The sequence below is a fragment of the Stigmatopora nigra genome, chromosome 16 (assembly GCF_051989575.1).
Source record: "Stigmatopora nigra isolate UIUO_SnigA chromosome 16, RoL_Snig_1.1, whole genome shotgun sequence".
Lineage (NCBI taxonomy): Eukaryota > Metazoa > Chordata > Actinopteri > Syngnathiformes > Syngnathidae > Stigmatopora > Stigmatopora nigra.
Window position 1 is genome coordinate 1,320,231 of NC_135523.1, and position 72,089 is coordinate 1,392,319.

The following is a 72,089-nucleotide window of genomic DNA, read 5'->3' on the forward strand; positions in this document are numbered from 1 at the left end:
CAGTCCCATTCCCCAGCATGTAAGGCACGATTCCTCACCCTTTGCCCCTCCTTTCCCTATTCTTTATCGCCAACTAGTGAATGGCAGCCAATCAGGAGCGGAGTCGCCTCGGCTTCAGCCCCGGCTGACATCTATAGCCCAAAGTGATGCGCCGCGATACATGGAGGAGAGAAAGAGAGAGAGAGAGAAGAAAGTACGTGGGGGAGAGGGAAAGGGAGGGAGGGAGGCGGTTGGGGTAGGGGGGGGAGCAACAGCGCACAAGGAACTCAGTCTCCCTCGCGCGTACTCGCAAACGCTCCGAGCAGCTGAGCCAACCGTCAGTCTCGGAATGTCGCCGATGCCGGCGGGAGTGGATCGCTCGGTTGAGGGGTGCCGTTGACGAGCCGGGAAAAGCATCAACGTACAAGTAAGAACGCCACTTGTTCGCCAAGACTTGGAAAGAGAGAAAGAGAGGGATATTTTTGACGTTTTTCTGCTTTGAATGGTCTCCGATTCCGTTCCAGATTAGATTAGTGAGTGAATGAGTTGCCTGTGGATTGCCTGGTGTGTTAGTGGCGACCAATCTGGGGTGTTGTGGGATAGAATATGTTGGTGTTCGTTGCTAATGGAGAAATGGAGTGTGTCAGTCCGTGACTGTGCTGTCATATGCCAGTACATGACTTAAAATGGCTTGGCGACCATTCAAGGGAGTGGGCCTTTTTAGGGAAAACCTCCAAAACCACCCTGGTAATGATAGGCTGTTCTTAGAGCAACTTTGCGCAGAGGTTTTGACAAAATTTCACCAGAGTTTGTTAGGTTTTGACGTCTCGGTGGAAGGGACGAGTGGCGGTTTTGGCGGCCATGATGCCACGCGGCTGGGTTTTTTCTTAAAAAAAAAATGTGGAGGGTTTGTTTGTGCGTCTCGGAGAGAGAGAGAGCGTGCTCGGTGTCACAATATCACTTTGGAAACACGAGCACGGCTCGGCAAGCTCCGGCCGGTGTAGACCGGCAAAGGCGGTGCGGGATTCTGGAAGGTCGAGGGCTCCACCATGTGGTGAAGAGATGTCGTGTCGTCCCTTGTGATGCTGGATTGCTACTTAGGTGGTCTTTGATAGGCGGATATGTGCCTAATGTTGCAAAAAGATAGGCTAATTTGAAGCTTGTGTTTAAGAAAGGGAAGATAAATGTTTATTTGTTTTGTACTTTTGTTTTAAGGGTTGAGGATCCATCAAAAAATTAATGGATTGGGTTAATAAACTGGGTCTTGATATGCTGGCATTTTAGGTTTTGTGGGTAAAAGTTTTTGGGGATTTAAATGATATTTTTTTAATGATATGATTTGATTTTCGGAACATAAAATGATGGGGAAAGGTCGCTTGATTGTCTTGTTATTTGTGTGATGTCATGTTTTTGGAGATTTTAGGATTTTAGGGGTGTTAGTTGATGATTTGATGTTTTTTATTGGTAATAATTATGTTGAAAGGTCGTTTGATTGTCTTTTTTATCGGTGTGATTTTATATTTTTGGATATTTTTGGATTTTAGGAGTGTTAGTTTATGATTTGATGGTTTTTTATTGGTAACAATTATGTTGAAAGGTCGTTTGATTGTCTTTTTTATCGGTGTGATTTTATATTTTTGGATATTTTTGGATTTTAGGAGTGTTTTTTATGATTTGTGTTTTTTTTATTGGTAACAATTATGTTGAAAAGTCGTTTAATTGTCTTTTGTAATTGATGTGATGTCATATTTTTTATATTTTAGGATTTTAGGAGTGTTAGTTTATGATTTAATGTTTTTTTATTGTTAAGATTAGTTTGAATGGTTAACAAATCAGTAAAAATGTATCAGTAGAACCGTTTTTTTTGCATATTTTGGAGCGCCAAAGCACTTTTTTTCATAGTCTGAGCTTCAGTGGGAGCCAACTCGTTAAAGTTCTGCAAAATCATCTATAATAACGAGCATAGCGCTTCCTGAATTAGCCGCAGTATCCATTTTTTTATCCCTTCTTTGGTGTAAAATGTCCATTCGTGCAATTCGGACAATTTATTAGCATTCATAAAGCATAAAGTGCACACTTAACTTTCATGGCATAATCAATTAAAGAGCACGTTGGCAGCTTTTAAAAGGCGTCTTTCTTCAAGTTACTCACATGTCGGACGGGTTGCCAAGTCCAGTCCATAAATTGGAATGTTTAACTCAAAGACTTCCTAGTAATGATGGCGGGGAAGAACACAGTGTTGTTTTTTTTTAGGCCTAATTAGGGCTTAATGAGGCTTTTCTACAGTATAATAGCTAATTGTGCCGGATTGTGAATCGTTTATTAAGCGGTTATCGACATAATTAATCTGTCAGATTGTACGATGGGTTTAAAATCCGGAAATTAAGTGTGTTTTTGATATAAATATCAACAGTAGACCCGATGGCTCCTCCCATTCGAAATTAATAGGACGTTTAGCATGTTTAAGTCACCCTATCATTTGAAGACGGATGCTAGCTAAAGATCGATTTAAAAAAATCTATTTAGATTATTAATTTCCCTGATCTAAACCCCATTGAGAAGCAAAAACAAGAATAAATGTATTATAATAATAAATAAAGTCTTAATTTACCCCTTCATTTTAATGGCAAAATTGAGTTTATGACATTTTTGTTGAAAAATGTAATGGACTTAAAAATATGGTCAAAACCTAAGGTAATAAGCAATGTCAATGTGTAAACCCTGACTCAAACCCAAACAAGAATGGATTTTTTTCTTTTTTAAAAGGTAAAAACAAGTCTTTGAAAGGAAAAAATGAAAAAAATACAAATATATCTAACAGAATATCGCATCTACAAAATCTGGCGATTCAACATTCGAACAAAAAAGCTAATTTAGCATTAGCATACCCCAACAAAGAAGCAAAAACTAAAACAAAATATTATATGTATTATTAAAACAAATAAATTATAGTTCACCCCCTCCAGCCAATGAGTTAATTACATTATTTATTAAATCAGTAATGGATTTAAAAATGAAAAAGTAATTAACGTAAATGTTAAACCCCCGATTCAAACCCCAACAAGATTGTTTTTTTTAGTTTTTAAAGCAAAAACAAATCCTTGAAACCAAAAAATAAGAAAATATACAAACAATTTCAAACATATATACCAAAATATCGCATCTACAAAATCTGCTGACTCAACTAGCGAACAAAAAAGCTAATTTAGCATTAGCATAGCCACCTCCCATGCTAATCAAACATTGTTTTGCACTACACAGACAGTTCTTGCTAATCCCAATAGCATTGAGCGACATCTAAAAAAAGTGCTTAGCGTCACCAAGTTTTTCCGCGCCGAGTACGTTCAATTACAGCAAAAGCGTCTCCGGCACCCCCCTGCGCGGTGACGAGCGGCTAGTTTACGTCTGATCAAAGCGCTTCTTCTTATTCAGCAAAACAAGAATGTATAATTCGGCAGATTACACAAATGGAGCGGAGCCCGGCGCCTGCCAGGATGCGTCTTAGCGCCAGATTAAGGATAACGAGCGCCATAGCGCCGCTTTAAAAGTCAACTCGTTCTCATTTTTTTGCTCCCTCCGCGTCCCGCGTTTCTATTTTTCCCGACGTTGACTTAATCTAGCCATAAACAACTTTTTAATACCGTCACTGACTTTAATAGGCCGAAGACGTTAATGCGGTTGGAGTCGAAGTGGGGGTGTCGAAGTTGTTTATGGTCACGGGCCGCGTTTTATTCGGGGGAGGCGACAAGACGGCTGTTATTTGTCGAATCACCATTTTATTTATTTTGAAATTCAGTCCTATGAAGTCCAGTATGAACAAATGACTGTATATTTTGTTGTCTGAAATTTTGGAAGTTTAAGGCATTTTTTTAATGATTTTATTTTTGAAAAATTAAAATTTGCCAAACAAAAAATTTAAAAAATCAAGTACTTTTACAGCATAACCTCAATTCCTATTTTTTTAAAGTAATTCAGACTAAAAAAACAAAAAAATGCGATCATAATTATTATCTTTAACCTATAAGACCTTTGACCTCATGACCCACTCTTTAATAACCAAAATATGAACTAGTGTTTTAATATTACAACAATAAAGGTCAAATCCATTGACTCTAAGACAACCAACTCAAATTCCAATGCCATAAACGAGTATAACTTCTCTTATTTTGAAAAATTCACCCTATGCGATAAGATGCTAACTGTACGCAACATATTCGGTTAAAAAAGTGCTATTTTCGTATACATTCTTTAAACATACTTTTAGTCATCCATTGTAAAGTTCTTTTAGGTTAAATTCATTACCTTAATCTTTCAAAACTAGCATCAAAACAACCATGCTAACACAGTACAACGTATAATAGCAATTTTCTTATTTTGCATGTATGGGCTGTAGTACTACAGTATGCTAATGACCAATAAACATCTGGGAAAGGATCTAGAGTCTCATATGCAACCAATGGACAAAGTTTTAGTACGCTCGAAGCGCAAACGGCAATAAAACGCAGCCGGGAAAAATGACCGACCTCATCTTTATTTACCGGGCGATTAATGGACGGCGACTGGCTTAGTTCCTGCCATTCAAATCATGTCCCCCACTTTCCAAGTACTCCTTTTGACCTTGGAGTCCTTCCCGAAGAGCTCAAGTCCCCCCCCCCCCCCCACTAGCTAGCTAGCGCCCCCCTCGAGTCCTCTCCGACACCCGGACACCGAGGACAAACTTAATGGCCTCCTTAAAGGAAGAGAGATTTATTACAATTAACTTCCTAAAGACCATCAATTATTCAAACGGGGCCAAATTACCTATCAAGTCCGAGCCGAGGTAGGGGTGTCGGAGGGGAAGAAGATGGCCGATTTTAGGAAATAATCTACGTAAATTGTCAAATTGAGGGAAAGGGATCGAAGGGATTGACGGGAAATAATGAAGGATAGGATAAATTAGCTAAATTCTACTAGTGGCTAACATGATTTATCATAGGAGAGTGGGAATGAGGTAGTTTGTATGGCATTGGATTTGTGTCAGGATGATTTAAATAAAGCTTTGTAAACAAAAAAAGTTACAAAAATGCAAGGTGGTAAGTTTTGTTTGAGGGTTTTTTGACGGAAATATGATATCGTATAAGTCTGAAGCCTAAAAACTATCGGAATGTATCGATAGTGGTTTACTTTACGGGGGTTTTTGAACCAGGGACGTACAAAGTTCGCTTTTTTTGGTCGAATTGTCATGTGATTGGAAACAAAACTACAATAATATCACAGATTAGCCATATCCGGCAGAATTTATCGTCTAGAAATAACGATAAAAACATTAAATGCGGGTAAGTCCCGATTGAAGATTATATGACTGGCCACTAGAGGGTAGTGTCATATATTCGGGAGTTATATAAAAAGCATTAACATTTCTTAATACATTCCTTTACATACTTTACTTTGTACTTTATACTTTTGACTTGAATGATGAGTATGTTAATACTTTAGTCCTTTTTTCTGTTTATATTTCATATGTACTGTTAACGGATGCACTTTTTTATATGTATCCTATCTTGTGCTGACCCCGCCCATCTGTCACATTTTTAAAGTCAAAATGGCCCTCAGGCCCAAACGTTTGCCAACCCCTGTATTAACCACAACAAACTAAATATTACTGTACTACTTTACATACATATCCTCATTTATAACATATTTTTTTCTTCTCCTTAGGCATCTGGTGTCTAACATCAGCGTAAGGAATACAATGTATATTTTGCCGGTCCTACCAATCAACCACCAAGTCCGAAGAACCTCTCCGTAATTCCCGAATCGTCATTTTTCCGGACCTGCCCCGCCCCTTAACCCCGGGCCGACTCGGATACCATGCTCCTCGGCCAAGTGGTCCTGACTCTGTGCGCCCTGTCGCCCGCTACCGCCCTCCCAGCGGTCCTCGGAAATAACAAAAACGTCTTTGGAACACCAGAGGGCGACGGCAGGGTTCTGCAACGTTCCAAGAGGGGATGGATGTGGAATCAGTTCTTTCTGATGGAGGAATACACCGGGAATGACCATCAGTACGTCGGCAAGGTAAAGGGGAGGGACTTATTAGCCTATGAGGAACTGGTAGTGGTTAAAGAAGGTTGTTTGTGTCTTTTTGGTTTTGTTTTAATGGATGGACGGCGGTAAGAAGTAGTTGTCTTTTGCAAAGGCGATAGAGGACGGGCTGTTAATTGATTTCCAATCGAATCATTTCAGTATGGCGCCACCACCCTGATGTAATGACCGTGACACCTTGTCGCTTGGTAACGAGTTTTGTTCATAAGTAGCAGGATTTAGGTTCATTTAGATTGTTGACTTTATGTAAATGGGCAAAAATAAGTTAAATAAAATGAATTTGTTCGGGAGTTGGGTCTTGAACTTATGGTGGACATTTAGAGAAGTACAAGGAGTTAAAAAAACTACCAGAAGACTGAAGTATTACGAGATTTAAGTCATAATGTACGAAAAACAAAGTCGGATTATTACAAACTTTGTCATAATTTACGAAAAACAAAGTCGGAATATTACAAAGTAATATTACAGTTTGTTATGTAAGATTATGACAAGAATTGTGAAATTACAAGATTAAAATAGAAATATTACGATATTAGGTAGTCAGATTACGATGCCACAAAACACGTAAAAATAAAAAACTGTGATCTGGATGCTAAAAATCAACCTGTTGATATTCAAATCCCCGTCAGTCAAATCTGAAAGTCACTTTCAAGTCCTGATTGGCAGCTGCCGGCTTAGCGTAAGTGTACGACAGAAAAAAACAAACATTGCTGACTACAGAAGTATTTAAAGACTTTTGTTTGACACGAGAAAGTTAAGAAGGGCAACAACAGAGCAGAAAATCAATAGCTCATGACCTATGGATTTTTCAAAATAAAACTGCCGAGGCTCGGAAAGCTACACTAGCCGGCAGGAGGCCGAGTAGCGGGAGGGCGGCTTTCCATTTTCAAAGTTTGTCGGTATGTACGGCCGGGTGACAACGTTGTAGGGTTGTTTTTGTTTCCTGTTGACAGCGCACTATATATTATTTACGCGCCATAAATTAGTGATTGGTAACGGGACTTGAGGGTTAATTCACAAAGGAGAACATTTTCTATTCATTTTTGGTCATCTAGGGTGCCAGGTTGTCTTCATGATAAGTAACAGGTGCCTCAACCAATCAGAAAAGCTGGATTTTGTATGGTTATCGTCACTCATTGGTCTAGAAATCGGACGATTTTGAGTTTATATACAGTATATATATTATATAAACTCTCTTTCATAAATATAATTTTAAGAGCCAGTTTCAACAGTACTTAGATAATAAACATTAATTAGATATTCAACAGTACTTAGATATTAAACATTACTTAGATATTCAACAGTACTTAGACTAGATTCAACAGTACTTAGATATTCAACAGTAAGTAGATATTCAACAGTACTTGTATATTAAACAGTACTTAGATATTAAACAGCACTTATATATTAAACTCCTCTCTTAGATATTAAACAGTACTTGGATATTAAACAGTACTTATATATTAAACTCCTCTCTTAGATATTAAACAGTACTTGGATATTCACCGGTACTTGGATATTAAACGGTACTTGGATATGAAACAGTACTTGGATATTAAACAGTACTTGGATATTAAACAGTACTTGGATATTAAACAGTACTTGGATATTAAACAGTAAATAGATATTGACCAGTACTTAGATATTGACCAGTACTTAGATATTAAACAGGGCTTAGATATTAAACTCTCTTTCATAAATATAATTTTGAGAGCTGGTTTCAACAGTAAACTCTCTGTCACCATTTGACCAAAAGACCAGTGACCAAACGTCCGGTCACGGTCGGCAACCTTATCCCTAGCCTTAAGGATCCGGGGTCTTCCCACTTCTTATGGCTTTTCCCAAAAGAATGATGAGCCATGGGACAGTTTTTGACGTAAAGACGGTGCCAACCAGTGCACTAAAGACAGGTGTGATGAGGAAAGAAACGGCGCACTTATCAACGGCGGCGGCGAGGCAAATGCGCCAACTGTCGACAGGCAATTTTCTCCGAGGAGCTCGCCTTTCATCACGCGGCTCATCCTCGGCGGTAAACAAGTACGCGGGGAGGGGGGGGTTGGGGGTCTTGGGGGGTTCTCTGACAACTCCTTCGCAGTAGCTATCACGCCGGAAAGGCAACGGCGAGGCCAAGGAAGAAAGCGTATCAATCAGGCGGGCGGATGAAATGCGCCTTCTTGTGTTAGGCGATGAGACGGGAAAGTAAATGGCAAGTGCGAGGCGGGTTATCTGTCGATGCGCCGGCGCCGCCAGCGCCTCGCCGCCTCGCGCCTCGCCTTGATGTTCCCGTGACGCCGCCGGTCGGCGTCATTTCTGCCCGCCGATATCCTTCATTATTCGGCCGGCGGAAAGAACACGGCGCCGTAATGAATCGTCGGGGGAGGCCCAGGGCGAGTTTGGCTAATTCGGTCTGGGGGAAGCGATTGGGCTCCTACGGATCAAAACTCGGTATCTTGTTTGTGTCATGTTCAATCAAAATGGCGGGATTGTGGGTTGCCTTTAAAAGGTTGATTTTTTTCGTAAGGGGTAATCAAATGCTAGGCGAGTGAAATGGACTCGGTGAGGTGAACCACTGTTGGAGTATTTGTGTCTTGTTGTTTTTAGCTGTGGTTGGGGGTTGTGGTTTAAGTGTTAGGGAGGTCGGAGATGATGTGGTTGGGAATTGAGCCCGGATCAAGTGGTGTTTGGACGTTTGGTCGCCGGTCAAATGGTGACAGAGAGTTTACTGTTGAAACAAGCTCTCAAAGTTATGTTTATGAGAGAGAGTTTAATATCTAAGTACTGTTTGATATTCAAGTACTGTTTCATATTCAAGTACTGTTTCATATCTAAGTACTGTTTAATAGCTAAGTACTGTTTAATAGTTAAGTACTGTTTAATAGCCAAGTAGTGTTTAATATTTAAGTAGTGTTTCATATCTAAGTACTGTTTAATATCTAAGTAATGTTTAATATCTAAGTAGTGTTTAATATCTAAGTAGTGTTTAATATCTAAGTACTGTTTAACATTTAAGTAGTGTTTAATATCTAAGTAGTGTTTAATATCTAAGTACTGTTTAATATCTAAGTACTGTTTCATATCTAAGTACTGTTTCATATCTATGTACTGTTTAATATCCAAGTACTCTTTAATATCCAAGTAATGTTTAATATCTAAGTACTCTTTAATATCTAAGTACCAGGTGACATTCTATGGATTTTGGGTCACTTTCCCTAAATTTGGGGGTATTTCGGGTTCACTTCATTACGTTTTTGGAGCATTTTATTGATTTAAAGGCCTTCCAAAGGCACTTTGTGGTCCATGTTCACTCACTGTTATTTTAGGAACACTTATAGAACACTTTTAATTATTTTAGGGCAATTAAAAGATCTTTTTAAGGCCAAAAATGAAGTATTTTTTGCTGATCTGAATTAAAAAACAGTGATTTTTTAGTTGAATTTGCTTTAAATATACCTGACCAGATTTTTATCCATATTTTCCAAAAACTAGTTAATACGTTTTATGTCCCTGGTGGACACATAGCATAATGAACCCTTGAATTTTCTCCTTGTATTTTTTGCTAATGGAAATGAATGGCTCTTTTTTTATGAACACCTCTTATGTTTTTTTTGGCTTTTGGCCATAATTAATTGTAGTACAAGAAAATCCAGGCAGGCGAAGCCATTTTAAACATGAGCTGTGAATGATTGGCCAGCTGCGCCTCGCAGGTGCAAGTCAATTAGACCCAAAGTAGCGCTACACATGGAGAAGGTGGAGGAGAGGCGACAAACAGAAGGGAAAACGTCGACAAACACATCTACTCTCTGACCCTTCTTTGCAGATAACAGGTCGCCAAACAAAAACTGCAATGCGGTTGGATGAAGTGATGTTGGCAGGCTGGTCGCTGCAGATATTCGCTGCCAAAAATTCACTCGCAAGCTTTTTTGTTTTTTGCTCAATAGGCAAAAGCCTCGGAAAAGTAACCTGAAAAAGTCTAGACACGTTCACTTTGGGGCGGTTTTGTAGTTTTAGGACTAATTTTAACTTAAAATTCCAAGTTATCACCACTAAACTTCCTCAAAAATAGAGCTTTCGTTACAAAACCAAGACAAAAACATTTACATAAACTGAACTGTACATTTTCAACCAAAAATTCCAAGTTATCACCACTAAAGTTCCTCAAAAATAGAGCTTTCGTTACAAAACCAAAAGAAAAACATTTACCCAAACTGAACTCCAAGTCTTTAACCAAAAATTCCAAGTTATCACCACTAAACTTCCCCAAAAATAGACCTTTTGTTAGATAACCAAGACAAAAACATTTACCTAAACTAAACTTCACATTTTTAACCAAAAATTCCAAGTTATCACCACTAAACTTCCCCAAAAATAGACCTTTTGTTAGATAACCAAGACAAAGTCATTTACCTAAACTAAACTTCACATTTTTAACCAAAAATTCCAAGTTACGACCACTAAACTTCCTCAAAAACACAACATTCGCTATAAATCCTGATAATCAAGAACCTACCATCCAAATACACCAAAAAACAACTCCCAAAAATGCCTAATTTGATTCCTACTCCCATAAATTAAAAAACTTAGCATCCCTGATTTCCCCCAGTTAACCCACATTTGCCCCTTACCCATAAACATCCCTCCGATCCCATTTGAAGTATCAAATAAGTACTACACCCCAGCGTCACGTCGCTAAACTCCACGCCAAATCCCATTAAGGCGCCATCCCCCTCTAAAACCCTGGCCTCCACCCGAGTGATTACCGTTTCATTTTAGCTTACGCTAGTATTTTTCAGGCCGCCTCTGCGCTTGAAAGAAACGTAACATAAAGAAAGCGACCCGCTGCGAGCCCAAGCGGGGTCCGAATCTGCGGGAAAAACACGCCGTTGTACGCCGCACTGTTTTAACGGGCGAGTAATTATTCCGTCTCCATTCTGTTTCGCTATCTCCTTCGCGCAGCGGCGAATGGAACGGCGCGGAGAACTGACAAGAATTGCCAATGATTTCCTCGCTTTGCAGACAATTCCTCAGTGTTTGAGCAAGGCAATTTCCTTCATCAAGGCTCTCCTCTGTGCTCTTGTTGTGCGGCCATTTTTTTTTTTTTGGGCATTCCAGTTTTATGCTTTTAACACGAAGCACAAAAATGTCCGCAAACGCAATATTTGATTTGGTTAAAACCGAGCCGAGACGCTTCATGTAAGCGTTTTGTAAGAGGACGCAATAACGTGTTTTTTTTGGGGGGATTTTCTTCAGTCGCCTGCTTGAGATGCGCAACTGAAACGGAATGTTTTTGTGGGTTGTTTTCTTTTGAAGAAGAATTGTTGCATGGTCACTGGAAAATAAATTGATTTGGGACAAAATATACGGTCTTTTCAGATGGGGTTTTTACAGATTGTAAGGTTAACGTTGGCTACAAAAGGAGGACTGAAACGAGAGCAAAAATATGTAAATGTGTGTTTTTACATCCCAAAGCATGTTCCATTCAAGGATTTTTAACGCAGTTTAAAATAAAATCTACATAATGTATTGACAGGCCTTATTTAAAAACAAACAAAAAGCAAGATGGGGCTAAACAAGGTCAGAAAAGCTAACATTTTGGTTAAACACTATACAAAATAAATCTCCAGGTTGGACTGTAACGATTTAAGCTGAAATTTGCCAACTGAACTGCATAAAAAGCAACTATAAATGATAAATAACCAAATATAATACATTTTACCACCAGAATCTAGCATTGACGCTGCACCAACACGCAGTAGCAAAAAAATGTCATCGTTTTGCACAAAGGTGGGCAAACGTTTGGGCCTGGGGAGGGGCCACATTGACTTAAAAAATGTGACAGAAGGGGCGGGGTCAGCACAAGATAGGATACATATAAAAAAGTGCATCCGTTAACAGTACATATGAAACATAAACAGAAAAAAAGGACTAAAGTATGAACATACTCATCATTAAAGTCAAAAGTATAAAGTACAAAGTAAAGTAAGTAAAGGAATGTATTAAGAAATATTAAAATGTCATTTAAAAAAAAGATAGAGGGGCTGTAAAACCCTAAAAACTAATAAGTGTGGACAAAGCTACTGCCACTGAGTTCCGCATTATGGCGCATCTTGGGGATATAAAAAAAATATTTGGACAACGTCGGCAGGCCGTATTAGAAGGCCTAACGGGCCAAATGTGGCCCGCTGGCCGTAGTGATTTAGCATCACGTCAACCAAATTGATCCAAAAACGGCGCCGTGTATAAATTGTCAAAATTTTCAGGCATACGGTCTTTTAGTTGGGCCTGGCCTGTCAGCATCTTTTCCCTCTGGAGACTGTTTTTGCGGGTCTACTGGTGACTGACGCCCCACCTAATTTCACGGCGGTAAGGCTACAGCACATTAGCCCGTAAACAGTCTGCCAGCGTAGCTTTCCCATTATGGAAATAAGCCGATGACAGCTGACGGAAAACGCTAGCAGCTCCTGTCGACAATAACGATAAAAATGTTGTCCTGGGAGTCGATTGTTGTGCGGCTCCCCGCGGATCGTAACAAGGTGCGGGCGGCGGTTCACGGCGAGCGCTACGCCCAAGCCTATTTAGATGCAAACGAATTCCCGCCAATAGCTGGCTAGCGTAAAGCTGTCACTCTGCTTCTCTGAAGGCCTCGTAAATTTGACGCCCTTCCGGATAAGTTGCGGCCGGCAACTGGGATATTTTAGACCTGTTTTTCGAAGGGCGGGATTAAACGCGGGTCTTTTCGCTCCCCCAACAAAAGTTGAAGCGCTAAAATCAAGACTCTATTAATATTTTCGGATTTTCTCTATTCTATTAAGTTTTTTTTCAGTATAAACCAATGCTGGTTACTTATACAAGCCTTATACATGCAAATACACTTATATAAACCTTCGATATATGTATATAGCCCTTAAACATTAATTATAATACAAAATATAGCACTGAATCAACTCCGATTTGAACAAGTTCAACCTAGGAACAACCTCAACTTATGTACAACCTCAACTTATGAACAACCTCAACTTATGTACAACCTCAACTTATGTACAACCTCAACTTATGTACAACCTCAACTTATGTACAACCTCAACTTATGTACAACCTCAACTTATGTACAACCTCAACTTATGTACAACCTCAACTTATGTACAACCTCAACTTATGTACAACCTCAACTTATGTACAACCTCAACTTATGTACAACTTCAACTTATGTACAACTTCAACTTATGTACAACTTCAACTTATGTACAACTTCAACTTATGTACAACTTCAACTTATGTACAACTTCAACTTATGTACAACTTCAACTTATGTACAACTTCAACTTATGTACAACTTCAACTTATGTACAACTTCAACTTATGTACAACTTCAACTTATGTACAACTTCAACTTATGTACAACTTCAACTTATGTACAACTTCAACTTATGTACAACTTCAACTTATGTACAACTTCAACTTATGTACAACTTCAACTTATGTACAACTTCAACTTATGTACAACTTCAACTTATGTACAACTTCAACTTATGTACAACTTCAACTTATGTACAACTTCAACTTATGTACAACTTCAACTTATGTACAACTTCAACTTATGTACAACTTCAACTTATGTACAACTTCAACTTATGAACAACTTCAACTTATGAACAACCTCAACTTATGAACAACTTCAACTTATGTACAACTTCAACTCTGCGTCTGTACTTCCAACTCAAAGAATTTGACTGAATTGGACGTCTAAAACTACAACAACCAAATTCCAATAGTGAACCCAAACTCAGACAAAAACCCACAAAACCAAACTGGAATAAAATGGATGGGTTCAAATGGACGGGACATTAATCATTGTCGACGGCAGCCAATGAGTGAATGAGTTGTACGATGTCTTGTCGTAAAGACGTCAGTTGAGTCATCCAAAAATAACCGATCCACCGCCATAATGAGATCTTATCAAGTAGCCGTCATTTTCTGCCAGAAAGTGACGGATAGGTCAGAGGTGACTAATTTTAGCAGCCGGCGGGTTGTGGTCGTTCCTCAAGCGCGCAATTTGGAAGACAAATCCAGGGGATCCGGCGAGACGTTTTAGAGTGTCTTGTTCAGAAAAATGGAGCGTTAAGAGATTTTTTTCTTCACAAATCTTGTCATGATTCAAAACTGTGGCCTTATACGTAGCAAAAAAGTATTTAGTTTTGAAATTCATTGAAGTAGACAGTGACCTGACAGTGGGACTTTATGCTAGCATTTTGTGGCTATAGTTGCAAATTCCAGTTCAAAAGTGCAACAATGTAACGATCTATCAACATGGCAGGCTTAGAACCGCTATCAGCAAAAATGATTCGGCGTAACAGCCGAATAATCAGATGCAAAACAATTGGAGACGCATGATCCAAAGCGGGAAACATTCCACGATTGCTATATCGGACTGACTTCACAAAAAAGAACAAAAATGACGGAGGGAGGGAGGGAATTGTTTGACGTCCTTGAGCGAGACGAGCTAATGTAGCAAAATGTGAGCTAGAAAAACTGAAAAGTGCAGCATCAAAAGCTCTTTGCGAGGATTTTACGGGACGTAATCCACACTTCAAGTGCCGCCGCAATCGCCCGATACAAAAGGATGAATGACTTAAAATGGCCGCAAATTAGCGAGTAGAAGTGGAATTTAAGTGCACCTATCGGAGTACTGTTCGGGTTTTTCGTTCATGTTCTTTCCGGAGTTAAAAATCCTCTCAATTTCATTCGCAGTTGCACTCCAACATGGACAAAGATGATGGTACTGTCAAGTATGTCCTAACGGGGGACGGCGCTGGGACGCTGTTCCTGATTGATGAAAAGTCAGGGGACATCCATGCCACCAAGAAGTTGGACCGTGAGGAGAAGGCGATGTATACGCTCCACGCCAAAGTTCTGGATCGTAATACTAACGAAGAACTGGAGTCGGACACTGAGTTCAACATTAAGATTCATGATATTAACGATAATGAGCCAAAGTTTGAGAAGGATGTCTACTTTGCCAGTGTACCGGAGATGTCCGATGTTGGTAAGTGTTTGCATTAAAAATTTGATTGGACGTCAATTAAATGAGATATGTTGACCAACAACCTAGAAAATGCAAATGAGGGTTTAAAACTACAGTTTTGATTCACTTTGCGGGAATGTTCAGGCTTTTTTGGGTCGATTTTCTAGCAGTATAAGCTTGGTACTTACATATATGCTATATATAATGTACTGAATGTATTTTTTTACAGGTTTTTCTAGGTTATTTGGGTTTATTAGTATAATTTTAGTGTATACAAGAAATAAGGCAATTGTGCTCTCTTGGTCATGATTTTTGTTGATTATTGGGCATTTTTTTTACTATAAATATAAATGAAAGAAGTATTTTTTGGAAGATTATTTTGTTTGTAGCCGGATTTTTGTTGATTGGATTCTTTTTAACTATAAATATAAACAAAATAAGTATTTTTAGAGGATTATTTAGTTTGTAGCCTGATTTTGTTGATTTGGGTTTTTTTTACTATAAATATAAACAAAAGAAGTATTTTTTGGAGGATTATTTTGTTTATAGCCTAATTTTTGTTGATTGGGCTTCTTGTTTACGATAAATACAAACAAAATAAGTATTTTTTGGAGGATTATTTAGTTTATAGTCCAGAACTCTGCCTGAAATTGATGGTTTTACACATGATAACCATCTCAAGTGGTGTTCATACTTCAAAATAAAAGATACAATTCAAAAAACCCATTCCAAACTTCTAAAAAGGACATGACAGGCCGATTTAGGACATTTGGGACATCTTTATGTCCTCAGAAATCTGACAAGAGATGAAAGAAAACAAAACAATGAATTCTCTGGTATGAGAGAGAGCAAAAGATTACTATGATCTGCAAGGCAAAGAATAAAAGGGCTTGATCTGGGGGGGGGGGGGGGGGGCTTTAGCCATGGCGGGTGGGGTGGGGGACGGGGGGACGAGTCAGGGTCGACGTTTGTCACCAGACAGTTTGGGGGCGGGTACACGGCTTGGTCAAGTCGGCCGGCCGTGAAGAGGCGGCGGCCGTCAGATCTGGCACTAAGTGGGACAGATGTTCAAGGCTTCATTAGTATGCGGGGGGGGACATGGCGACCCCCATGCTACGCGGTCTCCGGAATGCCAAGGACGGCATTAGCGGGGCGGCCTTGTGGAGGAAACCGAGCTGTGCAAGGCGACTTCCATTTCTTGCTTAAAAGACAGCATTCATTAGCACTGCAAGTCGTGAGACTTTACCGCAAATTAACTTGATTAAATGATTATTGTTAGATTGCAGTAACTGATATTTGGCCACTAGGGGCAAAAAGATGATTATTTGACCGGAGGTTGTTGATAGGCAGGATTCTGTAAGTGTCTGTGCCCCGTCTGCGTCGTAAAATTCATGATTGGCTGGTGGCTAGATGATGAATGTGGTGAGATTGGCGGCACCCCCTGTTGCGTTACTACGGTATTGCATCGATGATTAACAGAAATCTTACATTGCTAGGATTGTGTAAGTGTCTGCGCCCCGTCTGTGTCGTAAAATGCATGAATGGTTCTTTTAATTGGTTCATTTTTAGTGTTTCATGTTTTTTTAGGAATCTTACTCTATCAAGGGAGTACAAAAATATATTTTTAGTATTGCAGATTTACAAAAAATGTTACAAAAATATTTGTCTATGTTAGTCTACGCCATTTTCCCACAAAAATAGCATTGGATGAACACAGTTACAAAAATAAAATATTGTTGATTATGCTTACTATGTTACATTTAATTTTGTTGTTGTTGATGGATCAATTCCAACATGTTAACCATAGCGCCCTCTTGTGGCTCAAACAGGAACATCCGTGGTGACCGTAACGGCGACAGACGCCGACGACCAAACGTACGGCAACAGCGCTAAACTGGTCTACAGCATCCTCCAAGGACAGCCCTACTTTTCCGTGGATTCGGAAAACGGTATAAGCCACGCCCCTCGTCCTTCTCCCCGGAACATTAAACATCATCCCCGGAATGAGGATTTCTTCCTCCCACTCTTAAGCACCGTTAAAGACACTTTTTCTTACAGCGTTAACTCGGCAAATCCCTTCTTTTAAATGCTAAGCTAATTAGGAGAAAAGACTTATGGGTATTTTTCTGCTACTTATTCTCCTCAGGCACTATTAAGACAGCCTTACCCGGCATGGATCGGGAGGTCAAGGAGAACTACCAGGTGGTGATCCAGGCCAAGGACATGGCTGGACAGATGGGGGGTCTCTCGGGGACCACCACGGTCAGCATTAGCCTTTCCGACGTCAATGACAGCCCGCCACGCTTTGCCAATCGTAAGCATCTTTTTCAAAAAGCCTGCACTCGTATGTTGGCAGTTTTCCATGTGCCACATGGGAGTTTTTGTTGTTGATATTTTGTTTTTTTTTTGCCCAAGAGGGCTTGCTCAAATATATTATATTATAGACATAAATAGATAGGTAATAAGTAAGTTAATAAATAATTAAATAAATAAAAAGGCAATACATAAGTTATCAAATAAATAAATAGGTAATAAAAAAGTGAATAAATAAATAAATAGGTAAAAAATAAGTTAATAAATAATTAAATAAGTGAATAAATAAATAAATAGTTAAAAATAAGTTAATAAATAATTAAATAAATAAGTGAATAAATAAATAAATAGTAAAAAATAAGTTAATAAATGATTAAATAAATAAGTGGATAAATAAATAAATAGTTAAAAAATAAATTAATAAATAATTAAATAAATAAAAAGGCAATAAATAAGTTAACAAATAAATAAATGAATAAGTAATCAAGAAGTTAACAAATAAATTGCTAATAATTAAGTTAATAAATAAGTAGTAAGACGGTGAGAATAGACAGAAAAATACATTTTAGACATAAATAGATAGGTAATAAGTTAATAAATAAATACATGAATAAATATATAAATGAATAAGCGTGTTGCTGAAATATATATATATATATATATATATATATATATATATATATATATATATATATATATATATATATATATATATATATATATACATATACATACACACATATATAAGCACATATATACATACACATACATATATGAGCACATATATTAATACTCATAGATGTACATGTATGCATTAATGGTGCTGTAGTCAGAAACGAAACTGTTTGGACGAATGCTAAAAGACAAATAAAAAACGTTAACTGGCGATTTGTTTCAGATTCCTTCCGAATCACCGCCTTGGAGTCGGCAGAAATCGGCGGCGCGGTGGGGAGAATCAAAGCCGACGACCCGGATGTGGGCCGCAACGCCGAAATGGAGTACAGTGTAGTCGGAGGTAGCGACAACTTCAACATCGTCACGGACAAGACCACTCAGGAGGGTATCGTCATCATCAAAAGGGTGAATTGCTGGTTTTATGCTATTTAAATGACACGAGTGGCTATTTTCTATTTGGATTAATTGGTTAATTCCTATTTTCAAATGTTATTCCTTATGAACCATACTCACTATTTAAAAGTCAAAATTTTGACAGTTTAGACCAGGCAGGGGTGGTTTTGCAGAGGTGAAAAAAGGCAAATACATAGGTGAAAATGTTGAAGGGATGGGGGTAGGGATGGTGTGGGTGGGTGGGGCAGTTTTTAGCCATCAAGCGTTGACCAGCATCGAAAGAGCTGAGCTGACTTACAAACTAGAAGTGACGGGGGTTGGGTAAGAGAAGCAGGTGATGCCAATCCACTGATTGCACTCGCAGGACACTTAGTATTGTGGAAAGCGTTCCTCTCTATGAAAACCAACATTTTGTGGAATAGTTTGAATTAAAAGCCTAGTCTTATAGGATGTGACAACTTTATATCAAATCAAATTAAAAGCCTTTGTTGTCATCAATATAGTATAATGAAAAGGCGCAAATATCATTCAACAAATATGCTCTTAAATCAGTCTAAATTGTCCAAAGTTTGCATTTTGATGGCCCATGTTTGAAAGTTTTCTAGTAAAGCAAAGTATGGAAAGAGCAAGAACCAACATAGAACACATAATAGAATTATAGACCACAAAAAGAAAAGCTAACCAAACACAAGCAGTCCTATCTATTGACTAAGTATCATAGAGAAAGCACAAGTATGAAATATAAGCCCAATAATTCTTACATTATCCCCTTCTTCCATATTACCAAAATAAAGGTAAAACCCAGCATATTTCCTTTACACTTTTTCATTTACCCGAACTTTTATGAGCCTTTTTGACTCACCCTGCGAAACGCTAACATACAATCGAGACGTTTTGGATTAGAGAGCGCGACCCGATAAGCTTCATTCACCCAAGAAAGGATAAATGACAGATTTTTCCTTTTGAAAACCCCCGTGTAAAACCCACTCTACCCCCAAATCTTTGAAAGAAAACCTTTTGGGAGCGTATAAGGCTTTTCCCTGTCTCGATTCGCATGACTCGTAACTTCCGATTTGAGAAAACGGCTAAGATAAATGGCAACAAATGCGATACACCCGGACATTCCGTTCCTGACGGCCATCTTTCTAATCTACAGGCGCTCGATTACGAAAGTAAACGAGACTACGAGTTCAGGGTGGAAGTGAGGAACACTTACCTGGACGCCAGGTATATCCAGGGTCTCCATTTTAAGGACTTTGCCACCGTTAAGGTCACGGTGGAGGACGTGGACGAACCTCCCGTGTTTGTCCGGGACCCTTTTTTCATCGAGGTGCACGAGGACACGGCTGCCGGTAGTTTTGTGGGCGTGGTCTCAGCACGGGATCCTGATGCTGAAAATAAGATGGTCAGGTAAGTTAATTAGGCAATCAAGTCTTCCAATTTACATTATAGAAAGTCTGATAATAATAAATTGTTGATTTGGACATGGGTTATTGATAAAAATATTAATTTGTTCAGTCTTCTCTCTAAAATAGGGGGCGGGAACCATTTTGAAAAAGAGATAGCCGTAAACAATTCATATTTTCAATTGTTATTCATAGAGAAATGTTAGGTTCATCAATGATTATACTTTATTATAATTATAAAGCAATACAGGTGGACATCTGAAAGGTTTTAATTAAAAACTGGAAGATTAAATCCATTCTAGATGACAGATTTTAGCTCAAAGTTTAGCGAAGAGCCATAAACACCCATCAAAAGAGCCACATGTGGCTCCTGAGCCATAGATTCCCTACCCCTGCTCTAAAATAATCAGCATTATTCACAATAATACAGTTTTTTGCCTGAAAATTTGACAAAAATCCCGTTCTTGAGTCCTCTTTAACACACAAAAACAACATGTACCCTCAAATTTCACCAGATTAAACTAAAGAAAACACTTTTTCGAACCTATCTCTGCAAACGAATCAAGATTCCCGATAAGAACTAAATACTTAAATAAATATCAGTCAAGTGTATAAAGAAGTTCGAATCCCAGAAGACTGTAAATCCTCTACGGCCAAAAACGCAAAGTCAACGAGTCTAATTAGCGCTATCGATTGACGCAACTCACACTCTACTCACACTGGACTTTTTTGTCTTTAATCTTTGGACAATTTGAACTGTAAAAGACTCCAAAAGTAGGACTACGAGACTTACTCAAAGGAGTAGAAATGTAAAAAAGTGAAGGACAAATGAAGTGTCCCAGTACTCTGCAAGATTTTTGCCTCCAAAGCGTTTTTTTCTGTTAGACGTGTCTAATCATTTTTGACACTTTTCCCCATGAACATATTCCGATGGGTCCGTTGCAGCCTGTCAGAAATTGTCCAAAAAACTTGGGTTAATTTGACATTTTACGAGTGCGGTACTCCAAAACCCAACCGAGGTGAGCGCAGTATGAGCTGACATCAAATTACTCGTAGCTACGAATGTGCTAGAGGTGAATTGACTCAAGTGCAAGTACCAAGTAATTTTGGTAGAATGTTTGCCACCCTATCAACACACCATAGCAACATGCTTATTTATTTATACATTTTTTAACATCATCCTTTATTCATAAACTTATTTATTACCTATTTATTTATGCATCAACTTATGTATTACCTATTTATTTATAACCTATTTATATATTACATATTAATTTATGACCTATTTATTTATTACCTATTTATTTATTACCTATTTATTTATTACCTATTTATTTATTACCTATTTATTTATTACCTATTTATTTATTACCTATTTATTTATTACCTATTTATTTATTATCTATTTATTCATTACCTATTTATTACCTATTTATTTATTACCTATTTATTTATTACCTATTAATGTATTACCTATTAATTTATTACCTATTTATTTATTACCCATTTATTTTACCTATTTATTAACATATCCATTACCTATTTATTTGTTACCAATTTATTTATTCCCTATTTATTTATTACCTATCTATTTGTAACCCAGTTATTTATTTATATATTTATTAACAAATGGATTACCTATTTATTTGTAACTAATTTATTTATTAACTATTTATTTATTACACATTTATTATTTTATCTATTTATTAACATATTCACTGCCTATTTCTTTATCTATTAACCTATGTATTACCCATTTATTTATTTCTTACCTTATTTATTACCAAAAATTTAGTTATTTTTTAACTTATTTCTTGCTTTTTTATTTATTTATTTATTAACTTATTTATTACCTATTTGTTTATGTCTACAATATATTACCCGTGTCTGTATTCTCACCCTCTTGCTACTGCAACAATTAAATTCCCCAAATACAGGATAAATAAAGTTATCTAATCTAATCAATAATTTTATCTCCACTAAATTTGCTGTCATTGATGAAATATTTCTTGTATCTCGATGCAGATACGCCATTGATCGCCATACCGACTTGGAAAGACTCTTTAACATCGATTCTTCAAATGGCACCATAACAACCAGGAAAGCTCTGGACAGAGAAATGTCCAAATGGCATAACATCTCCGTCATGGCTGCAGAAATGAGTAAAAAAATATTTAATTTAGCCCTTTTGAGTCTTGTGTACAGACCCTAATCCAAACTCTATTCTACCGGGTAGACAACCCACGGCAGGTTTCCCGAGTAGCAGTTTTCATCAAAGTCCTGGACGTAAACGACAACGCTCCCGAGTTTGCCATGTCCTACGACACGTTTGTCTGCGAAAACGTCAAAGCAGGACAGGTAGGCAAAGACACCAGGAATTAGACAATACCCAGAATTCTTGGATTACCTCCTTCTTGTTATCAAACCATCATTTTAATCCTCGAAACTAGCTTCAAATGGCTAACATGTTTATTTTTTAAACAGCTAATTCAAACTATTAGCGCCATAGATACGGATGAGCCACTAGTCGGCCACAAATTTGTCTTCAGCATCAAAACGGAGAATCCAAACTTCACAATTGCGGACCGTGAAGGTAAATAGCTTGAAAAAATATATATGTCCTTAATTGGAAGAGGCGTGGCTTACATTTGTGAACTTCTGGCAACTCCGCCCCCACAGATAACACGGCAAATATCCTAACGAGGCGAGGTGGCTTCAGCCGGCGCGAGATGAGCGTCTACTTCCTGCCAGTGGTCATCTCGGACAATGACTACCCAGTACAGAGCAGCACCAGCACCCTCATTGTGCGCGTTTGCGCCTGTGATAGCCGTGGCAATATGCAGTCGTGCAACCCGGAGGTGCTACCCTTCTCTGATGGGCTCACTACCGGCGCCCTGGTGGCCATTTTGCTATGCGTCATCATTCTGCTAAGTGAGTATGCGCATCCCTAAGGGTACTCGATTGGGTTTAAGTCAAGAGTTTACGTTCCTTTTCAACCAAAATTTGAATGTTTCTCCTTTTCAACCAAAACTTGGAATATTTCCTCAATGTTTTTTGTTTGTTTTATTTAATTTTAGATGTTAAAACCCTGCAAAAAATAATAATTTACTACAATTGAACATCTATTCATTAAGTTGGCGATTAAAACCATTGATTACTCATTTTTATTTTGTATTTTTTAAACACTTAAGACATTTAACAGCTTTAAATCAATTGAATATTTTTGGTATTATTGTTACACTTTATATTTTTAACTGTATATATCTGTATTATTCTTACACGAAATACTTAACTGTAAATATCAGTATTATTGATACTTTTAACTGTATATATCTATTTTTATTACACTTAATACTTTTACTTACAACAAAACAGAAAATAACCAACAAATAGTAAATGTTACTTTCCTGACATCGAGTAGTAAAAAAACAATATAGTATACTGCTGTATTTTCTCGCATATAAGCCGTATTTGTACTTTAAAAAATGACTGAATCAAGGGTATGGCTTATATGCGCACCAGACTGCCTATACTGTTTACTTGTATACTTTTTTAAAGTATAAATACGGCTTTTATGTGAGAAAATACAGCAGTTTACTATATATTAGAGTTGTGATCTTTAAAACGCAATATAACGAGATTTAAGTCAAGAAAAAAGCAGATTTGTTGCCAGATTTTGTCAATTTCCAGCCACTTACACGCATCTTTTTTGCAGTGATCGTGGTTTTGTTCGCCGCCCTCAAAAGACAACGAAAAAAGGAACCCCTCATCATCTCCAAGGACGACGTCCGAGACAACGTAGTCAGCTACAACGACGAAGGCGGCGGCGAGGAGGACACTCAAGCCTTCGACATCGGCACCCTGCGCAACCCGGAGGTGATGGACGCCAACAAATTACGCAGGGACATCATCCCCGAAATGCTCTTTTCCTTCCGGAGGACATCCCCGATAAAGGATAACACGGACGTCAGGGACTTTATCAACGGGAGGCTTCAAGAAAATGATTCCGACCCTACGGCGCCCCCTTACGACTCCCTGGCGACCTACGCGTACGAAGGTAGCGGCTCCCTGGCGGAATCGCTCAGTTCGTTGGAGTCCAACGCCACCGAAGGAGATCAGGAGTACGATTACCTCAGCGGTTGGGGGCCGCCGTTTAAGAAGTTGGCGGAAATGTACATCGGGAGGAGTCCGGATCTAGAGACTTAGAACCCGGCTAGCCGGGAAGGACTCTTTGCTAGCTAGGCTAGCGTACGCCTAGCGAATTAGCACTGGTCTACAAGCAAAATGCCTTCTGGATGAAAGTTGTCATCAGACTTTGCTAAATTCGGCTTAGTAAAAATGAATTGGCTATCAATATTTGAGGCTAAAATGTTCATGTTTTCGTTGATTTTGACGAAAAAAAAATGAGGATACGTCATGTTTTCGTAAAGTCACGATTATTCAGAGAAAATTTGTGTTTCTAGTTTAATTGACTATCAATTTTGAGGCTAAAAAGTTCCTGTTTTCGTTGATTTTGACGAAAAAAATGAGGATATGTTAAGTTTTTGTAAAGTCATGATTATTTGGAAAAAAATTGTGTTCCTAGGAATTTCACACAGGATGAATAACAATGAAATCACAAAAAAACATGGATTCTAGTGAGAAATACGGAATTTGACTGAAGTTTTTGGGGGATATTCAAGGTGCTAAATTAAGGCAAGTCCACCTGTTTCAATTAACAGGCCACACAGAGTTTTTTGTGGTAAATGTATTGAAAAACATGATGGAATGACTAGAAAACTGCAAAAACTTTATAAAAATGGAAGGAAAATGAACCAGAAGGTCTCCATGCAGAGTTCTACCGCCCCCTGCTGACTCGAGTCCATATTTGGCTAGAAAATTCCATAAAATAAGCAAGTGGCATATCCCATAAAGCAGGTAAATTTGTGTAATCAAACTTTACCATCAAAAATCTTTAAAAAATGAGCCAACTTGAACAAAAATGTTCAATTTCCCAACCCAGGACACCACAAATTACCCATTTTTAATCAGACTTTGTAGACCAGTGTTATCTCTCTTCATGTGACAACCTAGCTAGCATGCTAGCCTACTAGCCACCGAAGGATCAGAACTTGACCAATCAAGTGAGCCGGTTCTCTTGAGATTTACTGTTTTTTTGTCATTTTTTGGGGGGTCTCACAATAAGTAAAGATGCCTTTTTGACTTTTAGGACTTTTTTGGTGAACAATGGCGTGGAAAATGTTTTTTTTTTTTGTAAGTGAGCAGAGCGCTAGCAGTATCGTATACTCTCAATGTTTAATGGCACCGGATTGTGTTTTTTGGGGAAAAAACTGTCATGTGCAAGTGTTTTTAAACATCCTATATAATCTTGACTATTATTTGTCTGATGAGCAATGTCCATGTGAACGGTCGGTGCGGTTATTTTGTCCAAATGGAGTCATTTCATCACGTAGGCGTAACATGTAACCCGAAAAAGTGTACGTTGTAGGAAAACACTGGATTCATGCCGTTCTAATGCGGAGTCGTATTGTTTTATATTTATATTTTTATACTTATTTTTGGAATAAAACGACACAAAAGTTGACTTCCAGGTTTCCTAAGGGCTGTTTTGTTCAAAATTGTTGACCAATTCGAGGTTATCTGGTGGAAATAACGCTATTTTCGAGACGGGTGATAAAAATCGGGTTTTTTAAGTATATTTTTTAAGTCTTTAGAAGCAGTAGAAACAGTTTTTTATTATTTTTAATGTTTTTTCAGGTCTGCAAAGCATGGATGTTGTCAAAAGACAAAAAATGTTTTGTTCTACGCCACATTTTTAGAAAAATGGGAATCAGGGGGAAAAGATTGGGTTTTTAAAATAGATTTTTTCAGTTTTTAGGAAGTAACTTGTTGCCTGGCGTTGACCAATCAAATTTGACTGGAGGATTGGCAGCAATTGAAGATTATCACCTAATGCAAGCCTTTTTAGTTCAACTAAATATATTTTAAAGGCCAAAAAGTACCCAAAAAGTTGAGGAATAAACCAATGGTAAACGGTGGTTGTGTTCCGATAACTTTACAAAACCGTCTTTAAAAGATCGTAATGAGATAATAAAGACAGTTTTGACAATTTTTAAATCTGTTTCAGGTCTAAAAAGCAAAATAATGTGTCCACGAATCTTGTCAAAAGACAAAAAATGCCACGTTTTGAGAAAGACGGGACTCAGTCGAGAAAAGATCTGTTTTTTCCTATTTTTAGCTCGCTAGAAAGCAACAAAATAAGCAAGAGAGACAAGTATTTTGTAGTAAATAATTGAACGCAGTAGCAGATATGCACTCTATATCAGCAAACCCACCAGTCATGGGACTCGAACTCCCAACTCTTGTACAATCGGGACTACTCTCGCTTAGACTAATTGGACCTGGACGGCAAACTCCGAGAAGGAGGACAAGACGTGGCTTCTCTTCGGGGGTTTTATCTGGACTCACCATGTGAGTGCATGATTAATCGGAACAACGTCGTGTTTGATGTAAGAAGAAGAAGCATTTGCATGTCACATGGAATAAAACATGACACGTGACCCCCAGTGGCGAAGCAGTGCGGTGCGGGGATCTCAGAGTTGGCCTGCATTAACATGGCCATCTTTTTTAACCGTCTCCAAGCTTTCATGAGACGTTTAGTAGGCCTGGGTCATGTGATCTCGGATCTGGGAACTCTTGTGGATTCGCCAGGAAATTTTACTCGTTTATTCAGGACACATCTTGTTGTGTTTTCAGTCTCTTGCAATATGCAAAAGTGAAATATTACCACACGGCCCACCTGCCGGGCGTCCTCTCGTCTTGGAGCTGGGCTATTTTTCTACACGGAGTCAAGATTCTTTCGACCGATGTTAAATTGCAGCCATAAATACCTTAAAAGGGCGGAAAGTACAGAATTTGATCGCATATTTACTGCCTTTGCATAGAAGTCGTATCCTTAAAAATGGCCTTAGAATGGTTGGATTTGACTTTTTTTTTTCGTATAAGCCGTCCCCCTGAATCAGAATTTGTAGAAGGGGTACAAATATGTTATTTTGAAGTGGAAATCTTAAGAAAAATACTCGTTTGTGGTATTTTGGAGATTCTGTACAGATTGAGAGGATTTTATGCTGAATTGCATGTTATTTTGGTCAATATTGTAAAGAAATTTAATTTAAAAAGGAAGTCAGGTGAGCAGTACAACCAGGAAATGTGTCCAAGTACAATAATTGCATGAAATACACATTACGCAAATGTCAAGACTGGTATTTTAATGATCAACAACAATACCTTGGAGACTTAACAACTATTGGGATGTGCTAACATGCTAAATGCTATAAAACATCTTTCTTAAGGCTATTCATGTCTGGCCAATCAGAGCAGGTTTAACTACAGTAAGATTCCGGCGCCCTGAGTGAGCACTTTTATTATTTTTTTTAATCTATTTTGAAATAAATGACCATATCGGCCATATTATCTTACGTTATGGTGTTTTGTCTGTGTCAAATTGTAGTTTTGGGCATGTTAAGTCTAATTTATGCGCATATAAGCCTTAATATTGATTCAATTATAATTTATTTTAGTTAAAAATACACAAAAATAAATATGTCTTAACAGGGGAAAACGCTGAATCTCAACACGACAAGATTTTAGGACTTTTGGGATGTTATTTTAATCAAAGTCCAGATCGGAGTGGGTGTTGGTCTCCCGACACCTTTGCGCGCCATGTCAAGGTTTTTCAGTAGGTCGCGATCCCGTTTCGGGACGTGAGCAGAAGGCGCGGGCCTTGGCGCCTTCGGGAATCCCGCCGACTTCTGATTATTTGGACAAAGTGGAGGTGCCAAATGCAGACATGTTTGTCATTTCTAGCTGCGTCCAGTCTTGAAAAGGCTTACACTTAGCAGGTGTGTCATCTTATGCTCTGCTTGAGCAAATGTTGCTATGAAAAACTGGTGGACCAAAGCCATTGATGCTTAAATTATCTTATTTTAGCTTAATTTAGGAATCCTGGAACGTAACAGTGCAAAAAATCCTGCTTCTGATACTTATATTTTCACTTCATGACTATTAAAAAGTTTTAGAAAATAAATAGGAAGCTAAAATAGCTAAAAAATGTTCACCGCTTCTTTCTGTCAAAACGAATTGGACGACAAAAGGAAAAATTCAAAAGATTTAAGAGTGCAAAACCCAATTTATCCCACAAAAACAAACGCCTGGTGTCTGCCTGGTACAAATTGCATGTTTTTTGACAGCACAGGTGGAGAGTCCAACCTCCCGTGGAGAGGCAGTACGGCGCGTAAGGGAGTAAATCCGAGTGGTCCAGATGGCTTGGCGGGGTGTGACTTAAAAACCGCGGGAAGAGCAACCTGTCCGCGGCGGAGGTCAACGAGTAGTCGACCCAAGCCAGGATGATCATATTTCAAAGATTTGACTCAACTGTTTCTTTAAGTGGTGTCCAAATGGATTGGAACTCTAAAACTGTCAATAGGAATTCAGTAAGTTTAGGTGAATTGGTCTATATCTCTCAAAAAGTTAATTTCACGTGGCGTTCTTTTGATCTGTGGCTTTTTTTGGGATATTTTGGGGCATTTTTGTGAATTTCGGAGCCTTTGTGCTAACTTTTGGCTACTTCTCATTTGATTGACTACTGTCTTTTGAGTAAGAGGCTATTCCAAGTTATTTGTTTCTTTGTTGTCACTTCCAGGAAGTTTTGGGACATTCTGGGAACATTTTGGATCAATTTTCGTTAATTTTAGTGCATTTGTCAATTCCCTCCTGTTGAAAGATCAGGGTTTGTTAACATTTGTCAATTCCCTCCTGTTGAAAGATCAGGGTTTTTTAATTTGGAGGTATTTCCCAGTCACAACCTATTGATTTTGGGCCACTCCATTGGGTTTATCCATTTTGGGTCGTTTTCTGTTGATTTTAGCACATTTCCGAGACACTTCTTGAACATAATTTTGGGTCCCATCCTGATGCATTCTGGGTCCAATTACCATAAATGTTGGATCATTTTACATTGATTTTAGGGCATTTCCTACCCATTTCCTCTTCCGCTTTCTTTATTTAATATCTGGCGCCATCTATTGGAAAATTAGGACTATCTCAGGTGGGTTGTAGATTCAGGAAACACACCAGCAGAGGGCAGCAAAGCTCTTTGTCAAATGTTCCCAAATCATCGCCAAGAAGCAACACATTAGCTCTTAATATCTTCACGTAAATGTTCATTTGGATTTGTCTTCATCAATATAATAACTCTGCTTTTATTGTGAAGGTGAGAAATGATGAAGTCACATTTCCTGCTTGGATGCCAGATTTTCAACAGGCAAGTCTGGACACAATTTCGTCGATTTTGGAAGGTTAAAAGAACGGAAAAAACATTTGGAAAGCTAACGGGTCCGCTCAGTCCAAGTAACGCGAGCTTGGGGTCCGATCAAGTTTTAACTGCGGCTTGAAAAGAATTATAATAAGCATAAATGAGAAGTTTATGATGCCGGCGGCGATGGGAAAGCCAAAGGATAAACAACACAAAAAAGCTTTGGGTGGATTACAGTTGTACTGCTGTAGTACTGCGTTTATTAGTCTCTGGTTGTTGTTATTGTGGTCTAATATTTAGTTGTCGTTTATTTTTAATTTTTAAAACCAATAAGAAAAATAAAATTGAATTTTTTTTAACGATTCAAAGTAAAAGACAAAGTCAACAATTTATTGTTTTTGTTTATTTTAGAAATATGGCTATTTTTAAATAAATACTACATTTTTTTCAACAATAAAGTGACTTTAAAATATAAGAAAACTGACTATTGACTTTTTTTTAGCATATTTTAAAGATAAATATATTAATAATTCAAAAATAAATGAATAAAACTGGTTATACTTAGTATAGTATCATAATACAATAAATGCACAAAAATGGTTGCAAAAATACTGCAATTTTCTGCCATTTTTTAGCACATTTTTTAAAGCACCCTTTAACAATTGAACTCTTTCCAAACATAATTAAAACAAAACCACTTTTCCGTAAAAATCAACTTTTAAGTAGTTTTCCCCCCACCTTTTAAGCCACACATTTACTAAGCTACCCAAATCGTGTCATTTGGCGTCCAATTAGGCGAGGCAAACACGGGACGTCGTCCGCAATGTCAACGAGAGGCCGCCGCCCGCTTGACAGGCAATCAAAGAGGTGCCAGATAAGCCGGCGTACGAGGCCGCGGCGACCGTCGAATGGCTCCGGCGCCCCGGTAAGTCACGGCCGACTGACAAGAAAGGCTGGTGTAATTGCGCGGTAAAGCTTGGATAAAAACCACCCACCGGGCCGCCGTCCTCGGCCTACGGGCCAATACGGCGAGGGATGAATAAATGGGGACGGGTTGAATATTTTGCCAGGATGAGATGCCAAGCGCTCGCTAGCAAAGCGCCGTTGTCCGAGCAGGTTGCTAGCCCCGATAAAAAGCTCAGCTGGTCCCTGTTTGGATTTCAGGTCCAGGTTCTATTGTGGAGACTTTTGGTCATTTTTCAATTTTTGCATGACGCTATTTCGGGAGGGAAACAGATGAACCAGCTCTCAAAATTATATTCATGAGAGATTTTAATATCAAGGAGAGAGAGTTTAATATCTCAGTACTGTTTCATATCTAAGTACAGAGTTTAATATCTAAGAGAGAGAGTTTAATATCTCAGTACTGTTTAATATTTAAGTACAGAGAGTTGAATATCTAAGAGAGAAAGTTTAATATATAAGTACCGTTTAATATCTAATATATCTAATATAAAGTACAGAGTACTGTTTCATATCTAAGTACAGAGTACTGTTTAATACCTAAGTACAGAGTACTGTTTAACTTCTAAGTACAGAGTTTAATATCCAAGTACGGTTTCATATCTAAGTACTGTTTCATATCTAAGTACTGTTTGATATCTAGGTACTGTTTAATATTTAAGTACTGTTTAATATATAAGTACTGTTTAATATCTAAGTACTGTTTAATATCCAAGTACTATTTAATATTCAAGTACTGTTTAATATCCAAGTACTGTTTAATATCTTAGTACAGAGTACTGTTTAATATCTAAGTACAGAGTACTGTTTAATATCTAAGAGAGAGAAAGATTAATATCTAAGAGAGAGAGTTCAATATCTAAGTACTGTTTAATATCCAAGTACATTTGACCAGCAACCAAAAGATCGGCCAATCCGATTCGCCGAAAGACTCCACAAAAACTCCTCTTATTTACGAAGGGGAAAAAAAATACTTCCTCCACCCAAACCCTGCAACTTAAGATGAATATTTGAATATTTAGGATTTTTTTGAGTTTTTTTTAATGACTTGGAAGAAGACGTTGCCTTTCTAAGGATCCTAATGAGCTCATTTTAATATGTTTCCAGTCTGAACTACACAAGGAAGAAATGGTGGTATTTATGACTGTATAATTGCCTCCCTGAGCGCATCTTTAAATAAGAGAAGATTATACATTTACATATGGAAAATTGCAAGGGAATTGCACCGAGAGCAAAGCCATCAAAGATGGAGTCCCATAGTATGTATCGTAAATCTAAAGTAACAATTTCCAAAACCAAAAGGTATTCACTGACCTGTGTGACCTTTAATCCCAGGATTCCACGTTTGAAGCATTCGCCCAATCGTAGTCAATCTTGAGTTATCTTGAAGATAAGCTCCGCCTCCCTGATCAATGGCGTTTGTCAACATTTGCAGTCTTTGTTCTTGATGACTGTCACTTTATTTCCAGTTGACTATCTGCAAGAGAAAGTTTTTTTTCAATTATTTTTGGCCACGCCCACCAGGAAGAATCAAACGGTAAATTATTAGCATATTTTTGGCCACACCCCCTCAGGAAGATCCAAACTGTCAATTATTAGCATATTTTTGTTTAAAAAAAACAAGATTATAACATTTTTTCCATAACAAAACAAAAAAAATGATTATTGAAAATCATTCATTCATTTTTTTCAAATGGTTATCCTCACAAGGGGGTGCTGGAGTATATCCCAAGACATTTTGGACACCCTGAATCAGTGGCTAGCTAATCGCAAGCTAATTTTAGCTAGGGGCAATTTATAGTGTTCAACTAGCTAGCCTAGCATGCAGTTTTTGAAACGTGGGACGATATCCGAGTCCCTGGAAAAACCCACAAAGCCCTGGGAGAACCTGCAAACTCCACACAGCAAAGAACCACCCGGAATCAAACCCTCGACCTCTGAACTGTGAGACCAAAGCGCTAACCACTCCCTCATTGTGCTGCTTTTTAACAAAAACTCAGATTTGGGTCAATAATTTCTGTTGTTTACATTTTTTAATAGTATCAAACTATTTAATTACAATGAAACTCTGTTCTAATAATAAAAATTGATATTTTTCAAAGTCATACGCCCCCAGAATTAGCCCCTCCCCCTTTTTGATAACCACCAAAGTAACACAACCTCTTTGTTCCATCCCCATTTCTTCCCAAAGATGGAATTACCGCTGATTTTGTCAAACACGGTGAGAGGCGGAGGTCAAGGATTTCAAAGCGAATTTTTTTTAAACCCGATGAATAATACATCAGAAAAGACGGCGCCATCACGCCGCCTCTCCCCGAACATCCGCCGTGACATTTTGAGCGTGGCGTCAGTGATTGCGGCAAAAGTAAAAAACAAAACTAAAAAAAAAAAAACCTTCCCACGTCTGGAGCTAATTCAATATAACACTGCGTCATGTAGTAACCCTTTTCTCCTTGAAAGGAAGGCCTAATTAATGGCAGACCTAATTAACAGGGAGCCATTTCATTGGTCGGCGAGTACGAGGCGGCGGCCCCATTATCCCGATGATAACTCCAGTGCCCTTCCTTTCATCTGCGCTCTTAATGCTGTAAAATAGCGGCGCTGATTGTCCAATTTGCCAGAGCGTTCGGGGACCTCGGCGAGGGCGCCGTAGCACCACGTTACAATCGGCGTGGGGGGGGGGGGAATCACTTCTCACGGGGAAAAAATAAAAGATGAGTGACCCCTGGGTCATGTAGTTTGTGTGTTAGGGTGTTATCTTGCATTTTGGGTTCTGATTGAGAGGCGGAGCTTGTAGGGGGGAACATCTGTGGGCGGGGTTAAAGGATGGGAGCTATTGACTAGCACAAATAAAGGTAACATAGCATAGCATAATGGACTAGAAGGGGCTGATTAGGTTTTTTATTTTATTTTTTGGGACTATTTTCGTCGTATGCTCTTTTTTTGTTGGAAAATCGCGTAGAATGACGTAAAAAAAAATATTTTTGCAACTATTTTTCTGGTAAATCTGCAAGACTAAAAATATATTTTTGTACTCCCGTGATTGAGTAAAATTCCATATTCCAAATTCCTTAAAAAGAACCATAAATCACTAAAAAAGAACCAATTAAAAGAAGCATTTATGAATTTTACGACACAGACGGGAAGCAGACACTTACAGAATCCTGCCTATCAACGATTTCTGGTCGAATAAAATAATAATAATAATCAAAGGACCTTTATCTGAAAGAACTAGCTACAAAAAGTTTAATTTAAATATAATTTTAATGCTTATTTATAACGTTTACACTTTAAGATGAAGCTTTAAATCTTATTGGGCTATTGGAAGTTGAACAAAAAGTACAATATGTTCTGGTTCTAGACCCGCTTTAAAGGAAAAACACTGTAATTGATAAAAAAATGCCTTCAGTTTTATCCAATTAGGATTTTTTCGCACCCGGACAGTTTTTTATTTGGTGTTGTTAAGGGAAATAGTTCGAAAAAATGAAATACTACTGAGGATAACATTGAGAATGCCGACTGAATGAAAAATAACATGCGCAAAAAAATCGTAAAGTTCAATGGCTACAAAATGTGACCATGCTAGTAGACATTTTGAAGGACATTTTTTCGTTTTGGAATAAACTCGGCAAGATGGTGGACTTGTACTTGACATATTCGTTTGCTATCAAATCCGAATAAACAAACGTACCGTGAGCTTGAATAGTTTTTTTGTTGTTATTGTCTTTTGGTAACCTTGAATTTGCCACTACACTGTTTTTTTTGTTATTTACAAGAAAAGGGGAACAAGGACAGGAAGAGATGTACTTAATGGAGTAAAAATGAAAAGGCGAGCGTTAGGAAAGTGCATAAAATGGTGGAGTAGTCATCTTAAGGGAAAATTAAATATGAGTATTATGTAGTTATGGTTTTATTCTGAGGGCTGTAATTCATATTTAATGAAATAGACAGATTTTTCATCGTTAATGGGTTGTTTAAAGACATTCTTCTAGAGCACATATTTTCTTTCTTTGCTTTTTTTAATTATATTAAGTAGAAGACATAAAAATATTCAGTTTTATTTATTTTTATGTGTTTAAAAATATTTTTGGGGCTAAAATACCTGGAAAAAAAATCAAAGTATACCTAAGGGATTTAAAAAAAGGGTATTATTTCGTTATTAAACTCCACACAGCGAAAAACCATCCGGGATCGAACCCTCGGCCTCTGAACTGCGACACCGAAGAGCTAACCACTACCTCATCGAACCTAATTTTTTTTTGTCTGTAGCAAAAGAAACTCATATTTGGATCAAATATTTCTGTTGTTTACGTTAGTTAAAAGTATAAAACTGTTTAAATACAATAAAACAATTCTCCAGTAATAAAAATGGATGCTTTTCAAAGTCAAATGCTCCCTGGCTTAGCTCCTCCCCCCTCTTCGACCTCTTTGTTACATTTACATTTCTCCTAAATATGAAATTCCCACAGAATTACTAAAAAATGGGTACTTTTGTTTTAAAACTAAATATTCCCAAAATATATAACATTTATTTGAATTTTACCAGAAAACATAATGTTCCCACACATGATTGACTTTGGCATCCCACACAAAATCGTACAACAGGCCTAATCTGGCTCCTCGGACACCATTTTAACACCCATGTCTTTGTCCTCGTCCAATTTTAGTCAAACCAGAGTCTAACTAGTTTCCTCATCTACCATCTGAACACTCACAAGCCATCAAATTCCATCTCAGTCATGTCCAAGCCTCAAATAGTCTCAGCCAATGGCGCGGCTCGGCTTTATCCTTCCGATAAACACGTCAAAAGATGGACTCGGGGGCCATTTGAAGCTTCTGTCCTTTGTTTAACATTAAAACCTCATGAATTTTTCATGTCTAGCAAGCTAAGCGGCGCCGAGGGAACCTCCCCCGTCAAGTCACATGACCTTGACGTGTCACGTCTGGCAACCCGTCAATAAAACATCTGGATCACTAAGTCGGGGTGACCGGGACCGCCTCTAAAAACTCAAGACGCCGTTTCTCGATAAGACAATGTCGATACGTGATTCATTGAGGTCCCCTTCTCGTTTTATCTGGAGAAAGAGGGCGGGGCTAAAAGGGAGGATGGCGGATATTGACGGTTCGACCTTGCCGGTGGTTTTTAAGATGCGGCGCCTTATCTGGCGCCGGGATCGGGAGGCGGGCTTTTGTATTGGACAAGGGGTTGGTGAGTTGCGTTCCATTTTAAGGCGGAGACGGAGTGACAGCGCTAATGGCCGTCCAATGACGAGCTCTTATCTAATTGCATCTCCCCTGAAGCGCAATTTGGAAAGCTAAGCACGCTTTGGAAGTGGAATGTTCAGCATTTAAACAACATCTATGATCGATAGATAACCTTTGTCGTAGACGGTGTTGCATTCGGGTGTTGCTTTAGAGCTTGGAAAACGGAATTTTGTTCCGCTTCGGAGGGTATCGGATATTTGTATTGACAAGAGGAAACATGATAAATGCATTAGTATCAAGAGTGTAAGCTGGTTAACAACTTATGGATAATTTAACAATTTGTTCAGTTTAATTTAAGGTTACAGCACCCCTAAAAGTCAGCATTACCGTATTTTCTTAGCCAAATACGCGTATAAGCTGTAAAAATGCCTTAAAATTGTTTAATTTTACAATTTCTCTTGTATAAGCCACAAAAAATGCCTTAGAATGGTTGAATTTTACAATTTATTACATATAAGCCGCAAAAAAATGCCTCGAATGGTTGAATTTTACAATTTATCTCGTATAAATCACTTAAATATGCCTTAAAATGTTTGACTTTGACAATTTCTCGCATAAAAACCACAAAAAAATGCCTTAAAATGGTTGAATCTTACAATTTCTCTCGTATAAGCCGCAAAAAAATGCCTTAAAATGGTTGAATTTTACAATTTCTTGCATATAAGCCGCCCCCTAATTCCCAATTTTCACATCTATATTCATAGTTTTAATAGGAAAAGTACAAATGTTTTACTTTGAAGGGAAAATCTTAAGAAAAATCATCGTATGCGGTATTTCTGAGATACTATATACATCGAGAACACTTAGACAAGTTCAAAAAGGAAGTCATGTGAGCAGTACAACTAGAAACTATGTTAGCGCTCTAACATAAGCCAAAACCTTCATTTTCTAGCAATAAAATCCAACATATACTCTAGAAAATACAGTAACTCCATTCCCTGCCATTAACATGACTAAAAAACCCAATAAATCTAAACTGGGAAGTCTGGCAGATGTCCAATCAGCATCCACTAAAATCCAACAGAAGGCCGGCGCCTCGCCCTGCCAATTTACCAAACAAATAGCATTTTTCCGTTGCTTCTATTAGCCAAAAATGGATTATATTATGTATCCCGATCGTAAAATATTGAGTAAATTCCCCATTTAAAAAAACCAACCCATAAAAAACAACTCTACCATTCCAGCAGTCAATCGACTAACATTAGCGTCGCTACTCACGTCGTCAACCCGTTGGCGTTTTCTCTCCCTCGGGGGAACGAATTAAAGTCGCCGATCGAGTCTGGGAGGGCGGCGGAGAGATCACCTTCACATAAACAGCTTCTTAATTACGATCACGAGCCACGATAATGCGCAAGCCGCCATGGGATTAAACGTAAACGCTATGTACGGGTAAAACGGGGGTTAAACGGCATGGTTAGCTAGCCTGTTAGCTTCGGTAGAATCCCTAATAATGTAAAGTAGCCTCCATAAACATGCTTTGTGTTCGAAAAAGCCATCACAAACTTTGTCATCCTTCCCCGCGGGCGCCGGGGTGTCGTAGCGGCGTCTTGGGCTAGCTAGCTCGCCCCGCGTGGCTATCGATTGCAGCAAAGAGAGAAGGGCATCGTTAATTGTGCTGAAAACAAAGCTCCCAGGAAATAGCGGCCGTCCCTGGGCTGGTTGCAGGATAGCGCAGGATTAATTAAGAACATGGTCGTTAATGATTAGCCGTGGCGCGCCCAAGAGAGGGCCCGGCGCCACACGGTGGACATTTGAATGTCGCTCTGTGCTGGAAAATGTAGAGTGAGGAGTCAAGGACGTTGGTTGGCTTGCTTTTCTCCCGAAAATGTGAACGAACGCGGAAGGAAATGGAAGAATGTCTGAAAGAGTTTTTTCCTTGAAAATAAGAAAAATATGTTGAAGCGTTCAAGGATGATGGTGAGTGACGTACAACATATTTTGCAGAGGAGTTTTTCCCGCTTTCTACCAACTTGGTTGCAGCTATTTCCCATATTTTGTTACATTTATGCCTATTTGTTTTGTTATTTTTCACTATCTTTTACCTCAATTGTTTTACATCATTTACATTCATTTTTCCCATGTGCACCCACTTGGTTTCCATCTTATTCTTCCCATTTTCCCATTTGTACCCAATTGCTGTCAATCTTTCAGATTCCTGTTTTCCCATTTGGACCCAGTGACTACCCATCTTCCAGTTTTCCCATTTGCACCCAATCGCTTTCTATTTTCTTCCTGTTTTCCCATTTGCACCCAATTTATTTCCATCTTCCACCTTGTTTTCCCATGTGCACCCACTTGATTTCCGTCTTCTTTCCTGTTTTCCCATGTGCACCCAATGACTTTCCATCCTCTCATTCCAGTTTTCCCATGTGCACCCAATGACTTTCTATCTTCTCCTTTCAGTTTTCCCATTCTCACCTAGTTGTTCTCGATCTTTCACTTTCCTGTTATCCCATTTGCACTCAAGTACTTTCCACCTTCCATCTTCTTGTTTTACCACGTGCACCCACTTGCTTTCCATCTTCTCCTTTCAGTTTTCCCATGTGCACCCATTGGCTTTCCATCTTCTCCTTCCAGTTTTCCCATGTGCATCCAATGGTTTTCCATCTTCGTCCCATATCCCCATTTCCACCCAATTGATTCCCATTTTATCTTTCTAGTTTTCCTATGTGTACCCAATTGATTTCCATCTTCCACCTTCCTATTTTCCCATTTCCACCCAGTTTCTTTTCTCACTGATATTCTATTTGACTTCTATTCTTCCATTTTGCACTCATTTGTTTTCCCTCTTCCACCTTTCTAGCGGCAATTTTTGGCGCCACAGGAGAGCTTTTGAGCTCAGCAGAACGGCGCCAAGCGTCTCTCGACACCTTGACTTAACGATCAGACAGCCGCGTTGTATTTGCGACCGGCGACCAAGCATGACAATAACCTTTAACATTATCATTTGTGCGGATATTATACGGCAGGACAGATTGTCTATAGGCCGCTTCGCCGCCATTGATCTTAGTTGATTTCCCTCCACTCATTTTTCCTCACGTTAAGATACGAGGAGGCACGAATCGTCCATCTTGCAAAATTTCATTTTCCCGCGTTTGACGACGCCGCTCTCAAGGTGAAATATAGCGCCGTCGGCATAAATTTCCCTGATTAAAACGAAGAAGGGAATGGGAAAAACTACAACACGGGGAATGAAATACAGTGAATCTTATCGCGTGGCTTATCAAACATCATTAGCTAATGTGCGGGTTTGAATGACAACCCGGCCGCCGTTTTAAGGCCGTTTCTTTTCCCGCTTCTTCTCCTGCCAAAACGCGGGTGATGCATGGCTCCGGTAACGGGAAGTGACACGCCCGGGGTGACGGGATGGCATTATTTGCGGCGACGTTCACGATGTAGACTTGGACGGGGGTGTTAACTCATCCGATGCCGTTGATTGCCGTAAATGTCAAATCTATCTCAACAAGGACGAATTGGGGGCCCGAAACCAATCGTCAAAATGGATTGGACGCCGCCAATAGCTTCTGATGAATAAATATTCAAATATAGCAAGAATTCAAAGCTTTAATTAGCCTCGATATGCTACCTGTCAGCGTTTTAGTGACACTTTTAGGATCATTTGGTGTTTAGAAATACTGTTTATTCTGTGTATGGTGAAGTACTTTAGAATTTCAGACATTAGAAAGACATACCTGTCAATCTCAGCCAATTGCTCTAAGTACAGAGTACTGTTTAATATCTAAGTACTGTTTAATATCTAAGTACAGAGAGTTTAATATCTAAGTACAGAGAGTTAAATATCTAAGTACAGAGTACTGTTTAATATCTAGGTACATAGTACTGTTCAATATCTAGGTACATAGTACTGTTTAATATCTAGGTACAGAGTACTGTTTTATATTGAAGTACAGAGAGTTTAATATCTCAGTAGTGTTTAATATCTAAATACATTTGACCGGCGACCAAAAGACCGGCGACCAAACGTCCGAGCACCACGAAAAACAAGTTGTCGGACACCTCTACCGTACGTGAACACTAATCAAACTCCAAACAGGCGTAAATGTATTTGTCAAAAACCCAGGAACAGTGGAAATACGACGGAACGATCCGTAGACGTGTAATTACACCGCAACAATGTAGCTCTTAGCTCGACCTTACGCGGGGGTGATGAATGGCGTCCATGTTTGTGGAAAACCTCAAGCTGCCAGCTAATTAATCATTCAGCACACGCGATTCGCTGTTGCTTTTAATTAAACGTAAAAAAATGGGAAAGAATTGTTCTCGGGATTCCGAAAGCGAAGAAAACAGGGACCGGGCGTGAACTTTATTAGCGGAGGAATGTTTCTACCGAGAAAGACATTTCTCTGGGGATTTATCGGATAATTTCTCCATGTTTGATATTTTTGAACATATAATCAAAGTGGAGAAAATGTCAGACGGAGACATTTTTCGCGAAGATATTGATTGTTTTCAGGGTTCGTTTTGTCTGCCCTTGAAAACAAGAGTTAGCTGGAATTTTGTCGATAGTTAGCAAGACTCGTGTTGAGAGCCGTGACTGGAGTAACTTTTGACTTTGGAGATCAGATTTGTATTTTTAGAGGATTTTAGTCATCTAGGGTGTCAATGTGGGCGAGGATAGACCGGGACCACTAATTAATTATTTTAAGGCTTCCTAATATTTTTCTTTATTTTTCAGATATACAAATAATTTTGACTGATTTTTCCCTTCAAATGATAATTTTTGTGGATTTTTTTAAACAATAAAAGCTTTGTTAAAAATTCTACAAATTATTAAAAAACATAAAATATGCCTGTTTAAATATATTTACAATCTTTCTTTGAATTAAAGCCCAAAAAGAACCACTTTACAGAATGTGTATATTTTATAAACATAAAATACAGAATATTTCCTTTTTTATCCTTATTTTTAAATCCATATTTACATATTTTAAATCTATTTTCCCCTTTCAATGCCAAGAAATAGAAAAGGATAATAAATGATATTTTTCCCTTTATAATACATTATTTTTAAATATTTCGAAAATTCTCCAAAATATTTTACCTCTTTTCACACAATAAAAAATCTTCATATTGAACCATATTAATTTTCAGAAAAGCCCTCGGACTACTCCACGAAAATAAGATGCACCCCGCCCCCTTATTTCTCCGATCCGTCCCCGATAAGCCGACTTCCTCAAGGTTGATCTTCCGTCTCTTTACTTGTCTCAAAAAACCGGCACCTCCGCCACTTCCTGACAACAAAAGTCAAGACGTTTAATTCTGGCATCCCGTAATTCCCCGAGAGACTCTTCCAGCTGCCGCCCGCCGCTACTTTTGTATCGCGGCCAGCCAGCCTCGCCGGATGCTCTTCCGACAAATGTCAACGGCCTCCCTTCATTTAATAGCCCGAGAGGCTTTTGATTTGTTTATTTATTTAATTACTTTTGGTCCTTCAAGCTAGGTTATTCCAAGGAGTTTTTACCGTGAACGGACGCCGGTCTTTTAGTCACCGGTCAAATGTACTTAGATATTAGACTGTACTTAGATATCAGACTGTACTTAGATATGAAACAGTACTTAGATATGAAACAATACTTAGATATGAAACAGTACTTAGATATTAAACTTTTTTAGATATTAAACAGTACTTAGATATTAAACTTTTTTAGATATTAAACTCTCTTAGATATTAAACTGTCTCATGAATATAATTTTAAGAGCTGGTTTCAAAAGAAACCATTTGACCGGAGACCAAAAGACCGGAGACCAAAAGACCGGAGACCAAAAGACCGGAGACCAAAAGACCGGAGACCAAAAGACCGGAGACCAAAAGACCGGAGACCAAAAGACCGGAGACCAAAAGACCGGAGACCAAAAGACCGGAGACCAAAAGACCGGAGACCAAAAGACCGGAGACCAAAAGACCGGAGACCAAAAGACCGGAGACCAAAAGACAGAAGACCAAAAGACCGGAGACCAAAAGACCAGAGACCAAAAGACCGGAGACCAAAAGACCGGAGACCAAAAGACCGGAGACCAAAAGACCGGAGACCAAAAGACCGGAGACCAAAAGACCGGAGACCAAAAGACAGAAGACCAAAAGACCGGAGACCAAAAGACCAGAGACCAAAAGACCGGAGACCAAAAGACCGGAGACCAAACGTCCGAGCTCTGCTTTAACTTGGGAACCCTTTCAAAATACGAAAAACTCCGAGGGACTAAATAACACATTTAAATTTCCAAGTGACTTCCTATAGATTTTGGGTAACTGCTAGATTTTGGGCCATTGTGAGGTCACTTCCTTCCCATTTCCAAACAAACTTTACTTCTAAAGATGGGATAAATACCCGTTCTTGCCATTAAAAACACTCTTAAGTCTTTACGCCATCTGGGAATGGCACAAACTTGTTTTTTCCCCCGCCCAAAAACAACTTCCTGACGACAGGGTTTTGTCTCCAAAATATACACGTGAAGTAAACCTCGGCGGCGTCGCGAATTTGCCGATAATTACGAGCTTTTCAGCCGCCGGCAGCCATTGATTCGGTATTAATATCCTCTTAAAGGATAGTGACGAGTATGAAAGCCTTTTTTCCTACCACGCCGACTCATCCATCCGCTGGAAAGACGGCGCGTTTGGGCTAATTTGACGAGGCGGCGCCGTAACCGGCATTCACCTGTTGGAAGGCGCCGTCAAAGGCAAGCGGAATCGATAAAAATCACGTTGTGTTTGATGGCGTTTTACTTTGTACGCCGACTTCGCTTCAAACTGGTAAGCAACGAGTTGATTAGGGGTCACTTTCTGTCCATTTTAAGGTATTTCAATGTTACTTGTTGGAGATTTTGGATCATTTCGGGGAAATTCTTGACGTTGTCAGTGCCTGTTGACCCCAATGCGTATTTTGCGATACATTTGGTAACAATGGTGGTCATTTTCTGGGTGCTCGGACGTTTGGTCGCCGGTCTTTTGGTGACAGAGAGCTTACTGTTGAAACCAGCTCTCAAAATTATATTCATGAGAGAGTTTAATATCTAAGGGAGAGTTTAATATCTAAGAGAGAGTTTAATATCTAAGGGAGAGTTTAATATCTAAGAGAGAGTTTAATATCTAAGTACTGTTTAATATTCAAGTTCTGTTTAACATCCAAGTACTGTTTAATATCTAAGTACTGTTTAATATCTTAGTACTGTTTAATATCTTAGTACTGTTTAATATCTAAGTACTGTTGAAAACATTAGATATTTAGATATTAAACTCATGAATATAATTTTAGTTTCAACAGTACTTAGATATTAAACATTACTTAGTACTTGGATATTAAACAGCACTTGGATATTAAACAGTACTTAAATATTAAATAGTAATTAGATATTAAACAGTACCTAGATATTAAACAGTACCTAGATATTAAACTGTACTTGGATATTAAAGTGTACTTGGATATTAAAGAGTACTTGGATATTAAAGAGTACTTGGATATTAAAGAGTACTTGGATATTAAAGAGTACTTAGATATTAAAGAGTACTTAGATATAAATTCTCTGTCACCATTTGACCAGCGACCAAAAGACCGGCGACCAAACGTCCGGTCACACATTCTCTGTACATTTGAGATCATTTACAGTTGTTTTTTTGGGCATTTCCTGAAAACAGCCTATTCACTAAGCGACTATTTCTCCATTTTTGCTCAGATTAAATGTCTCCATCGCAGTAATTTTATGAGTCGGAAAAGAGGGTGTGGCTTGTGCTTCTCTCCCGCGACTTCTTTATCTTTCTTTTTATCCGTTTGGCGACTGACACGTCTTACCGCCGCGTGGCTCTTGCCGTATATATACGAAATTAGCATTTCAAAGCATGCACGGTGTCAATATACATCTCATTAGGGGGTCTCTGTAGTAAAAACATAACATATTAAAATTCCTTCATTAACATAGGTAGGATTCTTGCTGACATTTTTTTTAAAGAAAGCAGAGAACTGGGGTTGTCAAGTTCGTTTTCGGGTTTTATGGTTTCATTCGAAGGACTGAATTTATCGATTAATGTACCCAAATTCTCATTTTAAGCATTTTAATAGCTAATAATCTTTTTTGTTGTTCTTTTTCTAATCAGTTTACGTTTTTTGATATAAAAAAGTGGAACACAAACCATTTTTTGGTACACTTGTGCCATGTTTTAAGGCCTCCTTCTCATTGGACCAATTGACTCGTCTCACATAACCCACTTTAACGTAAACAGCGTATGGTAATTTTGTTTTTCATCAAAAACGACGCCGTCTCGCTCCCGGGTTTTGATTTTATTTGACACGTGGCGGAGATTTTGCCGTCTTTTTGTCATTTTCAACGTCAACGAAAGCTTTTGTCGTCTCAGGAATCGTCACGAGAAAACGGGTCACAACTGTCGCGCTAAGGAGTCGTCAATATTTGTTATTTTCTGCCTGCGCGGTAACGACGTCTTCATTAAAATTCAAGACTCCTTCGTGGGACGGGTCGTGTCCTATTTACATTTTTAGGGAAGACGGCAAATTCGTCAAAGCCCAGAGGACGGAAAAGCCTTAAAATTGACGTTAAAGCCATTTTTACTGAATTTCATTGGCCAAGGCAAAAACTTGTGGTAGGGAAAAGTACTCTTAAAAGTACAGAATGCAGTTTTAATCCCGTTTTTTTTATTGGTCAGGAAGCTAGAATCAATTACAAGATGTTTTTAATCTTTTTATTTGGGGCTAGTTATTAGTTTTTAAATCATTTACGGCAGGGTAGTCAGGCTTGGGTTGTGGGTCATTTTAGATATAATATTTAATTTTTTTTTTTTATAAATGGATTTAAAAAACTGGATTAAAAGCCATGAATATTCAGTTTTTTATAGATCTAAAAAAATGTTTATTTTAGCATTTTTTTAGATATATTTTTAGATTATACAAAATTATTTTGACCTAAAAAATCTGAAAAATGGATTAAAAAAATAGATATAATATTTATATTAATTTTAATAAATGGATTAAAGAATTGGATTAAAAACCTTGAATATTATTTTTTTCTAGATCTAAAACAATGTTTATTTTAGCTTTTATATATTTTTAGATTTTACAAAATTATTTTTTAACTAAAAACACAGAAAAAAATGGATAAAAAATTACAATTTTGGATTTAAAAGGGAGAAATAAGGAAATATAATACACATCAATATCTATAATTTAATTTGATCCTAAAACAGAAAGTTGTCCCTCATTATTTACTTTCCCGGGCCACAAAAAATGATGCAAAGGGGGCCAGGTTTGGCCCCCAGGCCACCACTTTGACACCCTAATTCACAGTAATACCTCATTTATCAAAACCTGTAAATAGCCACCATTTTTCCTACACTATCCACTTTTCATAAATATTTGGCCTTGTCACAATATTTTTATTTCTTATTTATGGTCTATAGTTTACTTTATTGTCCATTCAATATTTTATGTAAGCTATTAAATGTAAATTCAGGCATGAAAAGGTTAAAGTGTCCGTTAATGGAAGGCAGTAAGTCGCTAGACTTTTTAGTCACCAGAGACTTTCAGCCTTGTAACCTCCGGCGCCCCCTATTGACCTCCCACCGGGCGCCGTTCGCCTCACGCGGGGAAGACGTCCTGATTGGTCGGACGCCTCTCGTTGGCTGCCGGGGGAGGGGGTTCAACGGCGGGGCAGGGCTCATCGGAGGGGCTTGTACGCCCCGAAACGTCAGACTGGGAAAAATGTGGGTTTTACTACTCCAAAACAGTCTTTTACCAATTTTTTAAAATTATTTTAGGGTTTGTTTATAACATTAAGACCGGTTAAAACCAGTAAAACATATTTTATAAAGTAAAAAGTATCAGTTTTGAGCAAAAAGGCAATACTGGTTACTGTTTTTGCCTTTAAAATAAATCCTTAAAAAGTTATTATTTTTCAATGATTCAAAAATTAAATGGAATATTTTCTATATTTACGGTTTTTCTTTTATCCTCCCCGAAAAACGGCAGCCGTCAAAAAACCCGACAAAGGCGACAAATTACAGCTGAATTGGGGCAACATTCCCATTTGAAGTCACTGGAGACATGTGAGAAACCACCCGAATAATTACAAGAATCGTGGCAGGCATCTAATGAGAGATCCGCTAACGAGCTTTGTTTATTCTTATCGTTTGCCTGACTGAAAGTGTCTGCCCCCATCCCCTCCAAAAAAAAAAAAGGGAATCTTCTGTATCTCTGTGTCGGTGTTTGTATTGTTTTAAAGGAGCAGAAATGGATGGCACTTAAACAGTAAAATCTCCCATAAGGATGGTGGAAGAGCTCCTTTGTTGATATCCACTTAATGTGATGATAAAATGCTGCAAAGCTTGAATTGTGGGTTTGAAGTCCAAAAGCCATTTATTTTCCAATAAATAAATTGCAGTAGTAGTCATAGTAGTAGTAGCAGTAATAGTAATAGTTCCAGAAGTAGTAGTTGTGGTAGTGGTAGTAGTAGCAGAAGTAGTAGTAGTGGTAGTAGTTGTAGTAGCAGAAGTAGTAGTAGCAGTAATAGTAATAGTAGCAGTAGTAGTAGTCGTAGTAGTAGAAGTAGTAGTAGCAGAAGTAGTAGTAGCAGAAGTAGTAGTAGCAGTAATAGTAATTGTAGCAGTAGTGGTAGTAGTTGTGGTCGTAGCAGTAATAGAAATAGTAATAGTAGTAATAGAATTAGTAGTAGTAGTTGTGGTAGCAGTAGTAATAGAAATAGAAATAGTAATAGTAGTAGAAAAATAAATAGTAGCAGTAGTAGTGGTAGTAGTAGTAGTAAAAGAAATAGTAGCAGTAGTAGTAATAGAAATAGTAGCAGGAGTAGTAATAGAAATATTAGCAGTAGTAGTGATATTGGTAGTAGTAGTAATAGCAGCAGTAGTAGTGGTATTGATAGTGGTAGTGGTAGTAGTAGTAGTAGTAGTAGTAGTAGAAGAGTGGCAGTGGCAGTAGAAGAGTAGCAGTGGCAGTAGTAGTAGTAGTAGTAGTAGTGGTAGTAGTACCAGTAAAAAATACATGTGCATGTTTGGACAAATCTTAATGTCCCTAAAGAATGACCAATCAGAAAAAACATTCAACTCCCAAATCGACGAATCGTGGCAGCTGATTTGATCCTCTGACTAAAACGAATAAAGAATGACTTTGACAGTCCCGAGTCTGGATTGTTTCTTGTCCGTCACAAAAGCATTGGTGTTTTACAAGAGCGCAGAGTTCTGAATTTGTATGGTTAACACCACCCCAGGTCCTTTTCAACGTTGCAGACTCGGACTGCAATCCAAACTCGTAAATCTTGGCCCAAAAAGCCTCGTAATAATACTTTCTGGGTCTTGGAAAGCTTTGGCTATGCAGACAACGTCGTCTCGATACATAAAACTCCCCAAAAAAAAAAACACAGCTGCGTTTCACAAAGGAAAAATGGAGCCAGAAAAGTGTCCACCCAGAACATATTTCAAAAACCAATTAAAGCAAAGGAAGGCAGGCAGATGGAGGAGTCTTTCAAGGAAATCCGACTTATGGCGTGCTAGCTTTTGGCCAATAGGGGGAGACTATGAATCTCATTTTTTAAGTCTTTTCTGCTTGGGTTATATACCTGTCCACTTTTCTCGTATTTTAAGTTTTTTAATCATTTCAAATTGCATATAACAACTTTTGTACAGGATTTTTTTCATGTTTTTCTGTAAAAACGAACTAGTTTTTCCCCATTTCGACTCTAATCCGGATTGTACCGCTCACTGATAGCAAGCAAAAACGTCATTGTCGATTACTAACGTTGATAAACAATGATATGAGTATATTCCGCCATTTTTACTATATAAATATAGCATGTCAGCAAGCAATGTACCCATACAGTCAAGCTGTCCGCTTCTACAGAATCGTTGTTGGATTGGACTATTTACTGGAAGATAGGACTGACCTTTACCCCAGAATGCAGACCTGGAAGGACGCTTAAGAAATTACTAATGTAGCATGATGGCTAACCAACAACCTTCATGATTACTCGCATATTAAATTAATCAGATGCCCCCCTGTATTATTTTATAATTATTTAAAGTATAATTATTGATGTACCTAACAATTTTAAATTTAGTGCATCCTGATTGGACACCCTGTCCACTTTGTGGAACATTTTAAATCAGTATTTGGCACGTTTGTACAGTTTTTTAATCACTTAATAAGGGTAATTGCAATCATTAATAAGGGTAGCAATTGGCTAAGTTGACATTTATTAATTTAGCAAAATTCTACAGTAGTTGACCATGCAAAATAAACTCCAAATACTCCTAAAAAGTGCCACCAAAACGCTGACAGGTAGTATTTCAAAGCTAATTGAAGCTATTTAGCCATTTTTATCTCCCAAAAGCGATTACAAGGACACTCTTCCCTAATCCGTTGACTTTTTAAAACATCCCTTTAAGACGAATGTTTATTACCGCTAATCCTCAAACGTGATGTACGCAAGAGAGTCAATCCGGCCAGCTTTCGGCGTCCAATCGCCGTCATCTATCCTAGTTTTAAATGAATCTTCTCCTGGCCGATAGGTGTCAGGAAATGTTTTCACCTCCATAAAGTATTTGCGGCGTTACTGACAACTTCTTAGCGACCCATCAAGGCCACGTCCGGGTGAGCTGTCAACGCCGCGTAAGGGATGTCGTTGTAATCTCTTTACGGCCATGTGGCTACTTTAGCGGAAATGGCTTAACGGGTCGTACTGAAAATGAGAGGGGCCCTGATTTATCGTCGGCTCGAATGGTCGCACTTTGCGTCGTCAATGTTCCGGTCCTAAAAAAGCGGGTGACGGTCGTTTGTCAGGTTGTCGTGGATAGCGCTTCAGTTCAGGGAGAAGTGGGAGTGGCTTAATTCTGTGGTGCTTTGTGTTAAGAGTTGGTAGGGAGTCGGGTTCAATCGAGGGCTTTTGTCAGGGTGAGGTAAAATGCGGGTGTCGGATTTTTTAGGGGCCTAAAGGACAATAAACTGTGGCCTATCGTTGGAAATAATTAGAAAATATGCTATATGCTTATATTCCAATGTGTTTTATAGGGCAGGAAATTTGTTAATTGTCTTATTTGATCCATGTGATGATTATTTTTGTCAAAAAATACGCAAAATTGAAAGATCTGATCCAATACAAGAGTCCAAGAGTCACTTTTAGAACTATTATGCTTTTTGGCTTCAATAAATACAAATATATAGTAGTCATATTAAATTGACTGAATTAAAAGCACTGTCCCAAAATGGCGGCTATTTACAGGTCTTGATAAAAGAGGTATTAGCATAAATCACAAATGGCGGCCAACAAAAATATACCCACAAAAAACCCTCAATTTATTACATTGGATTGTTGTTTTATGTAAAAAAAAATTGACCTCAACTTTCTGGTACTTCTGGTTTTAAGTAACAGGCGCCCTCTGGTGTTAAGAATTCAACAGACTGTAGACTCAATTCAAGCTTCTTATGTGTATAGTGCTTAATTCTATTTCACCATCTGTTTTGGGCCAAGAAATTATTAGATTGGATAACTTTATTCATCCTGCATTTAAAAAAAAAATGTTATGGGCCACGGCTTCCCCCTCAGGCCCTAGTTTGGACACCCCCACGCCGACCTGTCCATCCATTTGGCACATTTCATCCCGGCGGGGGACGGAAGTTTCCAAAAATCCGTAATAAGCATGCCAATTTCATTAAAAGCAGTACGACAGAGGCTTTTTGTAGCTTTAAAATAGATGTGTAGCTAGCGCGGTGGACTCAGCGGACCCCTTACCGTTCCCCTAACGGCCCGACGGACCGGCTGTCACGAGCCCGAGAAACGATCCCCCGAGGGGGGGGTTAAGGAGCCACGATAATAAGACAGAAGTGTGCCTAAATATCGAGCTGGAGCGGCGGGGGGGCCGACAGAGTGTCAGATATGAACGCCGGCTAATGTATTTGTTCATAAGAGAACACATTAGGACGGACACGGCACCCCCGGGGTTTTTTTTGAGTAATGGACGCCGGCTGGAAATGTGCAGCACTTGCTTTGGTCGTCTGGCGAATCAGATTTGAGGAAAGTTGAAGGGCTTGAAAGCATTTTTTTTGGTATAAACGGGAAATGAAATGATTTTAATATGCTACAGATTAAAAATAAAACAATAATAAACCCTAAAATGGTATTTTATACTCTAAAACATGAGTTGTGTTGTAGTTAGGGTTATATTGGTTATGTCGGTTACCGGGCAGAAAAATCACAATGCTTACTAATAAAGGATTTTTGACATACGATTTTTATCAAAATAAGTCTTAACAATGCTCATATTTTTAGACCAGCAAAACTAATACAAAGTATAGTCCTAAGTACTCGTAAAGTACTAATGCAAACCTACTATAACCAGTAAATGATTTATTTCTTTCTTTGTATTAAAGTCAAGAAATGCTTTGTTTATGATAATCAAACCAGGATTTGGCTGTCATTAGTTTTTAAAGATATATGTTTTAAAATGAATATGTTTGCCTAGAACAAGGTATTCAGACTCGGGTGTGTTTGCGAGAAGTTTTATGTTAACCCGACTATTTTAGATATAATATTTAGATTTTTTTTTAAATAAATGGATTAAAAGAACTGTATTAAAAGCCCTGAATATTCCTTTTTTATAGATCTAAAACAATGTTTAATTTTGAATTTTTTTATATATATATTTAGATTTGACAAAATTATTTTTGAACTAAAAACACTTGTTTTAAATAAATGGATTAAAAGAACTGGATTAAAAGCCCTGAATGTTCAGTTTTTATAGATCTAAAACAATGTATATTTTTGCTTTTTTTGTTGTGTATTTTTAGATTTTACAAAAGGATTTTTGAACTAAAAAATGGAATAAAAATATATTAAAAACAGCTACAATTAACATTGTTTCAGATCTATAAAAAACTGAATATTCAGGCCTGTTAATCCAGTTATTTTAACGAATTTATAAAAAAATAAATCTAAATATTATATCTAAAATAGTCCAGCCCACCTGAAATCAAGTTGACATTAACGCGGCTCGCGAACCAACCCGAGTCTGACAAACCCTACCCTATTGGGCCACTTCTCGGCCCTCGGTTCGTATGTTGGACACCCCTGAATGTAAAAATCTGGTTTTTCAGCACCGATATCGAAACAATAAAATAATTATGTACATAGAGTACGAATTAGCTACAAAGTAGAACCAGTTGGACCGCCTCGGACCCCCTAACGGGCCACTTCCCGGCCCTCGGCTTGTATGTTGGACACCCCTGGATATAGATGCATGTCGTGGTGACAAAACGGCAATACCCAAGGGAGGCGTTCATCCATCAGCACGATGCCCTTGCGCTACATTCCTATTAAACGCTGTCAGGTGGGCCGGGCTCGTTTTTGCATCATCCTAATGGTGTCATTTTTGAACTTCATCAGAGTAATTGCCGCAATTTGTCAGTCCCGATGGAGAGCGCCAAATGTGGCCGGAGGACGTAACGTCGGCCTCCAGACATGCCGTAAAAAAAGGGAAAAATAACGGGGATGTGTAGCACCTGGCAGTTTACGATAAAAAACATACAAAGCCAATGTGAAGGCTGATAAAGTACTGGTGGTGAGGCGACCAATCGTGGTGGGGCTGGTAAATGACATGGGTTTTTTGAGGGAAAATAGCAATTGGATTGGACTTTTTTTTAATGAAAATGAGTTCATTAATGGCGGATGCTATTTTGTTGTGTATTTTAATCTTAAAGTTGAGTCAATATCTCGGATAAAACCTAAAATGGAATTTTTTACTGGGTTTTGACAAAAAAACTGCAAAAATGTCATTATTTTTTACAAAACCCCCCCAAAAAATCCTCCAAAATAAACAAAAAATGACTTGGAATGAACAAGGAATGGATTGTGATTGAGAATAATATTAAAATATTTTTTTACTGGGTTTCGACAAAGAAAACCTGCAAAAAAGTCAATATTTTCTACAAAAACAAAACAAAAATCCCCCAAAATAGACAAAAACCAACTTGGAATGAACAAGAACTGACTTGTGATTGATGATATTATTAAAAATTGTATCTACTTGACAAAAAATGCCAAAAAAATAATACAAAATTAAATTAAATAGTTAAAAAACAAAGTAAATGAAGATATCAGGAAATATATCTTAACATAAATCAAGAGTTTTAGCCCAAAAGTGGCAATAAATGACCCACAAATTAGACAAAAAGCATATATTATAACAAATTTTGTCACAATAACAGGAAAAGATTACGAATAAGAACTCTAACAACAATAAAAAAATGATATTCCAAAGTAGCCTTCAAGTTATTTAAGGACAGCAAATCCACAAGAGCTCCAAATCCAAATCGACAAAAACAACAGATTAAAAGCCAAAATCAAAGTAACAGGAAGGAAGACACGGCATATTAATAAGATAGAAGACATAAATAATAATACTTTTTTTGTCAAAGCACCTTTCAAGACACCCAAGGTCACTTTTACAAAAGATACGCAATAGCAATATCATAAAAACAGGAACCAAGTCCTTAGATAATAATAGTAAAAATATATTAATGTTTTTTGGGGGTCAGATTTCCCTTTTCAAGACAAGCAAGGACACTTGATAACTTAAATTACCAAAAATCAAAGTCAATGAATGTATTACTCACCGGGAAAGATGTCTTAGTGTATACACCATCAGGAAATGTGTCCAAAACCAACAGGAAGTGAAAAGTTAGTATTTCCTTCATTGTAGTTTTTTGACATCAAGCACTGACCAGCATTGACTGACTGAGTTGACTTACAAAATAAAAGCAACGTGGGTTGGGCTGCAAGAAGCAGGTGATGCCAATCCACTGATTGCACTGGTGACACACTAGTATTGAGGGAACTTTTCCTCTCTATGAAAGCCAACATTTTGTGAAATAGTTTGAAAGTCTTATAGGATGTTATGCCTCTATATTAAATCAAAATCCATTTTTGTCATCATTACACAGCTGTGTAGAATGAAATAGGTGAAATATCATTCAACAAGGGTGCTCTTAAATGGGTCAAAATGGTCCAAAGTTTGCAGTTTGGTGGCCCATGTTTGACATAGGTCAAAATAAAAAGTCTTGAATTGGCTCTTGACAGTCTATAGCAAGCAAATTTTTGTTTTGCAAGCCTTTGGTTCAAACCTAGGTAAGAAGGTTGAAATAATTGGGGTTGGGCCACTGTGGGTGAGGAGGGGGGAGATTTTGGCTCAAGAAATCTGGCCGGGACTGTCCGAGCTGACAAACTTGAACCAACGGGGGTTGGGCTGCAAGAAGCAGGTGATGCCAATCCACTGATTGCTGTAGTGACACACTAGTATTGAGGAAAGTATTGCTCTTCATGAAAGCCCACATTTTGTGGAATAGTTTGAATTGAAAGCCTAATCTTATAGGATGTGACAACTTTATATCAAATCAAATTAAAAGCCTTTGTTGTCATCAATATAGTATCATGAAATGGGTGAAATATCATTCAACAAAAGTGCTCTTAAATGAGTCAAAATGGTCAAAGAGTCTGCACTTTGTTGAAAGTCTTGATGTTATGCCTTTATATTAAATCAAAAGTCTCTATTGTCATCATACAAAACAGGCTAAAATCCAGTCAATCCAGTCACAATACACATTCCACATTCACATATTTGCTCCGATTGTCCAAAAGAGAAAGCAATAAACACCATAAAGGGAAGAACGTGTCACTTTAAGACAAATACGGCGTGACAGGATGCCCTCAAGTGTGTAAAAAAAAGTCGGCGGGGGGTGACGGTGCACTCAAAAAGGCCATTTAGATATTAGCCACTGTCACAAAGACACTTTTGTGCTCTTAAAGAAGGATAAATTATGGATGTCGTCAAGCAGATGTTAAATCTCCGCCTTTAAAAGAGATGAAATGCACACATTTAATACTGTTAATGGACTTCCCTGGCACACCCGCACACAAATAAAATGTCAAGGGAGTTAAATCTAACCCGACAAATTGTACAACGAGGCACTTAGCGTAACAACATTTGTCTCTGGTCCGTTCGGATTTATCATCTCGTTTAATTCGGGGGACTTTCAAAGTATTTTTCCCTCGACGACAAATATAAACGAGCTTGTCTCAGATTGGTTGTCCAATCGTAGCAATTAAAAAGAATGCGGAAACTAATCAAAATGTTTACACATTTAATTTGGCTTTTATTAAAATACGGTTGAAGTCATCATAAAGCAATTTGTTGGAGATGAATTGAGCCGGATGGGCTTTTTTTTTGGCTTTTTGTTGGACTTTTATGAGATAAATGCATAATTAATAAGATTTGGTTGGTAGGAAAGATTAAAAAAATATATTAGGTGGTATAAAAAGCACGTTGACGTAATTGGATGTGAAAGTGGGACAAACCTGGACTGTGATTTCCGTTATTTTTGAGATTTTTATCTAACTTAAAGTGACGGAAAAGGGAGATAAAATATGGGAGATAAATATAAAAACCTTCCGAAGTATGGGTGCATAGAGGAATCCCGCGTATTTACCAGTTGAGTCAGAAAAATGGATGTTAGTCCAACCCGGAATCCGGGTAACATACTATGGAAATGGGAAAGAAGTATATGTAAACCCATTGAAAAGGCAGTATTCGTTATCCATTTCAGACATTTTTGATATTCCATTCACATAAAAAGTATGGGTAGGAATTCAGGGAGATGTGTTGACCATCTAGTGTGTCAAAGTGGCGACCCGGGGGCCAAATCTGGCCCGCCGCATCATTTTGTGTGGCCCGAGTGTTGACTTTGTGTTTTAGGATCAAATTAAAATGAAGAGTACAGATGACTTTTTAATCATTTTTTTCTGTGTTTTTAGTTAAAAAATATTTTGGAAAAATCTAAAAAAATATATATAAAAAATCTGAGTTAAACATTGTTTTAGATCTAAAAAAGGGAATATTCAGGGATTCTAATCCATTTATAAAAATAAGAAAATCTAAATATTATATCCCTTGATCTAATGGTAAGCACCAAAGGCAAAAGTCATGGGATGTACATTTTTTGACTGAATTAATTGTAAATAAGGAACCAGGACCCCAAAACTGTAAAGTCACTTAACTATATTTGAAACTGTATCTTTTCGGGGGCTTTTTTGGTTAAAAGATGAACCCCAAAAAGCGCAAAACAGTTTGAATTCCATTTTCTTCTTGATTTTGGCAGAATTTACCAATCTTCCAACACAACATGTCATTTTCTGAGGGAAAACCATGAATTTCTTAGAGTACAAAACAATTATCAAAGAAACTAAATGGCTAAAAAAGTGACTCTACTTTCCTAGCCAATAGCAAAATGTGATTCAATCTCTGTTTTTCTATTTGTTGGGTGAATTCTTACAAAAAGAAAGAACTACAGGTATCAGTTCAGCCAAGTCCAATTCATCCAACTCAGTCAAATACTCCGTGAGGCGATTTGTAGTACTTTAACATCCGAAAAGTGGCGTCCCGGGTCGCTATATCTACAGCATCTATTCCGAATCGCCCCTGTATAAATCCAATCGCCAAGACGAATGGTCTCTGACATTTGATTGACAGGTAAACACAAGCTCTGATGGTAGCTTTACGTTTTCTTTGGCTTTGAACCCCCCCGCCGAGCCACTTTGTCACAGAGCGAAGATGAAAAAGCAGCTGAGACAAAGACTAAATTGCTTCTCTCAATGAATCGACCAGAGATGCTTTGAGAGGAAAGGGGGAGGGGCTTTTACAGCATTAGTCACATGACCTGCCTGATGGAGAACCTGTAGGGACGGCCCATATTTCTTTTTCTGTCCACTCTGGCTTCTCTCAGCTTTTATAATAAGGTCAGCAGGGATGCAATCATAGCCAATGTGAATTTAGACCCCCCACCTATGAAAAGTTGTGAGTTCCAGGTAAATGAAAATCCTCCCCAGATCCTTCAATATGTGGAAAGAGGTCGATAATGAGGACCATCCATGGCGGTAAGCCCATAGCGGCTTCTTCTTCGGGCTGAGATTATTTTGTACTTTGAAAGCAGAAATGGGGAAGTTCATTTTTCTATCAGGAACTTTTTTAAAAGGGGGGGATAGACTCCGCCCATTACTGGGTTTATTATAGCTTAATGAATGGGTCTGGGTTCAAGAATCTTATAAGGTTTTTATTTATTTTTTATGCCTTCTGAGGCTTATCTTTGGGGATGGGGTAATGGGGAGGATGGAGTTTGGCCCCGGTGGTGGAGAAGGGAAGTGCGGCTAGAAATGTGATTGCTGTCAATCATGGTGGATGAGAATGGTTGTTAAGTGTGGGATTTTAGAGTTGATTTGAAGTAGGAGATGATGTAGTTATTTTTGCTTGTTTTTGGCAGCAGGGTTGTGCATTAGACAAACTATCTTGATTGTTTTATTGGGTAAAACTGGGTAAATGGCATTAGTGAAAAATGTATTGCATCTAAAAGCCAATGGATATATAAATTTGACAAAAACGGAGTTAGTTTTAGGAAGAACTGGTAGAGATCAGTGGTTTTAGGATCAGTATGGAGGCAAGAAAAGGGTGAATAATTGAATTAGAATTGTAATAGTATGAGAAGTGGTGCAAGGACGTTTGATCGGCAGTCTTTTGGTCCCTGGTCTATTGGTCACTGGTCTTTTGGTCCCTGGTCTTTTGGTCCCTTTTGGTCGCCAAACTTTTGGTCTCCAGTCTTTTGATGGCTGGTCTTTTGGTCCCTTTTGGTCTGCAGTCTTTTGGCCGCCGGTATTTTGGTCCCCGGTCTTTTGGTCCCTGGTCTTTTGGTCCCTGGTCTTTTGGTCCCTTTTGGTCCCTTTTGGTCGCCAATCTTTTGGTCTCCAGTCTTTTGATCGCCAGTCTTTTGGTCCCTTTTGGTCTGCGGTCTTTTGGCCGCCTGTATTTTGGTCCCCGGTCAAATGTACTTAGATATTAAGAAGTACTTTGATATTAAACTCTATCTCTTAGATATTAAACTCTCTTGTATATAATTTTGAGAGCTGATTTCAACAGTAAACTGTCACCATAAAACGTTAATTCAAATCAAAAATTGCCCCATAAACAAAAACAGATTTCTGAATGCTCGTTAATCAACAATGGCCTTTCCGTGTCAAGCGTCCTCTTTCGTGTTTAGTCCTCCCCACTAAAGAACAGAAAACATGAACTTTGCCCGTCTAGCTGCCGCTCCCTCTGCCAATTTTAACCCACCAGCCGGCCGCACAACAGGGGTCCCGCCTCCACACGCCGCCTGTCACGAGACAACGGTCCTAGCGAGGGTCACGCCATCCGTCTCCGGACGATATTTTTTCCATCCCTTCCGAAGATCGCTGAGGTGTACAAAAGCTGTTTTTTCGGCGGGGGGTCGCAACATCTGACTACGGCAATCTGGGTTGTGACAACAGGCGGAGGCCCTTGTTTTGCTCTAGAACAGGGGTGGGAAAACTACGGCTTGCGGGCCACATACGGCCTGCTAGGGCTTTTAATCCGGCCCGCTGATGTTTTCCAAATTATGTTTTTTTCCCCAAGATGGCGCCGTCACATGGAAGCCAGTGGCAGTAGCTGTGTCCACTCTTATTAGTTTTTGGTGTTTTATAGCCCCTCCCACTTTTTTAAATGACATTTTAATATTTCTTAATACATTCCTTTACTTACTTGACTTTGTACTTTATACTTTTGACTTTAATTATGAGTATGTCAATACTTTAGTCCATTTTTTCAGTTTATGTTTCATATGTACTGTTAACGGATGCACTTTTTTATATGTATCCTATCTTGTGCTGACCACGCCCATCTGTCACATTTTTAAAGTCAATATGGCCCCCCCGGGCCGTAGTTTGCCCACCACTGTGATAAACACTTTCCACAAAGGATGGGAAGCGACGCCGCAAGCTTAAATTGGCACGGTGAAAGCGTCTTAAAGCCATTCTTCGGAATACGGATGAGGAATTCAGTGGAGAGAAGTGAGTAATTGTCTTTACGCGGGAGCTCCTCCGCCGCCAATCGTCGTGGGAATGCGACCGAGCTAACGCTAAACACTAATGCCGTCTTGCTTTTGAAACAAAGCAAAGTATTTCCTTCTTTTTGTTCTTTTGCTGCTGCTTTGAACTGACGAGAACATTTGCAGCAAGTGCAAGAAAATGACTAAATCGACGGGTGGTACCAAATGACGAATACAATTGGGAAAAAAAAAAATTAAATATGGAAAGTATTTTTTACAGATGTCCTTGAAAATGACGGAATGTCTTTTCAGAAATCTTGCACTGACAAATGAAACTAATAACAAAGGTCGGATGCCCAAGTTGTACCCTCACCCCCATGTTCCCCCATAAGTCCCGCCCCTGGAACTGTTCTAAAAGTATTCCACTCCCAGTAAAGTTGCATAAAATATCAAAATATGTAAGGGATGATGTTTCAAAATGACATGGCAAAAGCTAGAACTGGAAAATGATATGTAAATATAATAAAACAAAACTAGAAACCAATAATGAAAACTTAGATATGAAACAATACTTAGATATGAAACAGTACTTGGATATTAAACAGTACTTAGATATGAAAGAGTACTTAGATATGAAACAGTACTTGGATATTAAACAGTACTTAGATATGAAACAGTACTTGGATATGAAACAGTACTTAGATATGAAAGGGTACTTAGATATAAAAAAGTACTTAGATATGAGACAGTACTTAGATATGAGACAGTACTTAGATATGAGACAGTACTTAGATATGAAACAGTACTTGGATATGAGACAGTACTTAGATATGAAACAGTACTTGGATATGAAACTGTACTTAGATATGAAACAGTACTTAAATATGAAAGGGTACTTAGATATAAAAAAGTACTTAGATATGAGACAGTACTTAGATATGAAACAGTACTTAGATATTAAACAGTACTTAGATATGAAAGATATGAAACAGTACTTGTATATTAAACAGTACTTAGATATAAAACAGTACTTAGATATGAAACAGTACTTAGATTTTTTTAAGTTGGCAACAAAACAATAAGTCTCTGGACTTGACAAACAAAACGTGACGAGGCTTTTATTTGGCGGCTTTGAAGGTCAGGCCGGGGGTCTGCCACGCGTTTCGCTGATTGCCAAACCAAACACGTCGCGGGTGTTTGTGTAATCGACGGCGAAAGGTTCGCGGTGGCCAATTAGCCGCCGGGTCGGAGAAGGAAAGAGCAACAAAAAACAGAAGCTCCATTCGTTTTGCTGGAAAAGGGCCAAGGGGGAAGCGGGAATGAGGTACTGATGCATTATGGGAGGGGGTGGGGGGTGTGGTTAGTGCCCATGATTGCCATCCCGCCTCCGAGGGACGCTAAAGCCGAGCCTTTGGGAACGGGCAAAGTTTCCGCTATTGTTCTTTTTGGAGCCATTTTATTTTGGAGTGGGCTAATAGATCAAGTTTTATGGCGCGTGGTCAGGTGACTCAGCATCGCATCACTTCACTCTTGTTGTGTGAAAGTGATTTACCGCTCCGGTCCAACTTTCCGCCGTCTTGTAATAACTTCCTAACGGAAAGTCACGCTCCACGTTTTTTGAGAGACAAAGTGTGCTCGGAGTTTAATGCAGGATTTTTGGGGAAATATTCCGGGCTCGTTGCTCTAACCTTAAAACTGGAAAACAGCAAAGTCATATTTTAAGTAATCATGTTTTTTTGGAAAGCCCTGACTTTGTCCTGATAGTCAAATTTTATGAGACAATCTGTCCGTTTGGTCGCCGGTCTTTTGGTCGCCGGTCTTTTGGTTGCCAATGTTTTGGTTCCTTTTGGTCGCCAGACTTTTGGTCCCCGGTCCTTTGGTCCGCGGTCTTTTTGTCCCAGGTCTTTTGGTCCCAGGTCTTTTGGTCCCTTTTGGTTGCCGGACTTTTGGTCGCCGGTCTTTTGGTCACCGTTTTTTTGGTTCCTTTTGGTCGCCAGACTTTTGGTCCCCGGTCCTTTGGTCCGCGGTCTTTTGGTCGCAGGTCTTTTGGTCCCTTTTGGTTGCCGGACTTTTGGTCGCCGTTCTTTTGGTTAGCGGTCTTTTGGTCCTTTTTGGTCGCCGGACTTTTGGTCGCCTGTCTTTTGGTGACAAAGAGTTTACTGTTGAAACCAGCTCTCAAAATTAGATTCATGAGAGAGTTTAATGTCTAAAAGAGAGAGTTTAATAACTAAGTACTGTTTAATATCTAAGTACCGTTGAAAACAGTCGATATTTAGATATTAAACTCACTCATAAATGTAATTTTGTGAGCTGGTTTCAACAGTAAACCCTCTCTCACCAAAAGACCCGCGACCAAACGTCCATTCCCGCTTAGTATACAATTAGCCTAGCATGCATGTTTTCAGAAAAACCAGACTGTTTTGATTGAACCCTCGCTCTCAAAACTGTGAGGCACACTTGCCAACCACTCCGACACTCTTCGACTCCCCTGTAAATTGCGAACGAAATGTGGAATAAATGAAGTGCGCCACATGTAATGTTCCTCCTCCATGTTGCTTTTAATGAAGCCAGTCTGCCATCACTCTTTCCATTCCGGGTGTCTGTGATTGCTTGGAAAAAGTCACACTTGTGCTTGCTTGTATTGATTTTCTTCTCGCCAATTCAACTTGTTTGACTGTAATAATCCCAGGCATCACTTTGCACCCGCGTATCTTTAAGAGACTGCTTCATTTTCTCCACAAAAGGGTGCCGAAGCTGAGAAAAAAACTAAACCAGTCTCGGTCCGCCCTTTGCACGGATAAACAAAGGTCAGCCTTGAGCTCTTTTCATAATTTATATCAGCTTTATGAGACAATCTGTGCTAAACAACCAAAGGGCATATTTTTTATTTCATTTTTTATAGATATAAGTTGCCTGGTGAGTGTCCAATCATTTTCTGGGAACAGCCCAGGCTAAGGAAAACATTGCAGGGAAAGTCTAGCGCTTGTTAAAACTTTTACATCTTAATAATAAAAGATAAAAAATGATCAGGAAAAGGGAATAACTGAAGGAAAATAACGGAATGTTGTTGTTCAGTGGCATTGACATTGAAAGATGTCTAACACATTTGGACTGGGAGGATTGATGGGGGTGCTTGGACGTTTGGTCGCCGGTCTTTTGGTCGCCAGTCAAATGGTGACAGAGTTTTTCTTTTGAAACCATCTCTCAAAATTATATTCATGAGAGACAGTTTAATATCTAAGTACTGTTTAATATTGAAGTACTGTTTAATAGACAAGAGAGAAGTTTAATATCTAAGTAGTTTCAAATCTAAGTACTGTTTAATATCTAAGAGAGAGAGAGTTTAAAATCTAAGAGAGTTTAATATCTAAGTACTGTTCCTAAGTACTGTTTAATATCTAAGTACTGTTGAAACCAGCTCTCAAAATTATATTCATTAGAGAGGGTTTAATATCTAAATATCTACAGTTTTCAACAGTACTTAAGATATTAAACAGTACTTAGATATTAAACTCTCTGTCTTAGATATTAAACTCTATTTCATGAATATAATTTTAGAGCTGGTTTCAACAGTAAACTCTCTGTCACCATTTGACTGGCGACCAAACATCCGGTCACGGATACGTATAGCCGTCAATGGCATCCACATCAAATGAATCAAGCCCCTCCCCCCCAAAAAACAGCACTACAAACTCCACTCGTAGCATTTTTTGCTCACTTGCATTCTGTTAACTGCGAGAACAAGAGGCAGTCAAGCAATTTGCCGTCTTTGTCATTCAAATTGATAGAATTGCTCGCCACGCACGCCTCTCCAAGGCCGGCGTGCCGAGGACACGGCGCCCCTAATGGGACGCCGCACGCGGACAATGGAGGGAGGGCGGCGAGGGCTCGGCGGAGTTCAGAGCGCTCTCATTCATCAACTTCCAGCGCTCGAAGAAAAGGAAGAGCCGATTATCAAATGGGTCCTCGCCCCCTGGGGGACCCGTGACACCAACGCCGTTACTCGGGTGGCTCTCAAAACGCTAATCGTTTTTGAGGATGAAGTTACAAAGTGGCCATTCTCACGCAAATAGCGACACTGAGTCTTTCAGGTGGAATTTGTAGCTCATTCATGCTGTACAAATGGAATCTAATGCTTTTGTAGTATCTTTTAGGGGGTTTCTTCTGTTTGAAATAGCTTCTAGACCAGGGGGGGCATATTTTTGGGCCTGGGGAGGGGCCATATTGACTTTAAAAATGTGACAGATGGGCGGGGTCAGCACAAGATAGGATACATATAAAAAAGTGCATCCGTTAACAGTACATATGAAATATAAAGAGGAAAATAGGACTAAAGTATTAACATACTCATCATTAAAGTCAAAAGTATAAAGTACAAAGTAAAGTAAGTAAAGGAATGTATTAAGAAATATTAAAATGTCATTTAATAAAGATAGAGGGGCTGTATTGACTTTAATGGTCGTTTTTTTGACAGCCAAAACAAGCATGTGGTACATTATGTTTTAATACATATCTTCAAAAAAAATGGACTGTGATTCCTACCTTGAGAGATGTCATTTTCTTGTTCCTTTCCCACGTACGTTTTGCTACGGAAAGAAAATGGTGTCATTATTCCGACAGCCATTAGAAGACGAGCAATCATGGCAGTCAATCATTTCCGCTAATGAGTAAAACGTTGCATGGGATGGCGAAGGGAGATGATCAGGTCCACTTAGAGGAACAACTCGTTATGGCTTTTTTAAGACACGGATTTCTACTTGAAAATGTGCCAGAGGAAGAAAAAAAAGCTGCATTTTAACGAGTTTGGATTAAAGGAGCAAGTGAATAGAAAGGGAGCTCTTGTGGAGGATGCCAAAGAAAGGAAAATGCTGAAGTGATCATATTTGGTGGAATTTGCCATTTTTTATTTGAAAAAAATGGCTAGAAAATCACAAAAAGATGCGGCAATTAATCTATTCAAATAAGCCAAAGATATGTTGAAAAAAATACAGAACTATTTATAGTATATGCAACATACTGCATACGCCATACCGCATACTGCATACAACATACTGCATACTTCATTCTGCATACTGCATACGCCGTACTGCATACTGCTTACGCCATACTGCATACACCATACTGCATACACCATACTGCATACACCATACTGCATACTCCATACTGCATACGCCATACCGCATACCCCATACCGCATACTGCATACGTCATACCGCATACTACATACGCCATACCGCATACTACATACGCCTTACCGCATACTGCATACCCCATACCGGATACTATGATGACCCAAATAATAGTAGGCACTGGAATAATAGTAGGGAGTGGAAAATTCCAAATGAATTAATAATAGTAGGCACCGGAATAATAGTACTACTACGACTACTTCTACTAATATTCATTATTTTCGGAATTTTCCACTCCCTACTATTATTCCAGTGCCTACTATTATTCGGGTCTTCATAGTACTGCATACCCCATACCACATACTGCATACGTCATACCACATACCGCATACTGATTATGCCATACGGCATACCGCATACTGATTATGCCATTCCGCATACACCATACTGCATACAGCATCTATAGCATTTTATGCAGTAGTCTGTTAGGGATGTGGTAGCACAGATAGGGTCAGAAACCGTCTGAATAAGCTGGTCTGGAGGGCCAGCTCTCTTCTGGGCTGTCCTTTGGACTCTGTGGAGGAAGTGGGAGAACAGAAGATGCTGACCAGGATGATGTCCATCACGGACAGCACCTCCCACACCCTGCATGAATCTCTGTGGAGTCCCTCCAAAGCTCTTTCAGCAATAGACTGCTGTACCCTCATTGCAGGAAGGAGCTGTCAAGCTCTTTAACAAAACAAATGGTTAAGTATTAAGACCTACCATATGCATTCATGTACATCTATGTGTATCTATGTATATATGTACTTCCACAAGCCCAGAAATCCAACTCCATACAGTGAATACCAACTTGGCATCGAACCCTCGACCCCCGGTCCCCTTAACCACCCGACAATCCACTATTTTCTTCAAAAAAATTCATTTTCCAGAACCATTACCTAAACATAATTTGCTCGCTTATTCTGCCCAGCAAAACTGCAATTTTTTTTTTCGGGAATAACCCTCTTATATGGATTGAATGTTTAGCTAGCTTTCTTCCAATTGGGGTCACAAAAGGACATTTGAATGCATCACCAGACTCACAAAAATCACTCGGCTGGCTTGGAAAAATACTTCCATCGCGACATCCCTACTTCATAATGTTTCACGTGCATTTGTTCAATGAAACTTCAGCCGTTAAGAGGTTAATCCGCCAAGGTCCCGGAGGGGGGTCGGCGTCCGAATGGCGGGCTTCCACCTGAAAGCCGAGGTCGCCAAGCGAGGCCGCTGTGACTTTTCTTCCGTGAAAGCTGGAATAGATGAATTTCAAGTGGATTTTTGGCCTTTGCTTACTGGAGGGAAACGTTTCTCGCATCGGGGGTGTTGCCGATTGAGCCTAGAATGAGGTTTATTTACAGCGAGAGGAGAGGATTAGAAAGAGTTCAAAGGGCTTTTTTATTCCAGTCTTCACTTCTATGTACGCCCGTGTGTGTGAGAGTCTTATCATCCGTTGGAATAATGTGCAAAAAAATCTTACTAGAGAGCTTATAGGTCATTTTTTTTCTTCCGCTCAAGTGTATATTATTGAATCATAGAGACGTTTTCAAGTGAGTATCAAAGTCGTCTTTTTCAGAACTGCCACCATGACTTGATTTAATGAAAACCTATTGATGGAATTACATAAATAAGAAATATTTTTTAAGAGCTTAAAGTTTTTCTGGGTCTCTAGATAGCATTTAGTTATTTTAATACATAATATACATTAATTTAATACATAATATACATTAATTTAAAATATATTTCACTGAAAACAAGTAATATTCTCTTAATTTTTATTGTTGTTTTAGATATTTTGAGTCAAAATAGTAAACAAAATATTCACTGCTGTTCCTATTTCAATTGAACAACTTTTTCATTCATTATCTACAAAAAAGAAAAGATTATTTAATTAAGAAAAAGTAATTGTTTTGTATTTTTAATTTTAAAACATATAATATTAATTTAATATATAATTTGCAAGTAATATATTTAATTTAAAATAACAAAAAGGGTATATTTTTTATTTCACTCAAAACAAGTAATATTCTTATTTTTTTTTATCATTTTTTTAGATATTTTCTGTCAAAATAGTACACATTTACATACAGAAAATAATAAATGCTCTTCCTTTTTCAATTAATCAATTGTTTAATCATTTTTCAACAAAAAATGTAATACAATTTACTTAAGAAAATGTAATATTTATATTTTTATATTTAATAGTTATATATTTTCCCAAAAAACACAATACCCTGAATCTTAGCTCTCCATAAATTACATATTAATTTAATTTTTACCTCCAAATCCAGGCCCCCGATACAAAACCACACAATACATCTCAAATTTAACACCTCCACTAATGGGAGGAGCCTATATGATGAAACATTAGAACCCTAAAACAAAAGAATCCATCTCAAGACTCAAAATGAACACCACCAACAACACTACCCGGTTAGGATAACAACAACATTAGCATCGATCCAACCACTACAACACACTAGCTCCAAATCGAATTACAGCTTTCCCACTCTCATAAGCCGCTTCAATTTAAACGCGTTTCCCCCGTTGACTCCGAACAGGAAATTTTCCAGCCCTCGAGCGCCAACCAGTCCTTCGTCCACCTCCATTTTTGTCATAAAAATAGCCATTAAAACAATAGGACCAGTGCAGAGAGGTAAACGCTAATCCTAACAACTGGATTTTGACCCATCTTAAAGCACCAAGTTACTTTAAACTGGTTTAAAGCAAGTCAAGTAAGGAAATAGCGTCAATCTATAAACTTTGAAATTGACATTTGAGACTGTAGACCCAGTTTGAGACCTGAATTTGAACTCTTAACCTGGGTTTGGACTTTGTTGTGATAACTAGCTAGCACTAAAACATGTCTTTATCTAGGATAATGGTATTAATGGCTTCCTGTGCGACATCATTGCTCACTTCAACTTGTAAACAGCGTCTCTCCAATGTTCCCATTAGAGTTTATTAGTGTTGGGTGGATAATCCCATTACACAAGAATTAATGTGCTCCCTGTGAAAATGTCAATGGCAGTCAATGAGGAATAAAAAACAAACAATTAAGAGGAAATATCTGCTATAATATCTGTTTTATTTAAAAGACAGCTTTATCCAATAGCTCCTATATTGGGAAATTGCTACTATTGAAAACCCTAATCAACATTTGAGCCTTTAAACCTAATTAGATTCACAACATACATGTCAATTTATAAAGTTTTCCCATATTTTCTGTTTTTTTGACCATTTTAAATCGTGTTCACGGTATAACAACTTTTTCACAGGAAAATTATTATTTTTTAAGTATGTTTTTTGTAAAACTGATCTGGTTTCACCAATTTCTGGTTTAATCTGGATCATCTCATACAAGAACATCATCGTCCATTGCTAATCTTGTCATTCTTCCACCATTTTCACTATATAGATCAATTTCATACCTGTAAATTTATACGTTTTTCCCATATTTTATACATTTTTGAACATTTCAAATTATGTACACCGTATAACAACTTTTGCATGGGAAAATATTTATTTTTTAAGTACATTTTTTGTAAAACTAATCTGGTTTTACCCAATTTCTGGTCTAATCCAGATCATTTCAGACGAAAAAATCACCGTCCTTTGCTAATCGTGTCATTCTACCACCATTTTCACTATATAAACATAGCCTGTCAGCAAGCAATGTACCCAAACCATCAACATCATGCAGCGCCATCTACAGAATCTTCAATTTAGTAACTGATACGTCACCCAGTCCACTTTGGAGAACATTTTGGCCTTAAAAATGCGCCTTGTGTGAGTAAATATGTGCCACATATTTATTTTTAAATCATTTAATAATGCGAATAGCAATCATCCCAACAACTAGCTTGCACCCGAAAAAATATATATGTTTATCGGCGTTCCCTGGCTTCCAGTGCGGCAATTTTGTTGGCAAAACAGCGGGTTTCCAAGTTCCCATTACAGTTTATTTGTGTTGGGCGGATAATCCCATTATAGAAGAATTAATGTACTCCCTGTGAAGCAAACTGCTCTGACAAGTGAGCAAATAAGTATTACGCCAGAGCTAAGCGAAGTCCGAGTAACTCTGCGGGTGTCGGCCATTAAAAAAACTAGGGGGGGGGGGACGAAAATTACCAGCGAAAACAGCGGGGAAATTCTTGTTCGGGCAACACGGGAGCCGCAATCCCGTCACCTTAATTATTGGCCAACAAACCGTCGGTAGCGGCAACAAAGCCGCGGTCCCCGACCGCTACCGTTCGTTATTAGAAGGAACCCAGCGGAGCTTGTTAGGGGGAGGAAGGGCGGAATGGTAAATAAGGCTAATTGGACTCTCTGTCAGTTCCTGGAAGACGCTTATCCAGACGTGGAACAATTGGAACGTGAATCTGCACGCCCGGGTTGTCGTCGTTAGCTGAGATGTCGCCGTGGTGATGGCAGGTGGAACAATAATCTGGAATGTTTTGGTGACCCTAAACTAGGGAGGGAGGGGGGGAACTATGGCTCGGGAGCTACATGGGAGTTTTGTGATGGGTGTATATGGCTCTTAGGTAAAATATGGAAATATGTATTTGCCTTTGTCATCTTTCCAAAGCCAACCCTGCCTGCTATAAACTGTCAAGAGCCAATTCAAGACTTTTTCTTTTAACCTATTGAAAACATGGGCCATCAAAGTGCAAACTTTTGACCATATTGACCCATTTAAGAGCAACTTTATGAATGATATTTCACCCATTTCATTATACTATATTGATGACAACAAAGGCTTTTAATTTGATATATAGAAAGACATAGAATCCCATAAGACTAGCCTTTCATTTGAAACTATTCCACAAAATGCAGGTTTTTATGAACAGGAAACTTTCTGCAATACTAAGTGTCCTGCGAGTGCAATCAGTGGATTGGCATCAGCTGCTTGTGACAGCCCAACCCCCATCGCTTCAACTTTGTAAGTCAGCTCAGTCAGTCAATGCTGGTCAATCCTTGATGGCAAAAATATACCCCCACCCATCCACCCACACCATCCCACCCCCCGTCCATTCAACTTTTTCACCTGTATGTGCCTTTCTCACCTCTACAAAACCATCCCATGCCTGGTATACGACTTCTATGCAAAGATAAGTCGTGACTATAATTCATTACATCATTTCAACAGTGATTTGTATAACCTTTATTCATTTTAATAAGCTTTAAAAATAGCAGCGGCGGTACTTTAAAAACAGCGCTTGTTTACTTGTCGTTGCACTTGCAAGAATCTCTACATCCCAACTTTTTTACTTTTGTGTATAAGCACAAACGAGGCGAACCAATGACGCAAGAGCGGCAAAGTCGCCCGGGGAGGTCGCTACGGGTGGGCGTGTCAGCAGAATATAGCCCGGCTAGGCCGCGGGACGTCCAATTACCATCTCCCGCCTGAACTAACCTTAATGATAGTGTTGATAAAATGGAGGACGCGGCGGAAGCTGCAAAATAAATGATGCGATTTAAGCCATGGGCCAGAAAAGATTGCTTCAAAGTTTGCCGCCGTCGGTCAGCCCTTTTTGCAAACTTTATAAGCCCTCTCCAGCACCCCCCCTGCCGAGTCCGTACACCCCCCTTTTCAGCGCTGAGTAAATGTTTATATTTGACATCAAACAGTGAAAATTACACTTTTAATCTCAACCCCGGGTGGGCATTCCCAATTTGGGAATCCTTGAGAGGGATCAACGTATCATAAGCCGTTTTCACGCTAGCCGTCCAATCCAGTTTTTTTTTTTTGTGGTTAGCTGTACTTGGAGGGGCGGGGTGGACGTCTCATTGGTTATTAGTGAGAGGTTTTGTCGTCGTTTGCGTACCGAAAATAAATTTAACAGGAGGCAGGTGGAAAACTTGCAGGGTGGGGGTCGGATTTGAGCCGGGATGGTAATTTCTGTGGTCCATTTTTCACAAAAACTCAATTTATATACATATTAGTACCAGATGTATGCATGCATGTACATCTATGTGTATGTATACATGTGCTTATATATGTATGTTTATGTATATATTTGCTTATATATATATATATGTATGTCTATGTATATGTATATATATGTGCTTATATATGTAGGTGTATGCATATATGTTCTTGTATATATGTATGTGTATGTATATATGTGCTAATATACATATATATGCATGTATGTGTGTTTTTATGTGCTTATATATGTATGTGTATGTATATATTTGCTTATATACATGTATATATGTGCTTATATATGTATGTGTATGCATATACGTGCTTGTATATATTTATGTGTATGTATATATGTGCTTATATATGTATGTGTATGTACATGTACATATATATTTATATTTCAGCTACACGCTTATTTATTTATATATTTATTCATGTATTTATGTATTAACTTACTTATTAACTATCTATTTATGTCTAAAATGTCTTTTTTGTGTCTGTATTCTCAACCCTATTGCTACTGTGACAACCAAATTTCCCAAATACGGGATCAATAAAGTTATCCAATCCAATCCAATGCAATATTTTCCTACACACACATTAGTTAGTTTGTTCCATGTGTAAAAAAATACTTATAAATTAAATAAAATCATGTAACCCTCCAATTTGATTGGACAGAACATGAAAAATCAATTTCCAAATTCCTTACCACATGAACCTGTTTATATTTCAATCCCTTACAATCTGACAGTCCTCAAACCAAGCACACCAATTATCCCAACCTCACCACTCCACGCATCCGGGTTTGAATCCCCAAACATCATTAACACTTATTTTTCATCTTCTCTCCGCTACTAACCAATCAAATGGTAAGCCTGATCATACAGGAGGGGGGGTCGAGCACCCTCGTGGGTTAGAGCCTTTTCTGCTGCTCTAGCCTAATAGCAAAAGACAGCTCATTAAAAGGTCTGGTCTAGTGGGAAATGTTACCCGCTCATTGTGCCCACTCAACCAGCGGCAAGACCTCCAAAATGGCGGCTTTGGAGCGGAATACCGCCGTGACGTTTCACTTTAGCTGTCAGGTGAACAAAGTCCTTTGACAGAACCGGCGCTAAGACGTCAAAAGACCTCAGATGGGGTATTTTTTCCATAGTACTTGTATCAGGTACTCCAGAGGTTGTACCTCAGCTGTCGCTAAACCCGGCAGACCTTTTTTCCTCCCATTAGCCGCTACGCCTCTGAAGCTAATGAAGCATCTCCCGGCTATAGGTTGGACGAAAAGACCTTTGAAGAAGAAGAGCCATGGGAAAATTATTTGTTTAATCCCCCGTACATAGTCCGGAAGGTGGAAAGTTTCAGTAAAAAGTCGTTTCTTGACTAAGTGTCTCAAAAGGAGACCTGATTTAATGTAAGAGGGGAAATCTATGGACTGTGGACTGCCTTTAAAACGGCCATTTTTCCTGAGGTGGTTATGTAATGGCGCTATTTTAAAAAGGCTCTGATGTGTTGTGATGTTAAATGTTTATTAGTATTGGGGGTGATAGTAGTTTCTTTGTGGAAAGTGGGGTGGTGATAAAAATGAGGGTGGAGATTTTTATTGGTGGTGATTAATTGGGGATTTTTGGAAAAAGACTAACAACAGGAGGGAATGCGAGATAAGTTGTGAATATGAATGGTTAATTTAAATAAACACAACATAGAATGCATTTACTGTCATTGACATTGAAATTAATTTGAACTGTTCAAACTGGAGTGGATGTCTATGGATGTCAATGGCGACCAATCAGTTAAAGAGTGTATTTATAGTTATAATTAAGTCGTATTGAATTGTGAAGAAACAAGTACAAAACCAATAAGAAGGCCAACCTTTACAATTCAACGTATCCGGGCAGATTTCGGGGAAAATAATCATCTTTTGCTAAATGCCATAAGATAATCACCCTCAAATATCTTGACAAAGATGTCACCTGATCAAGATTATGCGCCCTTTATTTGCGAGAAGGGGAACTAATCTCAATTTTGACAGTATTTTCAGATTATTTTTACTTCTCTGAACTCAATCACAAAATCCATAGTTTCATTCCCATGAAAATTGGATCAGATGTCTTTTGGCATCTAGTAAAAGATGATTTATTCATATATAAGACAAAATATTGACAGATTTCTCTGTAATAATGGTATTGCCAAAACAATTTACCAAAAATATAGTTAAAAAATGTGGTTAATCCCTTACAATAAATTTTAATCGCATTAAATGAAGTCAGAATTGTTATTCCTTCATCCATTCATCTTCTGAAACACTCATCCTCACAAGGGTTCACAGGGGTGCTGGAGCATATCCTAGCTAACTACAGCCTTCCCAAATTAAGACGCAAAAGACTCCAGCAATGACAAAATTAGTCAAAAACAAGCTACGATACGACTAAGAACTCCAACACCACCAGGATCAGAATTTAATGACTTCTGGATGAAGGGGAGGGGCCTCCCCGGGACCCCCCAAAGGCAAACGGCTTGGCGCAGATCGTAAATCAATAGTGCCAATGCTAAATAGGCGATTGACGGATATGAGCACTTTTAAATGTCGGTCCTGCGGCGCGAAAGCCGAGAGGAAAAACAAGACGAGCTGCGATTAGTCCTGCTAATGTGGACACATTTGTCAGGGGGGGGAACAGACTTTCCCGGATTATGACACAATGCTTTATGCTAAACTTTTGTGTCTTGCCCTCTGGGTTGTCTAGAAACTTTAGCCATTGCCGTCCTCAAGCTAAGAACTACTGGCTCTGTTTCCCAAACTTTGCGAGCTATAACCTCAATGACCTTTGTCCATGATGGTATATTAAGTAGCTTGAAAGCTAAACTATAGTTGAGAAATACAGATTGCTTAAAATACATACATGTAATCGTTCCTAGTACAGCTTCAGTTCGGGATATGTATTCCAATAAATACAGGGTATGATTAAATTACATTTGCAGGCGATTCCGATAAAAATAGGACTTTATTTTAGATATTAAACAGTACTTACATATTAAACAGTACTTGGATATTTATCAGTACTTAGATATTAAACAGTACTTGGATATTTAACAGTACTTAGATATTAAACAGTACTTGGATATTAAATAATACTTAGATATTAAACTACTTAGATATTACACAGTACTTAGATATGAAACAGCACTTAGATATTAAACAGTACTTAGATATGAAAAAGTATTTAGATATTAAACAGTACTTAGATATTAAACAGTACTTAGATATTAAACAGTACGTAGATATTAAATAATACTTAGATATTAAACTACTTAGATATTAAACAGTACTAAGATATTAAACAGTACTTAGATATTAAAGAGTACTTAGATATGAAACAGTACATAGATATGAAACAGTACTTACATATTAAAGAGTACTTAGATATGAAACAGTACATAGATATGAAACAGTACTTAGATATTAAACTCTCTCTCTCTTAGATATTAAACTCTCTTTCTTAGATATGAAACTCTCTCTCTCATGAATATAATTTTGAGAGCTGGCTTCAACAGTAAACTCTCCGTCACCATTTGACCGGCGACCAAAAGACCAACAACCAAACGTCCGAGCACCCATTACGCCATGTGTAGCTTGAAAAATCAATCAACTAGCACACTTTTTGACAAAAATCAGCCTTGTT

The 72,089-nt window shown here is 38.3% G+C and overlaps 1 protein-coding gene and 1 long non-coding RNA gene across 2 annotated transcripts; one reads left to right on the forward strand and one right to left on the reverse strand.

Moving 5' to 3' along the window:
- Window positions 1–249: 249 nt before the first annotated feature.
- LOC144209660 (cadherin-10-like) lies at window positions 250–24,720 on the forward strand. The gene is given in 12 exon segments (XM_077736102.1): window positions 250–406; window positions 5,677–6,033; window positions 14,806–15,100; window positions 16,909–17,028; window positions 17,226–17,393; window positions 18,291–18,472; window positions 19,617–19,870; window positions 21,892–22,028; window positions 22,103–22,224; window positions 22,351–22,521; window positions 22,524–22,797; window positions 23,582–24,720. Coding segments are annotated over 11 exon segments (2,418 nt in total). The 5' UTR covers window positions 250–406; window positions 5,677–5,829; the 3' UTR covers window positions 24,073–24,720.
- On the reverse strand, window positions 19,565–52,214 carry LOC144209661 (uncharacterized). Its single transcript, XR_013329185.1, has 3 exons — window positions 52,048–52,214; window positions 31,457–31,619; window positions 19,565–19,851 (listed from the first exon to the last, which is right to left on the reverse strand). It is a non-coding gene; the product is annotated as an uncharacterized LOC144209661 (long non-coding RNA).
- Between the last annotated feature and the right edge of the window lie 19,875 nt (window positions 52,215–72,089).